The sequence below is a fragment of the Pithys albifrons genome, chromosome 8, assembly GCF_047495875.1.
Source record: "Pithys albifrons albifrons isolate INPA30051 chromosome 8, PitAlb_v1, whole genome shotgun sequence".
Classification (NCBI taxonomy): domain Eukaryota; kingdom Metazoa; phylum Chordata; class Aves; order Passeriformes; family Thamnophilidae; genus Pithys; species Pithys albifrons.
Genome location: NC_092465.1, coordinates 14,556,607 through 14,628,695, shown reverse-complemented (window position 1 = coordinate 14,628,695; position 72,089 = coordinate 14,556,607). Strand labels below are relative to the sequence as shown.

Below are 72,089 nucleotides of genomic sequence, written 5' to 3'. Positions count from 1 at the left end.
AAGTCAGTTTTATATTTATGAAAAAAGAATCCTCTTTTACTTTTGAATGATTTTTGAAATTATTTTCCCTGTATTAGTTATGAATCCTCCCAAATTAAAGAATCAAAATTAATCTCCTGTTTCCTAAGCCCACACTGCCTTAAATTTTAGCAAAACTCTAAGTCTGAAAGCCAGAGAATGATGACCAGCTCAGTGCATGCTCGTTCTGGGCTCACCTAAAAGCAGAGAACACCAAGAGATAGAAAATATCATGGGATAAAGTAGGGTAATATTGGCATAGTGGCATCTCTCTTCTCTGATACAACAGAAGGGCCTCTTCAGTTTTGTGATTTTGGACAGGATGGGGAGACGTCATATGTCTCTGCCAGATTTCACTTTGTTAAAACTTCACCCTCTCCTGACATCTCTGGTTCTACCTGTGTTTTTTTCTGTGAAGGATAATTAGCCTTCAAACGATAACAACCCCATTACAGAAACAGCAAGCCTTCTAAGGAGAGACAAGAACAGCTCAAACCCTGCCAGGCAGGGAAAAGCAAATCTCAAGGTTTCTTTCCAGATTTCCCCTCCCTCCCTGTGGCATCCAGCTGCTATCTCCAGCATTAACCTCTCTGTCTTTCCCTCAAGAGGTTCAATTACTTTCATCTTTCCATTTACAGATCTTACAATGACCTGTCACAACATGAGCTCCCAGCAGCAATAGGAAAGATGCTGATTTAGACTGGGGGTGGCTGGAAACTCACTCCTTTAATTCTTCTTTCCAAATCCCATTCTAGAAAAGGAGCAAGCATCTTCAGAGAGAGGGAGGACCTCCTGGGCCTTCCTAAAATCCATCTGTCTGCAGGTGCCAACTTCAGGTCAGTTCATTTGTATTTTACCTAGCATCTCATGATCATAAATGCTTTTTGCAATAAATCATAGCAATGCTGCTATTCTTGAATAAACCTTATGGTGAGGTATCAGAGAATTGTATTTAATTCCTTTGCAACTAGCATAACTTCAAATGCAGTCATTCCTTAGGTCTGCAGGTCTAAAATCTAATTATGTTGATATACATGACCTGTGTATTCCTATCACCCTTCAGTCATTTGAATCTTAATGGCCACAACAAGATAAATAGAAACTTATTTATGCTGAGTGGGGAGAAATAGCTGCAAAAGTCACCCCAGAGTCTGTGTCCTTCTGTTTCCACTCATGCTGAACAAAAAACCCTGCACAGCTACACAGAGGTAAAGAAATACCTTCTTCTTCACTTACCTCTCCAACAATATTACCTTGCAAGAAAAGTACTGGAGCTTTTGGCATGTACTGCCAATGGGCTGGGTTCATAGCCCAGCAAATGCTAGATTTAGGGTTGCAAAATACTTAGAATGCTTTGCATCCAAGGCATGGTGAAAGTTTAGATGAGACTTCCCAGTGCTGAAGTGAGTACTTCATCCAAGAAGAGGGCATGGATCCATTGTGGTATTCCTCCAAGCAACGAGGAGATATGAGAGCTACTTGGCTAAAGGATTTAAAACTACAGCAGCCTGCATGGACAAAACAATAAAAGTAGGCATTAGTGATGCTAACACTAAGGGTGAAACCCCTGATGTCCTAATTCCAGGAAGCTGGGCAGAAGGTGGAAAGGAAGGATAAGCTTGTCATATTTTCAGTGCACAAATCACATGAGAGGTGCAAAACCTGGAAATGCATTAATAAAAACAATTATGATGCTGAATTTGTGGGACAAAAAAATCACTATGGTAATTTCAAAGCATTATTAATAAGTTCAGTTTTATTTATTTATTTTGCTAAAAGCAATCTGGAAATAGAACTTTGATGAAATGGAAAATACATCTTTATGTCAAACACATCAAAATAAGTAATTTCAACTTTTTTTTTTACTTGTTTTTAATCTGAAAATACTTTTCATATAGGAGTTTTGCTTAGATGGACTAATTTCTCCTCAAAGTGTTGCTTCCAAAGACAGCAATATTTCTTAAGAAAGCTAAAAATATTTGGTAAAAGAATTTCCAGCTGTCTTTAAAACACCAAAAACCTTAAGGAGAAGAGCATCACATCAGTGTTGCTAGAAGTGGAGGTAATGTGCATAAAAGGGTTATTTTATCTGATCTGTCACAACTGCTTAGTCTGAGTCACTTGAGAAGTGCTGTGAGTTAGTCTTTGGAAAAAAAAAGCCACAGAGTATATGCTATGTTCTGAGTTCCTTGGCTTCAGCTCCAGGTCCCTACATTTTTCTGGACACATATTAATTTCCATCAAAACACTTCTGAATTTTTCACAATTGCACCTTGAGTAATTTGGCATGAAGAAAAGCCTCTATAGAACAATGCATGCAATATGCTTATTTATTTCCTGCCTACTCCAAAGCTTTTCTGTTGACTTCAATGGGCTCTGGAGCCAGTCAGTAGAGGGGTGGCATATTTGCAAATGGTAATAGAAAGACTGTCAGAAGGCAAACAAATTTGCTAGAAGTATGCAAGATGAGAGGTAATTTCATTGGGCAACTGAGTTGTGAGGTGACAACAGAGAGGTCCTGCTGATTTATAAGTTGTAGATCTCTGTGTTTTGCTGTGGGGACGCAGTTTTCTGCTGCCTATTAGCTTACCTAGTTCAATTTGCAAATAGGCAGACACACATGTGAGTTATTTTAGGCATGTTGCTATTCAATTTGCATAGCAATTAGAGCCTGAGATGTGCATGAAAAACTCCCTGGACAACTGCATGCAAGTTTTTTAAAACTTCAGTTCTGCCTTGAGACATGCAGGTTGCTGAGTGTCATCTCAGGGAATGGGTGACACTTACAAAATGCTTTTTACGGGTGTTTGCTCAGAAAATAATGTCCTAAGGTTGTTTTGGAGTTTGCAAACCACTTCCTCAGCTTAATGAATTTATGACACAAAATGTATGTAAAGTCAGTGCAAATTTGGGGAAAATCTTCATGTCCAACAGAATAGAATTTTTGTTTCTGTATATAAGTGCTTCTTTCTATGGCAGTGCTGTCCTTTCCACCATTATATTTGAAGACATGTTCATCCCTTAATTCACTTAATTAGTGACTCCCCATCAAGACCCCTTTATTACATTCTGACTAGTTCCTGTGGTTCTCATTGGCAGAATGTCTCAGATTTCCAGAGTGTGGAGGTCACCATGAAGGAGAGGAAGCACCCTTTGGTGCACTCTGGTCTGGACTGTCTTCTCTCCTGTTGTCCATCAACAGCTGTTCCTGTGGCAACCATATGGTTACTCAACTGGAAAAGAAACACTGGGATAATATTTATTCTTTAGATGCTTTAAAGAAAATCTGGCTACCTGAGAACAAGTGGAAGCCAGTCTCAGAAAGAAATATGCTTGCAAGTTCAGATACCTCATTTTAGAACTTGTGCTATCTATGTTGATGGATGACAACCTGCCGCTGGAAGAACTTCCAGCCTTCTGCCATAAGGAAGCCAAATGGTGTTCCTGGAGCCAAGCTGGCTCCCAGTAAATGAATATTGCTCGCATACCAGACAGTCAGCACAAGCAAGAGGTACTGCAGATGAAAGGACTATGATGGCAACAATGATAATAGAACTTGGAAATAGATGAAACAAGTTTCAGACCCCTGTGTCACCACCTTTTCCAAATATCTAACTCGGATTATTCTCTTCATTCTTCAACTGTGAAATGATTCCCACGTTCAGTGGCTCAACTACATGGGAAATATCTCCCTATCAGTGAATTTTCTTTAAGACTAAATTTTCCCTTGCTCAGCTTGGTTTTAATAACCTTCTCTGTCAGTTCCCTCTCCTACAGCTATGTCTGCACTTGCCAGTTTTTCTAATACTTTCTTACAGGTGCTTAGATTAACAATGAGAGTCTTTTGAACATATTTTCCAATTTAGATCTATTTACTGCCTGGAAATCTTATCCAGGCAAAATTTGAGGATGTAGGATTTTTGTTCAGAATTTCTAGCTGTTCCATACATATCTACGTGCACAAATGATCCAGACCATCCTGTGTTTCACAGTTCATTCCTGATTATATCTCAGTTTGAAATCTCAGCTTGAAATTTGGAAGTCCTGTTCATCAGGCATAATCTCCCATGCAGTCTTCCACTGCAATGAACCTCTTACCTGAGTACACAGCCCAGATTAGATACAGCAAAATTGCTGTGGGGTAGACCTCAAGTGTAAGCATAAGAAATCCTCAAGGCAGAGCTCTAGAAGAAGCCATTCTGCTGGCAATAAGCAAACATGACCATTTGCAGGCAGGAAAAAGGGATGTAAATTATGGAGGTAATCTGAAAGAGGAAACTGTGAAGTATAGGAGAATCTGAGAGAAATAACATTTGCATCAGCTTCTACATCTCTGCTTTAGGTAAATTCTCAGCCATGAAACCATTTATTAATTAATCTCTTTCATCATCCTTAATAGTATTTGCATCAGCTTCTATATATCTACTTTAGGTGAATTCTCAGAAATAAAACCAATTATTAATTAATCTCTTTCATCACCCTATTTGTCATTTCCATTTTCCTTCTCTACTGAATTGATTCAAGCAAACTGTAGCATCTGAGGCATGTGGGGAGAAATTACAGCATCTATCTGAAAAGTGACCTGCTTTTCTTTTCAAGCAACTTCTATGTCCTACCCAGGCTTCAGAGGTTCTCTGCTGAATAATGCAAAACAACACTAACTGGGCTATTTATATTGCTGCAAAGTGAATACATGATGGGATAATTAGCAATGCTATATCTGCTGGTGTGAGTGATAACACTGTAACACATTTTTGTGTTAAGGAACACAAACAGCAATACCTGTAGGTTAAACACACCTGAGCAGCTGATAGGCCTCCTGCACTTTTGTTTCCAGGAGGCAATAGCTCTGGTTTCACTCATGCATGAGGTACAGCTGTAATGGTGGTTTTATTACCTCTTGCAGTGCTTGCCCTCTATGAAGGTAAATTACTTTTGCAAACAAGCTTGCATTGGGAAAGTATGGTATTCAAGACATTCTGTGAACAAGTAAGATTGTGTGGATTTGTAGATCTGCTAACCAAAATGTGCCTCTGGGATGAAGAAGTCCAAGTGCTTGGCCAGCTGATCTCACCCTTCTATCCCTGGATGAAGTCCAACAGCTTGTGCTGTGCTTTGGCCTACATATTACTCCAGAAATATGTAAAACAGCCATTCTTGACCTGTATTCATCAAAGTGTGACTGTGATCCATGTAGCCCACATCTAGCCAGAAAGATTATGGCTTTGCTGATGAGAACCTGGGGTTTTTCAAAAGCATTAGCACAGCCACAGCGAACAAAAACCTGTTATGCTCTGATTCAGTGTATTTCAATGGTTAATCACACTCATTAAAATTGTTTATTATGAATCTGCTCAATTTCAGTTTACATAAATTGTCTGTCATGCTTTTCTCTGCAAGATTAAAGAACAGTTTTGTATATGTTATTTTCTCCTAAGGAGGGTTACTAATGCACTAATCATGGTTGTCTCAAGTCTTCTTTGAGATAAGATCAAATTTGCTTTCTAAATATTTTCCTCCATCCCTTGAGTGATGTTTGTGGCTCCTCCCTACACACCCTGTAGTTTTTCAACATCCTCTTTCAAATATCAACACCAGAACTGGACATGCCATTCTAGTATGCAGGAAACATGTCAGCATCAGGTGACCAGTGTCAGAAGGGGGGCAAGGAAAGAATTTGTTCACCCATTATATCACTCTTGCAAAGTATTCTGAGTTGTTTCTTTTTCATGAACTATAAATATGACTCACTGGTTATGAGGATTTGGTTCCTCACTTATCTTTACATTGGTAGTACTGCACTTTACTTAATGAAAGTACACTTTGTTAGATGGACAAAACTTTCAAAGTAAAATGTGTAACTACTTTTATTGACCTTTATTCATCACATCATTGATGAGGACCAATTCCATATTTGCCTCCAGCTTACTCATGTGGTATGCCATAGGAGGGTGGACTTGGATCTCTACAGCTCCAGCTTATAACTCTCTGTTTCTAGTTCAGAGTTGATACATGTTTCATGAAAGAACAAGAGAAGTCCTATTTAACCTTGGTAAAGAATAGCTTTACAACTGGTAAAAAAAACTGGAGAGTGGCATGTGAAACTTTGACAGGTGAAACATTCTGGTAATGTTCCCATGCTGTCAGCTAGTGTGACAAGAATTGTCACCTCCATGACAAGAATTTATCCCATCTGCAGCCCACAGCTGTTTTGTGTTAGCAGAGATTCCTGCTACCAATTTATCTGGATTCCATAACAAAGTCCATCCAATATATGACAAACTTTGGAATCAAGTCTGTTATTTATCCATCAGTATTTTGCCTTACAACAGCTTGTTATTTGGGGAAGAGAACAGCTTTACCACAAAATGAAAGCCAAATATCCATAAAGGTTTTTTTTTAATATCAAGCTACACATGAAGACAGTCCTGAAAGCCCTCTAGTGAACTATAATAATATGAAGATTAAAACGCTATCTGATGCATAGAAGCCATGGATTGCAGAGTGTTATCTTCTTGAATAAAGCTGCTGCCACAAATGTAGCATCTTGCTGACTGCATTATGCAGAGAATAGGTGTCAAGCTTTAAAAGAGTCACTTAATAGAAGTTGAGAACAATATGAAAAAATCTAAAGAATGCATCTTTCTAGCTAATTTACTATAACATTTTTTGAAAGTGGTGAGATAGTTTCCCTCACACAGGACAGGTCATGTTACTGTAGCTGTCTTAAGTAGCCTTGCAGAAACTGGAAAGGGCCTCCAAGTGACAAAAGGACCACCAAGGAAGTTAATGGAAATAACACTTTATATCTATTCTGATGCAAAGACTATCAGGAGTCTGCTGAGAAACTTTCAGGGACTGGTTCACAACAAAGGAAAGAAAGTACTGCTTTATTAAATAAATAAAGCTGTGTGATTTCCTGCTTCAGCATGTCTGAGACACAAAAAAGACTTATGTGAATTTACAATATTATCCTATAAGTTAATTGAGGAAAAATCTTACAATTTGAGAACACAATCTTCCTCTGATATAAGAAATCTCCAAATCATGTATATTGAGGGTATATTTTAGAGAAATTACATTGTAAGCTTTCTCTCTTCTTGTATTCTTCCTTTTTGTATGTGCAATCAGTAAAGATTTGGGGATGAAATACCAGGTTACATGGACCTTTTTCCTGCCCTAATTCCCTACATTACCAGAGTCAGCCTCTAACCACACTTGCAGGGTTATCACAACAAGGAGAGTTAGTGAGATCTGTCGGTCTGATTCAACTAGAGACAAAACAAGCTGAAAGAAAAGCTCACCACACAGGGAATATAGTATTCACTGGTGGGAAGTAGCCACGCCAGTAGGAAAGAGAGAAGGGCTGCACAAAATCAAAGAGGTTCACAGTAGGGTGACAACAGGAGAGGAGGGTAGAGAGGCACTGCCCAACAGACCAGAGCGTATGAGCTGTGCCTCATGTACGTAGAGCTCGTGCCTTGAGGGCAATGGTGCAATGCTGATGTGACTGAGAAGTCTACACTGTCTGAGGTGAGTAGGGGAAGAAAAGGAGAGTGGAAGAAATTGTACTCCCTCTAAGTATCCTGCTTTGCCAGAAAACAAACATTACATAGAAAAGCCATACAGAATTAAACAAAAATGTGGATCTGCTTTTTTAATTCAAAGTATTCTGTTCTCCAAGAAGAGCTATTTTTATGTGTTCTTCACTAAACTTTACTGTATTTTCACACTGGTGTTTTTAACTCCTTCAAACTTTTCTTCATCTTTGGCTACAAATACATTCTGAAACCCAAGGGAAAACTATGATGTTTTGCACCCCTCTGGTCAAATCAGAGGACTGACCAAATCTTTCTTATAAAATCTTTTTCCCAGCTGTGACTATTTACTAAATAAGAGAGGATTTGTTCCCTAGTAGAAGCCAGCACAGAAAGTTAACTACACCTAATTGCTGTGTTAGATTGCAAACCCTGGGTGACTGGTAGGATTCATGAATCTTGGATAATTGCAGTATTTTTGGGCATGAAGTCCAGGTGTGCAGCAATTGAGTCAGTGTCAGGAAGCAAGGTATGCTGGGAGTACTGAGTCATTGATAAAAAGCTTCTGGTCATTGAAGCCTAAAATAGCTTTGGTAGAATATGAGTTTAGGTGAAATGAGTTTCAGGCACTTAATGGCAAAGCACTATTGTCAGTCTTAGCAGCAAGGCATAAATAAAGCCTTTGATATTGACCTTCCTAGGCAGTAAATATAGGCTTTCTGAGATACCTCAAATGCATAGATTTACCTTTTGAATGCACCTCACTTCAATTTTCTGTTAGGTCTCAAGGATCCAGCTGTGTATCTCTATTTCTTACTATGAAACAGTTACTGATAGGCAGCCTGCTTCTGAAAATAGGGTTCAACTCTGACTTAAAAGCTCTAATCAAGTCAAGGGTCTTCAGGCAGATTCTGTTCTCAGTTATCTCTGTGGAAATTGAGTAGCTTTATCAAGCCAACTGATAGTATAAGAGCAGAACGGTGGGCAGCAACTGCTCTATGTAACTTTGTCTTCTAAATAACCTTCTTTGCACTGCTACTAAATCACTATATTCCTGTTCAAAGAGTACCCAAAATCACTTCTCTGCAGAACCACAGGAGCAGCAAAATTTAGAGTATTCTTCTGGTGTCTATTTTACTCAGTCCTGTACTTATTTAAAACCAAACCAAACAAACTTCCCCCCTAAATATTAAAAAATTAACTGAATTATTTTCCTGAACAGTGAAACTTCACTCACAGTTCACAGAAAGAAGGGATAGAAGAAGATTGCTGATTTTCCTCTTATTTTATACTTTAAATTTAAGGATGATATCTTTACTTTGAAAGTGCTTGATTTATGGGTGGTGGGAGAATAAATTCTATTTTCCATTTCTAATCTTCTTGTCTGTGACTAACTCCAAGTTTTACCCCCCTTTCCTCTCTGCAGCAATTCCTGGCTGCCATACGAACAAAATTAGCCATGCCAAGCACAACAGATCCAGCAGTAAGTTCCCAGATGTCTGGGAATACTGAGTCAGTGAACTATATTGTATGTGGCCTTTTAACATTAACAGGCGACTTAAATTTATTTGGTTTTTATAATATTTTTTTTTCTAAATCAATGAATTTCCAGGAATTTTCATCAAAAGTAATTGCACTTATGAAATCCATATGTTTTTCTCCTCTCTTTCAATTTCTTGACATTACTTTAAGCTGTTGCTTTTTCACAGAAAATGTGAACAATTACCTTCTTAAGAGAAATTCTGCAGCCTACATCCAATGCAAGATCTTGTGCAAGCGATGAAAAATCAATTAAAATCTTTTTTCATCCTCTGAAGCATCATACTTTTGTGATGTAAAACTTTCAAAATTTTCCCCTTGATCTGAATATTCCTGTGAGGTAACCAACTGAAGATAGGCCCATAGTAGTAAAACATTATCAGTAAGTCTTCCTTTCCAAATGAGCAGAAAAACTTGTTTAAAGCACCTTCCATCTTTGAAAGCATTTTCCCGTTCATAAACCTTGAAGTGCTACAGCAAAGCTGGAGCTGTCTGCATACAGCAGCCCGCCCGTCACTTATGGAAAACTCAAATTTCATATATCAAGGGTTTGTGTGAAAATTGCTTCGAGTGTTAATTGCCCAAATGATTCAGCTTTATAAGAGCCTCTCTTATGTACTGAAGTATGTCTCATAGCATGCTGAGTGCCAAGCTCCAATAGAGAGCCAGCTGTGCTCTGCTCCCAGATGTTCGAAGAAGATAATTCTTTCCCACCATTTCAGTCTTCCATCACAAAATCCTGAAAAATATGTTTAATGAAGTCATTAATGCACAATAGCATATTTTTCCCCTTTTTTCCTATTAAAAAAAATACTTGCCATAGAATGTATGTGAGTTTGACTTGGCTTATAATTACAGTAGCACATTGTCAGGTTAACTGTGCTGAGGAGATAAAACAAGAGCCATCCATTCTGCAAAATTAAGACTCTGCCAAGATAATTTAGAAAGGATCAGAACCCTCTGCTTTCAAAGATGCTGCTTGTTTGCTGTTTCTAAGGCCATTTTAATTCTCCAGTTTACCTATTGCAACATAAATTGTGATTGGAAACCTAACAAAAAGTACACATAGTTCTAAGTGTTGGATTCAAGCCTTTTCATAACTCTTCTTCATCCAGGTCGCATTTTTCAACATGTTCATTGGTCCTTGACCAATTTGCACTTCTCAGGATTTTGTGTTTTTTTGAGTCAAAGTAGCTACATTGAAGTGAAGGGATATGTGTTAGTTTATACCAACTGCTTGTGAGCTGAGTCAAACCCCTGGATTCAATAACAAGAAACCAGCTTTTTACAGGGAGATCCTGCTTGGACTTTGCCTATTGGTGTGCAGGTGCAGCGAATTTTAAGGAGAGGTTTTCTGTGCTATATGGTGATAAAATATTTGTGAAATCCACAGCTTGATCTTCACAGTGAGTGATTGCCATCAATTCCTGCTGCTTTCTGACTCAGCTGTCAGAAGAGATTTCTCTTAGACTTTGTTGTAGCTGAGTTTGAACAGCCATGGATAGGTGCTGGGTTAATTCAGCCTGTCTTGGTGGCCACGCTGCTCTTGAAAACAAGTATGTAGCTTTACTTATGTAGCACCAGTGCTAGGCAGCATGAGTTCTCTTTTCACGGTCCCCAAGGTACCAGGAGAAAGTTCATTGCCTTCTCAGTCCCCTGTGTTTGTGTGTTCACCCACCAACACAGCATTTCAAGATCCTGTGTTGCTCTGGTTTTACTGCATCTGATCCAATTGCTGCTGCTGCTGGACTCTGCCCAGCATCTGTGGCCTCTTTCAGCTGTTAAAGTTATTGCAGAATCCCTTTTTGCTGTTTCATTCAGAGGTGATAAGACCCTCTGAAAGGCATTTTGTCTGTAGCTGATGGCCCTCACAAGTTGTCAGCAGATGTTGGTGTGGAGCTTATTGAGTTCTGAGGCATATGAGACAGCAGAGCTCCTTGAGAGAGTGGTAGGATAAAGCAACTGCTCTTTTACAGACCTTGTATCTCTATCAAATGATCCATCCAAAATTAGGGCATAGACACCCAGGGATATAAATAATTCCCTGATCTTGTTCAGAATGGTGTTAATGGGTACAATGGAGCAAAGCTTAACTTTCTCTATATGGGCTTAGCATTAGACCTCAAGAAATATGATTTGAATTGCTATCTTGTCCTGTTAGCTGGAATATGAAATCCTGTGGTATGCAAGGTTGCATCAGCAAAGTGCTGTGCAACTAGGGTACGTTGTTCAGAGTAAAGGTGTGAGATATATTGGTGTTACATTCACTGCCAGCAAGAACCTAGAAAACATGGGCAGAAACACATAGTCAGAGACTGGCCATCTCCCAAGATATGGAAATCTTTTCATTTCCATTATTTAACATTCAGGTGTTGCCTATAGGTAGAAATTCTATTTGGATTAGACTGCTTTAGCAGCCACAGCAGCCACTGACATGGAAAAGGAATGGGTATGTGTATGTCCCATCCTGATGTTCTGAATTCAAGGAGCTGGAGCAGAAAGCTATATATCTGTGGAGGGATCATTTTATTTTGCTCATACCAGGAATTTCAGGGGTGGTCCTGTGGTGTAAAGGAGAGCACTCTGGACTCTGAATCCCAAGGACCTGAGTTCAAGTCTCAGTGGGGACCATCCCCTGGCAGTAAATGCCTCCCTGCCATCCGATCCTGTCAGATCTCAGATGCCAAGCAGGGTCAGCCCTGGTTAGTACCGGGTGCTGTAGACAGTCCCAGGGACTTCACTGTCACTGTCCAAGCTCATTTGGCCATGGCAAATGGACCTTTGGACTTAAACAGTGGGGCCAGTTCCATGCACGCTGTGCCTCACCTAAACAATGCACTGTGCAGGCTGGAAGGGCACATCCACATGGGGAGAGCCCTTCCCAAATCTTCGTTCATGAAGTCTGGCCATACACACCAGGAATTTCACCAGCTAAGCTGTTAAAAAATAAAAAACATAAAAACAAACAACCAACAAACAAAGAGCCCCATATCCTCCCTGCTTTTATTAAAGTCCCAGGGCAAATCAAGGCACACTTGGAGGCCTTCCTCTATTAGGGCTAATGGAATCTCTCATTCCCGATTTTCCAGTTTGTTGTAGACCCTCTTGCCTTCTTGTCTGGGAATGCCAACTTGAGAGATACATGTTAAATATACAATTTTCAGAAACTGTATACCATGTTCTCAGGGGTTTAATTTGCCATAATAATACCAATAAGACCATACAGAGCCCTTGGAAGATGGGAATTTCTGCCTGGACTCTGAGACAGACTATGAATGATTATATATATTTTCCCAGCTCCGCCTTAATACAATGCACAGGGAGAGAGAGAGGGCAAGACCTGGGAAGACACTGCACAAGAAAAATGTTTATTAGCTAAAATGACAAAAACACATTCCATGAATGCTCCTGCAGAGGGAAGATGAAACAAAATATCACTTTGTGCAATGTTACAAAATTTTACCATACTACACAAAACAACTGGAAAATTATAATTTTAGTGAATAATAACCTCTTATTCATCTGTTTGATTAAAAATGCTTTTCCTTCAGACTCACTATTTGTTTACTCTTTATTTCAGAGAAGAGACAATTATGAGGCGTTCCGAGATTATTGTTTTTTTTTCCAAAACAATATAACTTTGGCCAAGAAACTGGTTTATAGAAAATTTGTTGTTTGGTTCTTGTCAGAATATTATTCTGGTAATGTTTTCTTTTAAATCTTCATTGTCCCTATGCTTTGGGGAGGGAGGCTGGTCATCTTTAGGAATGTGACCTTCACTCACAGCTATTCCATTACATTCCTTACTAAAATGCCTGAACGACTGGGGTTTGACAAACCTGTTTTGTCAAGTGTTTTTTTGTATTGGAAAAAAACCCACCACAACTAACCAAACAAAAATCCCCTCCCTCCCCTGAAGATTGGAACTATGGAATAGTCAGCCAGAGCCTAATAAGAAACGTCTTGATCCTACAGCAGGAGAGGATGAAAATGACTTGAGAGCTGGAGCAAAAGGAAAAGATGCGGACAGGCTTTCAAGGTCTGTGTAACTTAGACCTCTGAATGGGGCAAGGAGTATGCTGACTTGGTAGGTGAGATAAGGTTTAAAGTAATCTGATTCTGAACTATTTGCTTGTATCCTTGTGCCTGTAATCCATTTTTCATTGCAGTCAGTGAAGCTGCAGAGATGAGAGATCTGGTTAAACTTGAACATAGGTGCCAGATGTTTTTTGCAGTGGAGAAGGTGAGAGATGCTAAGGATGCTAAGACTAAGAAAAATAATTGCTTTTGGCAAGTGTTCAGCATCTTGCTGTTCAGGGGAATGAGCTTGCTCCTGATTCTGTGCTCTGCCTTCCATTTTTCATTTTGCTTTCTTGCGTCTTGGCGTCAGAAGCATCACTCATGTCATGCATGAAGAAAGACTGAAAGAGTCCTGAGCTCCCTTCATGGAACAATGGTCTTTATCACTTAGCCAGACAACTGAGAGATGTAATAATCTCTGATTCTTCAACTTTTGTTCTGGTAGGTAAGTTGGGCTGGCGCTGAGCAGAAGGGAATTGAGATATTTAAGCACTACAGAAGAAATTCTGAACACAAGGCTCTATGCAGAACATTACAGGAATGTAAGAAAACGTATGGAGAGTCTGGAGGGTCACCCATACATTTGTGAAACAAAAACCTAAGAATGGAGAAGGTGGCAAAAATTGACAGTAAAGAATGGCTGAAAGTCTAATTTAATTGAAATACATATAAAAACTTATTTATATTAAATAGGACTTACAGTGGGCTTTATTAAAATGCTATTGATCACTCCATTAGATTGTAGAATGAAGATGATTTTTCCCAGTAACTAAAGAATGTGATGTTGAGTTGCATTTTATTAACATATCCATTGAGAAGTGCTTCCAGGTGAATCTGCTAGCAATCCCTCAGGGAGAAAAAATACTTTCTTTTCAAGATACTGGAAATTGAGTGGCAACTCAGGTCATCCTGGTCATAATTAAGCATCAGAAATTAAGAAATATTTCTATGTAGAGCACTCTCTCTCCCCATATATAAATAAGTATATATATGTATATACACACACACACACACACACACACACACACACACACACACACACACACACACACACACCGAGGTTGCAAATAGTTTATGTATTACACTTTTTTTTGTTTCAGTTGAAATAGAAATGCTAATCAAAAACTTTGTTGAGAAGCAGGTTTATTACTGCAAGATCTGGACCTTTCTCATTCTCAATGTAGTTAAAATACGGTGTGCCAAAACTTAGGTTCAGCACCAATCAGGTATGAAATTAATCATATATATGTGTAAGATCATGCTATGTGATGGCACTTAATGCTGAAAGCTCTTATTTTCATGTACTTCGTTTTATAAGGTTTTTTTTTCCTTACTTAGCCCTTTGTTTTTGCTGTAAGCTGCTCAACTACTGGCCATCCATAAGAGATGAATTTGGTCAGAACATACTTTAATTATTTCTTGGCAAATAGCCTATGGCCAATCTCCATGGAGTTGCTTGCCATGCAGTGCCACTGGTAGCAGTAAAAGGCATCACAGATTTGGGCTGCTGAGGCTCCAATAACACTGAATCCTGTTGCCTGATGTGGTATGAAGTCAAGGCCAAATTTCCATGATGTGCTGGAGGAGGAGCAGTCTATAACCTTCAGTAGTCTTACCTCTTGGCTTGCCCACCTTGCAAAAACATTGCTGGTGAACTCTTTGGCTGGTGCTGGTCTCCAAATAGTCCTACGCATCAAAGTCCTATGCACGTGAAAGGTCCACTGGAATAGCAGTTCTTACCACAGGTTCTCTACGGATATTAAAACTTAGATGATTTATTCACCTTCCAGTACCCTCCAGGTCTTCACCAGTTTGAGGCATCATTTTGACCCCAATAACATATCATTTGGAGACCTTTTCCCTCTGACAGAAGTGATCTTTGAAGAAAGAGGTGGCAGTGACAAGATCTTTAATAGCTGGATTTGAGGACTCAAAGTTTTTTCAACCTTAATGATCCTATGATGCTACTACCGTACTTATACTAGGCATACCCTCTGAATACCTTGAACTAGGGATATATTAAGATAAAAGAGAAATTGTATTGAAAGCATGAAGAGCAAAGCAGAAGCATTCCTATTTGGTATACCAGTGTAGGGCAAGGCAGGTCATTCAACAGTAAATACCTATTATGTATTTTTAATCTGCCCAGAATTTTTAAGAGTAGATAATAAACAAGTGCACAGGTCCACATTGGCATTCGTAGGTTTATGTTCTTTCAGAGAGGATTATTGTTTGATTCCTCATTTGAACATTTACTCCTTCTTAGATGCATCATAAGCTTCTCTTGCTTTTTAATGCAAACACCAGCAGTACATCTTTTAGGGTTTGTATGCTCTATTAAGAAAAATTCTAGCTTATGTTTCCTTTTTGATCTACATTCTTATGAAAAAACATAATTGGCAATTCTAAAAGTTCATGGTATTTTGAAAGAGAAGAAAATATGAGAAGAGTCTTTTAAGTGCTGAAAATTACAACTTAAAAGTTTATTACTTTCTTTGTATTTTACCTTTTTATTTGTTTTGTTTGTTTTTGATTTTGTTTTTTCCAATTCAAAATATAGTGGATTTACACCATCAGCTTTGGTAAATACAAACATTATAATAAGTTTTAACATAAAATCAGTAGTAAGCTTTGAAAACTCTTTTTCTCTATTCTTGTCATAGCAACACTTAAATTCAAACAGACTTTAATACAACATATCAGACACTTCCCATCATACATATAGTTTGAAACAACAGAAAAATATGTGAAGGTAAGAAGTTATGCTGAAAGATCAGCACTTATAAGGATTGTACTTTATTTTAATGTGTTTCTTTATGACATGGATGGGAATACAACTTTTTTGCAGGAAGAATAAACATAGTTGGTGAAATTCTTGTCCCTCTGAGTTCAGTAGGACTTTGTCCCAACCACACAAGGAACAGTCCTATAGAATAAGAATTCCTTATTTCCAATCACTGACAATACTACAGTCTTGAACTAGAGAAGGTTCTCTACTACTACAAATATTTAATTTATCTGTAATATGGTTGGAACTTTTGCTCCCCATCTATGGCTTTTCTTTGATACTGTTTGCTTCCTTTATTAACTGCCTGAGTTTCCAGACATTAGATGTGTATTCACGGCTTGTTCAGGGATTCTTTAGTTTTCGGTCCTGAATGAACTGCTGCTGTGAAGCTTCTGTATTTTCTAAATATACAAAATGTTTTTATGCAAAGAACTGAGAGATTCTAGAAAATGCAATAACAGCTCAATACATTTAATATAAGTATTCTTTTGCTGTATATTCACCAGCATTTTTTGCTTGGACTTGCACATGCAAGGCATCCAAACATCTCATATAATTTAAAGAAATTTGTTGTCAGCAGTAACCTTAAGCAAATACACTTTGATTTCTCTAAACAAGAATATCTATTTTGCTTGATGAAAAACTGCTCTTCATCTATATTGGCATCTGATTACCTTCTCCTACTCTGTATCTTTTGACTGATTTACATCTTGTTTCAGTGTTTATTCTGTGAGGGATTCTTGCAGGCTTTATCTGGTAGTGCTGTCCTGTTTATCCTGAGGCTATAAATGTTTCAGCACCTTGTCTGCATTCCTTGCTGAAAGAAAACAATCCTTTTTATTTCCCTGTCCTGATGTTCCTCCAATGATCCCTAGATTTGATTTAAGAGAAAAATTGATGTCAATGTTATGTGAAAACCTATGGTCCTATTTTTAATAGTATCCCAAAGTGATTTGGTCCTGTTGTTCTAAAAAGAAAAACAAAACAAAACAAAATATAAAATTTGCTTTGACTAGTGGATGATTAAATTCTCCTTAGGACTGTATTTATGTGCCATGGCACACTGGGCCTCAGGAAAACCTGGAATGATAGAGGTCAAGCCCCAGAAAAAATTCATGGTAGGTCCATTAATGTGTGGTCAGATATACATTTGGGACCAACTTCTTTTGGACAGAATTACTCTGCTAAGCTGTAATGCTGCTCAGGAGCTGAGATGGGCAAGCAGTCATTTTTGTGCAGGGGAAGACTGTCAGTTATGCTCAAAAAATTAGAAGAAATTGAGTTCCAGATGTTAAGGCAGAATGTCAGAATATTGAATCTGTGAAAATCAGTTTCATAGTTTGACAAGAAGAAATGGTTTAAAAGGAGATTAATTTCCCTTTGCAAGCAATTATTTTTTTCAGAGAGAGCATTTGAATACTCCATGGACCCACTCTTAAAGCTCACCAAAGTAATCAGAAATATTGTGTTTAACTCTTGTAATTTCCATATATCTTAAAAAAAGTCCTATGTTCCTACAGGAGCATATTTATTTTCTCTCTTTAAGCTTCACCAAGTGTTGGCCATTTTGTTGCACTGCTTTCCTGTACATCATTGAAAAATTACTTATACTTCTAAATTAGAACCTATCACTTCCTATGCAAAGTGGGATTCAACAAGCTTTCACAAGGCATTAAGCCATCAGGACAAATTCAAGTGGTTTGGTCATCATACTTCTCCCTTGTTTAATGAACACTGGAGATTTTTAGTAATAAATTTAACAACTACAGTGCTGTTTTTTAGACCTGTTTTCTGTAAAATGTGGCATATTTGATCATGCTGTAAATCAGACTCAGGTCAGGCTGGTCAGGTTTGCTCAAATCTGATACAGTATTGGCAATCCCAAGATAAAACCTTTTTGAAAGTTGGTTCTTGGCTAGCAGAGAGGGACAGAGCAACATCATTGATAAAAATAGACTAATAAATACAGAAGTAAATGTCTAATCCTTTGTCATAGGGAAGGCAATAGGGACCCAGATGGGAGCCCAGTGGACTGTAAGCAAGAATGGCAGTCACATCTGAGGAGATGGAGCACCAGAGAGCTGTAGGACAACAGGCCACAGCAGTGGAAGGACCTGGGATAAAAATATGTGGGGGAAGAAGAATCTGTTTCATTAATTATTCTATTCAGGAGGCAAATTGTAAAAGTCATTTAGTCATCAGTGATGAAAAGCTATGGCTGCCAACTGAGATGCCTCAGCATTGTACACAATGTTTTAGCACAGCATGCTGCTTGCAGAAGGATGTTTTGCTAATTAGTCTCAAAAGTTATAGGAAGTTTGTAATGCACTCTTTTTACAACTAAACTGAATGACTCAAGACAGTAGAGTAATTGTATGAGTAAAAAGCAGCAGGATGAGGCTGAGTCTGCCAGTCATCAGGTATCATGAGTTTTCTTCATTACAAAGCAAAATTTTCCTGAAGTAAACAAATAAACAGAAAATCTCCACAAATCATCTCTTCTCTCTATTGAGTGTGCTTGAGTAATTTCTAAATACACAAAGCCCTGGAGCCGAGAAAGACGTTGTAAAAAAATAAACACTAGAACCAGAGCTGTTGCCAGAGTTACTGCTGCAGAACTATTCAAAGTGGCTCATTACTGATAGGGAATCTGTTCCTGTATGCTTGGACTGTTTGCCATCTCCAGATAAATGGGGAAATGGGATAAAGAGTATTAATTAAGCTACTCAGAAGAGAGATAGTCAAAGATCAGAATTTGCATTCAGTCCAAATTTAGGGAAACCAGTGACACAAACTCTGGTGTTGACTGAATTGGTAAGATTTGGCTGAGCTGCCCTGAACTCATGTTGTACTATTAGAAAATCTGGACTCTATAATTCCAATATGGCACTTTGTCTAAGTCTACCTCACAATTAAGAAACCCACACCAAAAGAGGCAGTAAGTCAGGTTCTCCTGTGCATCAGGTATGACACACTTGTCTAATTAAAATCAGCAGGCTAAAGTTGCAACAGCCAGAATTTCTTGACTGGAGAGAGAGGCAGGAATTTTTTCCCTCTCTCTCTCACACCTTTCTCTAAAGTCAATTTTCTTTAATAGTTTTACTAACATTACATGGCTCTGAGTATATGAAAGGGGACAAAAGGATGGTAGTCCTCTATAGGTTCTGCTAGTGCTGGAAGACAGTCCTTTTGTGTTCCCATATCTTGTGTGGGAGATGCATCAGAGCTCGTCACCCCACTTATCTTCTTCTCAGAGGAAATACTTACATTTTTATTGAACTGGAGGGTCAGGGACCTTAAGCTTTACAAACTCAGTCTTACAGCTAAGTTTAATTATTACTTCCTAACACTTGTCCTGGAAAAATAAAATCAAATTCCTTTTCTAAAAGTAGCAAAAAGAACAAAGTATTAATGTTTCTTAGAACGAGACAGTCAGGTGCATAGTATCAAAATATTTAAGCTCTGCTAGTACTGCGTTTTGTGCATTTTATACTGCACTAGCCACAGGAAACAATGTGGTTATGTTATGGTATGTTACAAAAAGTATCTTAAGCATTTAATAAATCCAGCATGAATTAGATATTCTTTGGTTAAAATGCTAACACATGGGGATTTAAGATTCAAAAATAAAGGTATCAGGATTCTAAGAATAATTCAGAGTCCATTCTCTCCAGAGACTGAGAAAATATTGAGATTGTGATTGAAAGACAATAAACATGTCATTTCTTCATTTGGGTCCTCAGAGTCTTTTCTTGTTCAGTACTGTCTTACAGGATTTTTGTGACCAATGTCAATAATGAACACTGGAGTTCAGGATATTTCCAGGCTTTGGTGCCAAGAAGTGAGCACAAGTGATCTGCAATAATGTCTTGAAAGCACAGATGTAGATAACTTTAAATATATGTACACACATATATAGATCAAAATACAGGAAAAAAATATATCAAGTTGAGCAAAGCTCATCAGTATCTTCCTTGTTATCTTGAATTTCTCCGCCTCTATTTTCAGTAGTCCAGGGCACCATCACAGCTGTGGATGAGCAGGTGCAGAGAACAATTATCCTTTTTCCAGAGCTAATTGTGGCCTTCAATAAAGAAGCCAACTTACTGGGGTAAAGAAACTCATCACCATCGATTCTTAGGTGAGGAACAAGATCTTTTCATGTGACCACCATGACTGCTTTATTTATTTATTTATTTATAATAACGCATCAATGGTCAGTGTATTTCTCTTGTCTAGCACAATGCTAGGGATATACGGAAGCCATACAGAGGGAGAAATCAGTGGCATGCAGCTGAACAAGCTTCCATATAATGACAGTGTTATGGTTGTATTTGTAAAATATTTAATTGGTATCTGCACTAGAACTGAATGCCTCTCCTTGCAAAACCCCAAAATTCTGCTAGCAGGCATTCAAAAAAATTTTTGAATGCTAAATAAATAAATAAATATTCAGGCAAAAATATCTTACACGAAAAAATGTAGCCAAGCTCTATGGTTTCAAAAGGGCTGCTCAAAACAGGATGCTTTACCTTTTGATATGTATCTATTTATGCATGTTTGCAGAGAACATACCAACTAATTGGTATCATATTTGGAAGCCTACTGACTATTATATACTACATTGTGAATTCCAGCATTTTGCAGTTCTCAAGCTGCCATGCAGAGAAAGTCAGAAATAAATCCTTCATTCTTACCTTTTCCATGTTTTCCAACAGTTTTATTTCTTTGAAATGTCTTTGATTTTTATATATATAAAATGCAAAAAATGAAAAAAATCCCAGTGTAAATCCCCAAACAAACAAACCAAACTCCCCTGTGCAAATAACATTGCACATTTAAGGAAGTAGGGGAGATATCTGGGCTACAGATTTATTTTTGTTCCAGCTACGTCAGCTTTATCTAGTTTAATGTTTGTTCTGTTACCATTTGAAATTCAATGTCAGGTAGTTCTGTATCATATCAGCATATGATGCATCATTAACTCTAAGAGGATGTTTTCCTTTGGCATCTGCTATTTTCACCAAATGTCAAGGTTTGACATTTGCTATCTTTATCTGGTTTTGGTGTATCAGTCATACTGAGATTTTGTTTCTTCTTATCTGATATTGATTTCAACTGTGACCAGCTGTGTTGCTAATAAAATCAACAGGCAAGTATCTGGCATATAGTTTTCACTGGTATAGGAAAAGAAACAACCCAGTGACAAAAAAAGCAAAGAGATATTTTTTCAATTACGATGCTTGCCTGTATCCTCATATTATCCATCTCTTAGCACTTATGTTGATGTAACATTTCCAAATGATTCCCTTGGGGAAGCCTCCATGGAAATCCTTGCCTCTCAGATGAAATATTCCTTTTTGCTCTCATCCACTGCCTCCTGGAGAGCGGGGTCATTTTTCAAAGCGGCGTCTGCGCTTTCGGCAAACTCAGTTCCTTTTGCCTCATTCGTGTGGTAGGTACCCTTATGCCTGTACATGTACCGAACCATCACCACCAGCAGGCAAATGAGGACAAATACTACTGCAGCAATCACACCTGGAGGGAAGAGATCAGTTAAATGTATCACTAGTAATAAAATAAGAGAAGTATCTTACAGCCAGACATCACAGCTTGGATTACTTCACAGGGTAAAGCTCATGTATCCTAAGATGTTTGTGTGTTGCAGTGACCAGAGTCAGAACTGACACTGCAAAACAAACAAACAAAAAACTAAAAAACCCAACCCAACCCTAAAACATTCATGGCCAGGCTTCACAAAGGAAGATTTGGGAAGGGCTCTACCCACGTGGGTGTGCCCTTCGAGCATGTGCAGTGGGTTTTTAAGTGAGGCACAGTGTGCACTGAACTGGCCCCACCCTTTAACTTCTCAGGTTCATCTGCCATGGCTGAGCAAGCTTGAACTGTGACAGTGAAGTACTCAGGACTAGAACCTACAGCACCCAGTATTCCCAAGAGGTCTCCCATCCAAGTACTAACCGGGGCTGACCCTGCTTAGCTTCTGAGATCTGATGCAATTGGGTATCAGGGTGGCATGGTCATAGCTGAACCAAAAAAAATCCCATAAAACAAAACAAAAAGATGGGATATAGATACTGCAGGAATATGGTACAAATTCTCTCTAACTTTCTTTCATATCAATGGTTTGATCTGGGTTGAACACATGGAAGATGAAAGTTCATTACAAAATGAGAAGAGATAAGAGAACATAAGGGAAAACAAATTGGTTTCTTTCATTCATCTGGTAACATATATCCAGGGGGGGTTGTCAGGCAACCCAACCCTGCCTTTGCAAGTGTCCTCAATTTCAAGAGATTTTCATGGCACTGAGCTTTTATTAGGAGACATTCAGCAAATAGTAGGAGCTGTGAGACTCTAGTACTGCTCTGGATTTGCAAGCTGCCATTTCATGCTGCACTCTAATTAAGAAAGTCTGATTGTAATGTGCAAGTGACACCTAAGGGAAGGCAGGGATTCTGGGTAGCCCTTTCCTGTCTCCTGGACTAAGGCTAATTACAGCAATGTGTTGATTATAGGAAACCCAAATGTGTGTAGGACTAAATGGTGAATGGAAGCACTCCTAGTGAAAAAAAGTAAATTCAAGCTCCTTCTCTACTCTGAAAGTTAGAAGTCCATAAAAGAGAGGCATCCCTGACAAGTCCATTGTTAAAAACCAACAAACACTATTCCCTTTCTCCCAAATCAAACTCTTAAAAATCCTGAAAATAAACAAATAATTTTGAAGTTTATTCAACTTGTATGACTGTTGGAGATTTTTTAGGTACTTTTTACATGCATCTAGGATATGCTTATAAACACTTCAGCTGTGATTCTGTACATGATACTGAGCTGACTCTATATTCATGACTCCAGGAGTAAGGCAAACATTAAAGAAATACACAATAAAAAGAACCAGAACAGGACGTTCCTAATGCTTCCTCTGCTGTCACTGAGTGCATGTGTGTGTGTGTGTGTGTGTGTGTGTGTGTGTGTGTGTGGTCACTCTTCTAGGATGGAATAGCTTCATTTTGTGAGATGAATTGCTCCCTGGAATTGTCTACTACTCTGCAGAGACAATCAGAGGTAGGTGGACAGTATTTCTTCTTTGTATCCCATATTCAAGATATGTGGCAGGAGCTTTATATGTATCAGCATCAGTAAACTGAGTGGGGATACCCTACTGGCATAAAAACATGCAAATAGACTGAATGTTAGCAGGGTAAACAAAGATTATAACTGTGCCTTAAAAGATATGCCTTAATGTTATCCCTCAGATTTCATAGTGCCTGGTTCTGGAAAGTGAAGTTACTGCTAGCAGAAATGAAACTGTTTATGTAAAGAACTTCAGGTTTACAATAATATCATGGTTGCAGTGTGGGCTTCATCATTTTTTAGGACCTCACTGGTATCCCTTGACACCAGACTCTCTAATAGGCTTTAGGTGTAGCTCAATATTAATAAGCCTAAGGGACTAAGTACAAATCAATTTACCTGCTACTTGTTCATAGAAAGCTGAAATTAAAGTTACCGGAGATGGGACCTGAGGGAAATATAGCAGAACCTCACCAATTTGCACTAATGATTGGTATAGCCCCTTGTGCATGACTGAAATTAGTGTGTTAGCATGGAAATGAACAAACACAATAAAAATAAAAAGACAGGTTCTCTCCATGAACATAGCTTTGCTCATTTATTCTGACAACTGTATTTAGTTTAAATGCATGAGAGAGCTTTAATGGAACACCAGGAAATAAACTGTGGTGAATGCTATAACAATAAAGGGTCAGCTGGTATGAGCTAACATTGCTCACATCAAAGGTGCTACGCCAGTTCTGTATTAAAGGACAAACTTGGCCCAGTGAATAATGAAGGATATCAGAGACTGACTTTGCTGCTGGCCTGTTAGGTATTTTGTCCTAAAATGGAGAATGAATGGGTGTGGTACTGCTCTGTATATGGTTTATGCTCATTATCTCATATTGTTATCTTGCCAATAGCCCCTCTGGGAGCAGATTTCCCACTGGCCTAATTAACTCTAATTGGGCTACTCCTGTTGTCTTGTCAGCAGAGTAGGGGTTTTGCAAAATGCAAGAAATCAACCAACCTGCTGTTTTTCTTATGGTGCTGCTTAGTATGGTCTACTACTTACCTCCAATAACAGCCACATCTGCTCCAGCTGTGGGGCTCTCGACATCTCCATCTATAAATAGAATAGAACATACAGAAGTTAATTAAAAAAAGGGAAATTGGATCATATGTAGCAGCATGGACTGTAGCAGTGATGCTGTATTATTTTAACCTGTGAAACTCAGAACTTAAACAAGATCTCTCATTAGCAAAAGACATTTATAAAATTTCACATCAGTTAGCCATACTGTAAGAGGTTTCTGTCACCATAGCACTGGAAAATAAATAGCTAGCACATTATGCAAACTATCACAGCCCTCAGGGAAACACCTACTGTTTATTATAAGCACTTACCTGTAACATCCTCCAGTGAATGATTAAATTAAGAGCATTTAGGTGCTCTGATTACTCTCAGAAAGGTAGTTTTTGGGGAAAAAATGTTGATGTCTATTTATCTTTCCATTTATGGCCCTTCATAGTATGGTCTGGGTCTTGATTTGATTCAAATTAATCTGGCAGTATGGATTTCAATTTATATTTATTTATGTGCAATATCGTGTTTTTAATCTTACCATTTGTTTTCTTTTAAGCTTACATTTGGAATCAAGGCAAGCCTGTTATGTGTGTGGTATAAAATAGTCCCCACTTAGAGTAAGTCTGAATTCAGTGCTGGTAAATCAAATTATGAACTTTGTTGGATTACAATTTATTAAAAAAAATCAATAATTTACAATTTAAATGCAAAAGAGAAGTACCTGACCATGTATTTTTGAGTAGTAAGAAACTGGTTTGAAAGTAAGCTTTTGAAAGAGCAGTTAGTATTTTACTTACGTTTTGATCTTAATTATAGCGCTTACTAAGAATATACAAAACATCTAATGAATAGCCAAAGCTTTTTAAAGAGGAGATGAAAAGAATGTTCCAAAAACCAGTGAGGATATTTCTCTCCTTATTGTTTGATATAGACCTTAAGTAAAAGTAAAAACATGCAGACAAGCATTTCTTCACCAACTTAATTGATCAATTCTGGATTGTTTTCTGCTTCTTATTTCACACTAGCCCACCTAGTCCTCAATTATGTAGATGTCTGAGAGCATGATGAACTCCCAGTTTTTCCACTCAAGGTTTATGACAGGACACTCATTTCTTTGTTTAGTTTTTTACCATTTTATTATTCTAAAGTATACTGGGTTTAGAACAAGAATTTTTTTTTTTTGTGAGGACTCTTTTTTTTATTTCCCTTTAGTAAACCCAGGGGATAGAAGAGTTCTCTGGAAAAGGTAAAAATCTAATTCCAAATCCTTCTATCAACTCATCAGTGCCCCCTTGGCTGATATCTTGCTCTCTCTTTGCTAAATCTGTACATATGATTCAAGGATAAGACCCTATCAGCAGTTTTCTCCTTGCTCATGTTCAGTCTCTAATATCGGTTTGCAACAAACTGAGGAGAGCTGAGTTACAAAGGGTCTACGTCTTCCTAAACATGGGATTTGCTTTTTCTAGAAAGTAGGAGTGCTTTTCTCTCCTCCAGAGATCCTTTTCTCGTTTTCTTCCATCTATATATTGACAGAAAGATTGAGCACGCCTTGTGTAATTTAAAAGCTCTAATTATGTTTATATTCATTCAAAACCCATGTGCCTCAGAAGAGATTAATTGCTCCAAGGTCATACTGCTCTGTATTTCTTTACACACCAAATATAAGCTGCATACCAGAAAAGCAGACTCCTCTACAGCCATCAAATACTTGAAGGTGTGAATTCTAAGGCACTTCCCTAGCCCCACAGCTTGCTTCCAAATATTAATTCCAGATAAAATTAGTATCCCTTTAATTATAAAAAGGTTTATAAGTAACTCTTTACTATTACCTGGCATTCCCAGTTGCCTCTCATATTCAGATAACAAGCAGGTGCCTTATCTCTAGTACTTGCCACCACAGGGCTTTTTGATAATGGATTAAAGTATCATCACTTTACAGAGAAGTTTTTATTTCCATACTGTACTTTCTAAGTACAAAAGAATTCTGGACTCATTTTGAGCTATCCTGTAGCTGACACTGATCTGTTAAGCTGACAATGCCGTGCCATTCAGCAAACAGCTAACACTGTGATGTGGCTTCACTCAATACAGTTCCCATTTTATTGCAAACATGAGGGTCTTACTACTCCTTTGTGTGTCCACTTTTGAACACAGAACAGGCTTTCTGTCCTTCCAGACAGCCTTTTTCTGTATCATCCAGAGTGCTAGAACATTGCAGCTACCAATAGCCAGATGGTCCCCAGATCATTTCTGGAGCAATGATGATGAAGCGGACAGAGACACTCTTAATCCCTTCTCACAGTCTCTAAAATTTCACTTTGTCCAAAAATAGCTATGTGATTCATGGCAATATCAAAATATTGATAGGCAAGGGTAAAAAGTATCAGTGTTGTTCAAGATTCAAGCAGTATCACTCTTTATGAAATATGACAGCAGAACATGCAAGGCATGTGTGACAAAATGAGACCACCTTTCCCAAGCAGCAGTGAGACAGCAGTTGCTGTTCAGAGGGAATCCATGGCTGGCCAGGAACCTCAGCATGGTCTCTTTAAACTCAGTCTATGTGAGAAATACACTGCATTCTTATAAGACTCAATCTTCATTTTCTGAGATAGAAAAGATATCCAACATAGTGAAGGAATTTTTAGTTCAGCAATGGTTTTGGCTTTCTTGTACCTTTATTCTGCTCCTCTTCCCACACAGAGTGCTCAGAGGCCTGTGTTTCTATTACTGCTGTTGCACCTGTTCTGACTATTTTTCTTTGTTTCAAGGACATCTTTTGTGTTATCTGCTACTAAATTGTCCTTGTAAAGCTTCCTTTCATTGTTATACTGACCTTTGTCTAGCTACAATCTGGTCCTGAAAGTGTTTAGAAGGTGTTGTTATTTACTGCTGTTGGTTATCATGGCACACAGAAATCAAAAAATTGTGGGAAAACTTGTTTTTCATAAAATCTCTGACCATCAGAATGAGTTGACTAAATCAAGAATAGAATACACAGATCAAGTTGTCTGTTGTTAGTACGTTTCTAAAAGTCAGAATGAAGGAAAGAAATGCTTTGTGTCATGACCTGAAACTTATCAAATTCCAGTTCTGCCCATAAACTTACAGATAAGGAATTTTACAATAGAACAACAATTCCTACCTGTCTCATTCTGATCAATCACATCGTGCTGAGAAGGCAGCAGTCCCTGAAAAGTCCCAGGAATAATCCTGATTTAAATACTGAAGATCTCTGGATTTTTACTTCAAAGGTGAAAAACCAGTACAACTAGTTTGTATGTTAACATAGCCAGTGGTGAGTTTTTCCTGCTAAATTTGTTGGTAAATTTGTTAAACCACCTCCTGATTCAATTTTCAAATAAAACTTGATTTTTGTGAATTTTGATAGCTTTCCCCCTCCCTAGTTTAAACCCATCCTGTTCCTTTTTGTCTGTGGAACAGTTGTTTGAAGGAGGCAGGTGCAACAGTGAAAATATTTTTTTGAGGTTCAGCACTCTCCTAGTTTTACTGTGCACTTCTCTGGCAGTTGTAACTGTTTTGTTCTATAAACTACAAAGTTGAATCACTAAAGGCTGTAAATCACTTCCTGCTCAAAATTCTGACACTGGCTTTAAAATAATTTAAAACATTTTTCTCATTTACCCTTACTTTTATATATGAACTTCATTCAAGGAGTACTTTCTAGCCCTTCTTTGCAATACCAAAGATGACATCTGCTTTGTAGATGAAAACTGAGGTTTTGGAATGATTTTGTGACACTAGGAAACAGGTCTTTCAGGAAAACAGAAAGTATTATGAGAATCCTGATAAAGATTCAAGACTTATCAATGAGATTCTTCAGAAGCCTAACCATGCTAAGACATTCAAACTGACAAACCATTCAGCTTGCATGGTGATGGGCACACATGGGAAGAGACATATTCAGTCCCCATATACATTCTCCCATTCAGCATAGAAAGATCAGAGTTTAGATCCTGCTACTTGCAGAAAACTTTTAAGTGCTTCTGTGGCTGCTGTCAGTGAAACATAGGATAAACTTGTAGAGAGATTTAAGCTTTCTAATTTTCAGGCATCATTTTTGCCTGCTAAGGGAGTTCCCAGAAAAAAATCCAGTATTTGCACCCCTATCAGTTTTGCAGTTAGCACTTCATTTAGCAACTTAAGTACTTTCATGTTTGCTTGTTACAGATTTAAACATGGAAAATGCATGAAACAAAAACTGTAACTGGAAAAGAATCCCCATTTGGCACATTTTACTGGAATGCGTGGAAATCATCCTACAGAATGTTACTAAATCTCTGCTGTTCAATCCACAAGAGCAATTTGATGGGATATCATAGACTCCAAACCTCTCCTTTCTCCAAACTTCTCAAGGCCTCTCTAATTTCCTAAGATAAAGTTCCAAACTGTATCATAGACTCCAAACTTCTCCTTTCTCCAATCTTCTCAAGGCCTCTCTAATTTCCAAACTGAAGCTGGTAGTGTTGAGTAGAGAAAGAAAAGCCCGAGAGTACAGCTCATGTCACAATTCCCATGGAGCAGTGGGTGATACTGTGTTTTGGAGTGGGTTTCTCAAGCTGAGTATACAGATATCTGTGTGTGATATACAGCTTTTACAACACAATTTTCAAAGCCATTCAGTAGCAGTCAGGCAGCACAGCTCCTGCTCCCTCCTTTCAGGAATCTCCTACCCACAGGCTTTTGATTCTTAACAACTTCAGACATCTCTTATCGTGATGCTCAATTGTTGGCTGCTTGGTTACAAACTTAGACAAAGCCTTGGCTGCTAAGTGACTCTCAAATAAGTGTTTAAGTGCTTGCTTGGGCAATCCATTTTCTCTTGTGATGTGCCTATACATTGCATAAGAAGTGTTTGAAATTCATTGGATCCATGTGAATGATGGGCTGAGCTCCTTAAGGCAGACATTTCCTTCCTAGGGCTTTCCTAGTCATGCACTGGCTTCAGTAAAATATTATAAACTTCTGGAAGCATTGAGGAGTATAGAGAGTCTACTAGTAAGCTTTTGAACTTGTTAAAAACCTTTACTATAATTATTGTAATTATTATTTTAATATTCTGTATACAAAAAGGCATTTATTGTAACTGCTCCTTTTCCAGGGGCTGTTTTTGTTCTTTTTATGCTCTTCTGCAGCCATCGCTCCTCTTGACTGTAAAAGCAGGTCTTAATGTGTCCCTGTTGTCTTCATTGATACAAGACTTTTCTACCACATATCTAATATGGAGGAACTAATGAAATCTTAACACTTCCATTGTTTATGCAGCTTTGGTATGTCCTCCTTACCCTTTGGTTTATGTTTGTGCCTTGCCAACACACTGCATTCATGAGAAAATCATTAATCTATTAACCTTAGCACACTGATTTAATTTACAAGCTACAGTTAGAATTGGTTCACTGCAGCTGCATGTGTAAAAATCAGTTGAACCAACTTCTGAAAACTTCATGTTAGAAATATGTTAATTGCTCAAGCTGCTCTCTTGTCTGTGTTACAATATCAGATGCATCTCACTGAGGCTTTTCTGAATTAAAAAAAAAAAAAGTCATTAACTATTTTAATATTTGCCAGTAAGTCTGCAGTGCCCTGCCAGAGCTGGCATCTCTTATCCCAAAGGTTCATCAGCCTGAACCCATCACTTTGACATATTCTGCTGAAAAAGCCATCACCATCTCCCATTAGACAATGAAACACATCAAGGCTGTTCTTTCAAAATTAAGGAACATTTTCTCATCTGTCAATCTGGAAAAGAGACAGAATAATTTGGCTTCCATTTGTATACTAAATTATTATAAGGACAATAATGGTGACATATAACAACACCAAACACAAGGAAATGGACTGTGCTGCAAATGTAAGGTAAATCATGCAGATTAAAAAATCTACGAAATTAAAATGCACTGGGTTCAATTCTCTTGCTATCCTATCTAGCAAGTACTTTGTCATTAATTCTGAATAGACAAAGTACAGTTTGATTCAAATAAAACAATGGTCTGTTCAAGACTTTTGATGCTTTTTAATACAGCGAGGATAAAAATTATTATCAAATTATTTTAATTAGATTAGGATTGCCACATAATTTTAGCAGTTCTTATTTGATTCTGGATACAGTGTCTACAGAATATTTTTCGCTATTGTAGAATGTAAATAAGAGAAAATATGTTTTACAATGTTTGAGGAAGTAATGGATTTGCTCACAGTTTCTCCTTTTATGAAGCTGAATTGCCCTTGAGTCTTAGGGAAAGCTAGAGATGGAGAGATACACTAAAAGTCATCTTGTCAAAAAGTAATCATATGATACCCCTTAATGATAAGAGGGACAAGGAGAAAATGTCAATGAAACTTGGGAAATTATTTTAGCCTAAAAATAATAAGTATCTTTTAAAAGTAAAGAGTTATTCTATATTTTGAAATTAAAAAACCCTATCAAATTTAAAAGGGAAGAAAATGATATTCTAAAGGGTCATATAATCTAAAAAACTCAGGGTTTTTTTTAACTAAATTTTCTGTTTATCCCCCAAAAGAGCCTACAGCCCCCAATTCCCCTTTCAGCTTGAACAGTTTGAACTACATAATCTTTTTTTTTTTAGGTTTGCAGTTACTAGAGATTTTAGCTCCTTTGCTCAGGGTAGCTGAATATCTACCACCACTTCTTATGACAATTAAGCAAAATGCATCTGATAAATGGCAATTCCCCCTCATCCTCAGAAGTGCTATAAATGTTACAGCTTTAAACCTCCTATACAGCACAGTACTTGAGAGAGATTATAGTAGGCCCATGTTCCCTCTGGTAACAGATACTTACTGTGTCCTGTGTACTCACACTAATGTAAATATACAGTGAAAAATTGGCAAAGAAATTTAGATGGTTCTGTCTCTGCTTGTAGAATCAGGAAGAGTGAGAAGGTTTCACTGTTGGCAGAAGAAGCTCAGAGTAGAGAGCGGAAGCTGCCTCCCTGGCACTGGAGACCCTTTGGAAGCAGGCAATGAAGTTCACAAGAGGATGCCTTTGAAATATTGTCTTTAGAGATGGGATGTGGGAAGCCATCAAAGTGCACTTGCTGCTCATTTATGGTGGCCAGTTTTTGCTGTGCTCCTATGGGAAAAGCTGCTCAAGGCATGAATAACAAATGTCGCCTTCTTATCAGACAAAAGTCCACGAAGTATGAAGAGCTGGCAAAATGTCTCATGTATTTTAAAAAGTGCTGCATGTGGAAATTCAGAAGTTGTGTCCCATTTTGTCTGCCCTGTGTATAGTTATATCACTGAAAAAAGTTCTTTACTCTTCCATGAAAATATTTTAAAGCAATCAGGCCATCATTTACATCTTTCCGCTACAGCCATCAAAGGCAGCTCATGTACAACATCTTGCTGGGGAAGATAAAGTGACCTGGAATTGCTTCATTGAAGGACTGACAAACGGAGTATGAATCAATCTGTGAGGTACAGGCCATGGTCAGGACATTTTCCTGCATGTGTCTCTCCTCCTCCCACCTCTTTTCTCTTCCTCAGAACATAATACTGTTTTTGAGGGCTTTATAATTGGGAACTTTTTGAAAGAAGCATAAATATCCAGTGAATCTGCCAAAAAATTTCTGCCTGACTTTTCTCCAAAGTCAACAATTTCAAAGTCTAGTCATTTTTGTTGAATCAAAAGGGGAGCAAACCAGCCGTTTGCTCATTCACTGAGATCAAAGCTGAACAGAAAGATGTTGCTGGTTTAATTGATTAACTATTACAAATGTTGCAGGTGGTCATAAGCAGTCAAAGCAGCTGAGTATGGACATAGTGAAAGCCCATCTGTCAACCTACAACTGATACTTATCTTGTAATTCTTGAGAAACTGCATGAAAGCAGCACACCCTGCTGACCTAAACTTTGTGTGTTAGAAAAATAAGCATAAAAATTTGAGCCAGAACCTTTCAGTGAAAAGTTAGAGGCTAAGAGATTCTTGGAGGACATGATAATCTTTCCCAACCTCATGGTTATATGATGCAGTGAGATGATTTCATTGCTAAACTGCTTGTAATTATTTACCAAGTCAAGCTTTTAATTTATACCTAACAGGTCTACCAGCCTCAGACGTGACTCAGGCCTTTTGACCGTGTCATAAGAGGATAAGGTGATATCTGTGTTTCTTAATGTTGTTGTGCTTGATTTTATGACCTTATTAACTTCTTTAGATTAGGTTTTAGTTTACAATAGAAACATACCCTTTTTATGGTCATGGCACTAAGCAATTATGGATTTGGCACTAACACAAACATTAGTTAAAATTAGTCCCACTTAGTCTAAACCATTTGTTAGTATTTGAAATATTTCCATCAAATACGTTCAGCATTTTTGCATTCTTCTTTTCTGTTCCTGCTATCTGCCTCGCTGTCATAACCTTCACAGGTTTTGACTCCATTATTCAACTCCAATTGTTTTTAGAGGAAAAGCAGGCAAAGATAAGGACTTTGCTCCAATTTTCATGAAAACTGTACACTGGAAAGAAAAGGTAGACTAGAGCAGTCCAGCAGTGAAGGAAAGGAAGCAAGGACTCAGTATTTTTACACTCTGTTTAGTAGCAGTCAGTTTTCCAGTAACAATGTGTTTTCCAGCCGTCATGTATGTAGATCCAGAGGAGCTGCAGGAAGATGGTTCTGCTTCCCATGAGGAGCTGCTGAGGGAGGGAGCCAGTGTATGCTGGAGATGGGATTTAGGGGGCAGAGTGTTTCACTGGTTCTGCTGCTGGCAGAAAGTTTGTTCTTTGCCTTCTGTACTGTCTCTCACAGGATCCTTCTGGACAAAATGTCCAGCACACAGATGGATAAACACATCATGTGGTGAGCAATCGGCTCACAGGTCGACCACAGAGGGAAACAGTGAATGGAGTAACATCAGGCAGCTGACCTGTCACTGGTGGGGTTCTGCAGGGCTCTGTCTTGGACTCTGTGCTCTTCAACATCTTCATAAAAGACATGGACACAGGACTGGAAAGGATACTGAGTAAGTTTGCAAAAGACACAAAACTGGGAGGAGTTGTTGACTGCCTTGAAGGCAGGGAGGCCCTGCAGAGGGATGCTGACAAGTTAGATGGCTGAGCAATCACCAACCACATAAAGGTTCAACAAGGGGAAGGGCTGGATTCTGCACCTGAGATGGGGCAACCCTAGATATATGTACAGACTGGGGAATGAGATGCTGCAGAGCAGTGCTGTGGGAAGGGACCTGGTCAGTGTCAAGCTGAACATAAGTCAGCAGTGCCCTGGCAGCTAGGAGGGCCAACCATGTCCTGGGGGGCATCAGCTGGTCAAGGGAGGGGATTGTCCCGCTCTGCTCTGCACTGGGGTGGCCTCACCTTGAATACTGTGTACAGTTTTGGGCACCACAATATAGGAAAGATTAGCTCTTAGAGAGTGTCCAAAGAAGGGCAATGAAGATGGTGAAGAGCCTTGAGGGAAAGCTGTATGAGGTGCTGCTGAGGTTATTTGGTCAGCCTGAAGAAGAGGAGACTGAGAGGAGACTTCATTTCACTCTATAACTTCCTCATAAGGGAAAGAGGAGGGGCAAGCACTGATCACTTCTCTGTGGTGACCAGTGGCAGGACCTGAGGGAATGGCCTGAGTTCAAGAAACACTTGGACAATAATATTAGGCATATTGTGTAACTGTTGGGGATGGTCCTGTGCAGGGCTGAGGGTTGGACTCAATGACCCTTGTGGGGTCCTTCCAACTCAACATATTCTGTGAGTCTGTAACGAACACTGCCATGCTTGGCGAGAAGCATGGCCATTACTCTGTTGAGGCTGATAAATGTCTATTTCTCATTTTGAGATGGAAAACCCTGACCTTATGCTTAATTTAGAGGTGACATAATCAAGCTAAAGGTGATGGCATGTAGAAATCACCTGAAAGCTGATGAAAGCCTGCAGTCATGCACCAAGATATTATTGTTAACAGTTCAAAGAATGTAGCACCACGTTACTATCCTTAGAAAAGTATAATCACCTTCCCAACATGGACAGGTTTCTTCTTTTATGTCTCATTCTCACCACCAATATTTTATAGAAAGCAGTCCAACAGGTAATAATTCTTGGAAACGAGAATTCTCTCTGCTCTGTCCCCTGGCTTATTTGATATGGATTGCATTCAGGTACATCCAGCTCATACACCATTGCTTGCCTGAGGCACTGTCTACTATGCGTTGCAAGTGGAAATGTCAAGATGTTTAGCATATGCTCTTCAGGGACACAGAGATCCTTCCTGGAGCACTGAAGGGTTAATATTATTAATGGAGATATCTGTAGTGGAAACAATCTTACAAATGCTTTGAATATTGTGTGTATTACCCAAAGAAAATAGAACATATTGAAACACCTTAGAAACTTGCAAGGCAAATAGTAGCTCAGGGCAAGAACATTTCTTATTTTCCAAGGATTCTTCAATGAATATGCAGATTTCTTTTCAATATCTTTTCTAAAGACAAAGCCCATTTTATTATCTGAAAAGCATTTAAGTATCAGTCCAAGCTGTCTGAATTGAGTTGAGCAATTTTAGAAAAACTTCTTAACCATCTATCATTCATCTGAGCAATTCTAGACAGATTGTGCAATAATTGCTAAAAAGAGTGGAGAAAAAAAACATAAAACGGCTCTTTGTGTATTATTTTTGGACAGTTGTGTGGCATTATTTGACAAACAGCATATTGAACACATTAACCGATCTAAGCAGAAAAGTACCTTCATTGAAACCATATACTGAATATTTTTCACGACTTATGTTGTGAAATTTATTAACAGTTTTTTACTAATGCTCCTCTCTCCTAATGCAACCTGAATGGTAAGTACCATGTAGGTGGAAAGCTAATAACCAGCCTGATGAGATGTTTGAGTGCTGGAAAGGAGTTTATATGATCTCAACTGTCTCCACAGGTACTACAGAGAAGATATTAGTAAGCAGTTGGCCTAGATGATTGTTGTGGGTCTCTCCCAACTGGAATATTGTACTCTGTTCTGTTCTGACATGTCTTCTTGCAAGAAGATCTACTCAGTCTCAACAGAAGTGTGGTGAACCCTGGATTATGGCATGGGAATTTCCTTCCCATCAACCAATAAGAAACTTAGAATGGTTCAAATTAGAAGCCCAGCTTTCTAGAGTCTATAATTATGGAAAATAAATCCCAACCATTTCTTTAACCATCACTTTTCAATGCTTGTCCTGAGGGATTAGCCTTGATAAAAGGTAGTGAGAACCCTTTTTGCAGATCTTTCAGCATGCCTGGGTCTGAAGGCCTTGATGTCTCCTATAGGTGCTTAAATGGTTTCTTACTCTCTGTGTTTTGCCTGTTAAGTTGCAGTCGTGTTTATGAAAGCAAACTTACCATGCCAAAACTTGATGCTACTACATTCCTAACTAGAAAAGAACCTAATTTCATTTTATCTCCTAATAAGGAGTTATTTTTGTGTTACTGTTCACTTGATTGGCTCTCTGTAGACAGCATTGACTTTCATACAACCTGGAGAATGATTATAATTTCTGATGCTTCTGCTTCTCTTTCAAATTTGGTTGAAACTGGTTAATGGATCCAGAAGTTCTTGATGAGAAGAGACAGATGGATGAACAGCTGATTAAGCAGACAGATAGACAGCAGGAACACATAAGATTCATTTCATTAGGAAACTGGACTGAAAACAGAAGTAGCAGTGGGCACTTGGATAGCATTTATATTTTGGCTGCCAATTAAAAAAATGCCATGTTTTTGAAAGCATTTCAAAGCTTGTAGATGACATCCTTGTGGTTTAAAAAACAAAGAAAAAAAACAAAGGAACATTGCTGAGACTTTTTTCAGCTCCTTTATTTGGCCAGAATGCTGCATTTTTATATTTTGGGCTGTATTTTAAACCTTTTAAACCAGCTTCAGTTTGCACAGTCCTGGAAATTTCAATGGAGGATTAATGTGTGTCATTAGAGCAAAGAACTATGGTCTAGTAGTTTTCAATAGCAACAAATGCTTGCTATGGTACTTCTCTGACCAACATATTTTTCACTGACTATAAAGCCTTTGGGCTTCTTCTTTCCTAAATGTATGAAATATCATGCAGGAAAGCTGTGAGTGAATTATTGTGATTTGAGCTGGTTTCTACATTTCTGCGGCAAAGGGCAGTCTTGTTCTTACACATTTTCCTTTCAAGCTGATCCAGCAGAAATCCAAAAGGAAAGTCCTTTCCTCCATTTAGTATTTACTATAGGGGGCTATTTACTGGAAAATTGATTCAAATCACCATGTAGTCTGACTGTCAGTTTGTTTGTTAACAGGGAGGAGTTTGCTAGGTGCAGACAGGCAGAGCAAAAGGCAGGAATGCACTTTTGAGTGGGTGAAATAGGTCATAAATCTACACTCAGAAAAAGCAAGTGCCCCAGAAGAAAAGCATAAGAAAAACATCTGGTTAAAGCCGAAGATTTCTTTTCTAGAATGCTCTGAGCAGAACAGAAAACTCCAGATATTCACAGTCCAGTGATTCCTTTGAACTGCAGTAGCTGTAGGTGTCTATGGAAAAAGTTGGGTTATGTATCCCCTATGTAAGAATATATTGGAAGGCACTAAGAACTAGGGCCCTTCTCTCAGCTGTCCAAACAGGGACCTTGGGGCAGAGCTGTTACCCTGTTGTGTTGGGCTGAGCTGGCAAAGTGCCAACTACCCAAACACAGAGTAAGAATCCCCCTCACCCCTCCAAGAACAGGGAAAAAAACCCTAGAAAACTTAAAACAGGTTTACATATTTATACAGGAAAGAGAAAATTAAAAGTAAACTACACACACCTACACAAGTTTGATATAATGACAATCCTCTACCTCCCACTGAAAACAGATCCCATCACTTTGAAACCACAAATCACCCCAAAAGACACTTATCAAGGAAAAGAAAGAGAATAACAATAAAATGTTTACTTCCCTCAACTAAAACAAAATGCAAAGCAGCGGCAGGGCAGCAGCAACGCCCAGCACAGCAGGACAATGGCAGTGTGTCCTGTCTCTACCTTGGCCATGATGGGAACTGAGAGAACTCCTCCTACTCTACTGTATTTATACTTGAGGTGACATCGGAATATGTTATGGAATACCATTGGCCTGTAGAAATCAGCTGTCAGCTGCCTGGCCCAGCTCGAGTCAGCTGATAATCTGACTGCTCTGAAAACTAAAGCCTAAATTTAGGCCTAGCTAAACCCGTAACACCTGAACCTCCCTTCCTTCAGGGATGCTGCTCTTCCACAGCTGAATCAGCAGTGATCAGGCTCTGTGGCCAAGCAGCAGCAGTCACTGCTGGTCCTACTGTCTCAAAGCAGGGCATTGTCACAATACACAAAGTGAAATACCAAGTGGCACATACACAAGGTGGGATTTGCAAAAGCTCTCACTACTAAATTTCTTCTGCTCCCTTTGAAACGGGTTCTCTCACACATTCAGACTGCTCAGTTGGGCCAATGGAGAAAGCTTTAAAAATTCCATTTTATGAATATGAGAAACATGATAGAACCAAGGATCAGGAACAACATACAGAGCCTCTGTCCACATTCTCTGCTTTCTAACTTTCCAGTTTAATTTCCCAGCTGATGCTGCCTAATAGCTTGCAAAATCTGCCTTCTGAAGTAGTCATAAAAGGGCCTGCAAATTTCTCAAACACTTTCATAACATATCCAGACTATTTACCATTGCTTCCAGAGAAGTCTGCTTTGGAACAGTGTCACAAGGTCAAGTTATCCCACTGAAACACCTATTAGTATAAAAAGAATGAAAAAAAAAATAACAAGCCAACAGCACTAGCACAGCCCTGGAAAATATGAAGTCATAAGTAGAGTTCAGCCAGAGCAGACTCCCATTAAATTTTGTTTAAGAGCCAAGTTCCACCCTGAGATATGTGTGAGCTGCATTTTATTTCAGGGAGAGTTATGCTGTACTTCATGCCACAGCAAGGCTTGGATGCGAGTATGCATCTGTTACAAGACAGAAGAGTAAAGCTGACTTCCCCTTTGCATTTTTTGGTGCCATCTGCATAGATGGGATAGAAAACTTAAAGCAGTGAATAAAACAGCCCACAGTTTTACAAGATTTCTCTTTCAAATTTAATCCCTTCTTCCAGAAGACCTTAAAGTCTGTGTTTTAAATCCACTAGGCTATTTTTATGAGACATGGTAGTCTTTCCCTGTGCCCCTGCCACCCCTACGAGTGTTAAACACACACGCAGAAGCTCTAAGGCTTGTCTTTCTAACTTCCGTGCTTTTGAGAGTCCCTTTAGGAGACAGTCAACAAGAAGTGCTCCCTTGGAGATGCATATGCTTTATAAAGAAGGTACATACCAGCAGTCTGGCTTTATCATACTTAAATCCTTCCACTGGGCATTTTTGCCTGACAAGTAGGAGCTTCACTTAGTGAGGAGGGAAGGAGTGACAGAGACTGCATTCCAGGCAGGGTTAGGCTTGCTGGCACCCTTGTGCTGTGCTGAATTGCATGGCTGGCTTCTGCAAACAGCCTTTATCTTTGCTGGGGTGGGCAGCTGCTGCACAGCTGGATGTTGGAGGGGATAAAATGATAAGGATATGGTCACATGCCCTTGGAGGCACCAGGATTACCTGGGGGAACTGGGCAGAAGAGTGCCCTACTTCCCACCACCAACTCTGTGTTCAGTAATGCTGAGCTCCAAAGGTTGAATTCCTTCAACTACAAGTTTAAAGATCTCATTCAAGAAGAGGAGGAGGCAAGGCTCAGTCCTGCCAAGTGCTGAGTTTGGATGTGAGCAGGAGGTTAAAATATTTCACATGAGAAACTCTGGTAAATGCAAAAGCTTTTATACCCCAAGGCAACCCTTTAAACATTGAGTTACTAATTCTGGCTCAAGAATTTTCCATTCCTCAGATCCCTTGATGGTTGCCCTGTGCTTTAACTGTCCATTAAGCATCTGCTGTGGGCTCTAAAGGGTAAGATGGACCAGCAGTTCCATGCTCAGTATAGCACTTTCATGGACAGAGCTGAAAAAGATTTTAAGTCCTGTTTAGCCAAGAAAATCCAGTACCATAAGGATCAAACCCAGGTTGGTGATCACTTGTCATGGATTCTGCAGAGGATGGGAAGAGGTGGCAGTGTCCCTGGGAAAGTCTCTTCTCCTTAATATTGGTATAACCTAACAGACAGCTGGTGAGGACCAAGGGAGACATGCAGCCAGCTCTGGTTATGTCACAACATCCCTTCATTGTGCACTGGCAGTGAAAAAAAGGATGGGAAAACTCAGGATCAAATCCTGTTAGCTAGAAGATGGATTGGAAATATTGCATCAAGGATGGGGAATAGAAAAGACAGATATGTGTGGCCGTGGAAGTCTGGAGAGACATACGGCCCTTGGCCACAGCTGGCATGCCATGGCTTTGCTCCTGTCAAGGGACTGAGTTTGCATTTCTTGCTACATCTCCACTTATCCAGGATATGTTTAGTGGAGGGGCAGGGGGAGGGCCAGGGGAGCTGGAGGGAATTATCCTCTTAGGGATATGGATGCACATGTCCACAGACAGCAAGCTGTTACCTTGAAGTGCCAAATGGTGGAAAACAAAATCAATTGCAAAGCTGAACACCCACGTTTATCGGTATTTCTCCACTAGATTTCCCTTGCCACCAGCAACTCCCAGACCTTGCTCTTTGTGCAGGCATCAGGGCTTGACTTGGGGTGGACTGTTGATTCCCTAGGGCTTAAGGGTGTCTTCTCAGGTGTGAGCTGTGAAGAAAATCATTCAGGTGGAAAATGGTATGTGCTACATGTTCCAGTTTTCAATCCTCTTTTTCTCATTCAATGAGGAAATACACCCTCTCCTCTGGAATAAGTCACAGACACAGTCTTTAATTACAAAACTGTGCTTCCCACTCCCCGCCAATGACTGCTGCCATTTCACCTCTGACAAAAATAGGCATCCAGACCTCCAGAGTAGCTTGTATTTTCCTTTCTGGCCATCTCCAGCAGCTACCAGGTTTTGCAAGGCCCTGGGGCTGTGCCATGTTTGAGGGAGGGAGATTTTCTCAGTGATTCAGTACTCAGGTTGCTTAAAAACAGCACAGTGGAAGCAGCAATGTGGAATTTATGCTCCCATCTGCTCTGCTACTGGCCTCTAGAGAAAACAGGACATAGGATATGCTTCCTGTCTGTGGAAGGCTTGTAGCAGCCCCAGAAAGAAGGCATGACCTTTAACTTAAAGGGAATGCAAGACATGGAGAGGAGTAGTGGAGAAAAGTCCAGGCAGCATTTTTTTATTCTTAAAACCAGTATCATGCAGTGGTACCTTCTCTTGGTTTCTCCCCTGTGTTCAAAGCTGATCTTAACTTATTTAGCAATGACACATTTTAAACAGCTTCATCCCTCTCTGCTACCCCATTGTTACTGCAGTCATGAACCTTCTGATACAAGTCAGATGCCATTGAAATGAAAGGTTTCATTCTTTGCAAGGGAAGGAAATCAGAGAAGGCACTGCAAGAACAGAAGGGCTCAGCTCATGCTCTGTTTCCAGCTCACAAGTGGTTATGTCCCCAGATGCAGAGATTAGGCATCTCACACAGAATGTGGGAGGAGGAAGAGTCTTTGTCTGAGATTCACAGATTTTAATGGATTCCAGAATGGGAAATCTTTTACTAAGCAGCAACAGCAAAGTTCAGAGAAATGTAAAAGCATTTATCTCCCTAGTTATGTTCCTGCTTGCCAAAAGCAGAAGAGATGATTTACTCCTCCTTGGTACAAGGAGTCCCTTATGGATCATTAATCCATGAGAAGAAGAATGAGCTCAGGAGCCACAGACATCTTTTCTCAATGTGCATGAACCTTGAATCAGCTGGAAATATTCTTCTTGGGGATCATATAGGACCAGCTTATTTCTATTTGCTTCCCACTACCCTGTCTTCAATAGTGTTTTCTACTAGATCTCTAATTATCACTGATAAACTACTTTGCTTTCATTAAAGTATGTGGTGATAGTAGATGAAGCTGCTGTAAGCTAAATCAAGGCATTTGAAGCAGAGTAATATTAAAAATTTAGGATCTGAAATCAGCAAATTCTGACACAAAGTCCAATAAAATCAATATGAACAATCTCAAATTCCATGATACAAGTATCTCAACAGCACTGCTTTTGGTAATGCAAGGATAACTTGCAGTAAGTAAGGCATTTCTTGAGAAGCTCTGCAGGAACAGGAAGGAAACAGAAATGGTCAAGTCTTTTTTTTACATGCGAGGACCTCAGGTGGTCTCAGATGATGAAACTTTCTGTTTACAGCTAGAGCTGCTCAGAAAACATGCACCAAAACTTATGGTAGGAATTGGGTTAGATCTGGTGGATACTTCTTCTCAGTATGTTCCCATTTCCTTAGGAGTAATAAAAAGAAAAATAGTCTCATTTTGTCTCACTTTGACTCTCTGAAACTACCTGAAAATATTTCCATAATGTCTCAGTTGCTAAGTGAGGAGCATTAAAGTCTGGCTATACATATATATATTCACAATATGCAGTCATTTACAAAATGCCACTACTTTGTAGTGGATGGCATTTTATACTCTTTACCTCGGCAAAAAAAAAAGTGCAGCAGAGAATTGCATTTCTGTATTCCAGTCTCCCAAGAAGCACTTACTCCCTGCTTAGATTTGCAAGGTTCCACATAATTCTGGTAAATCCACGTCCCTATTGCTGTAAATTACTTACAAGATCAGAAAAGTGTCTGAAACGTAGAACTCAAAGCTGGCTGGTGCCCTTGGGTTTTAAGCTCTCCTATGTATCTGCATGTGCACACAGCATCCCTTATTTTGACTTTTTGCAGCACAGTTAGGCTTTGAAAAATTGAGAAGTACAAAGATTAGAACAATCAGGTTTACATGTATTACCACCTACTACTTAATTTCTTCAGTGATGCTTAAATGTTCAGGCATGTGGCTTTAAAACACGCTACCTTTAATACACTTAAAAAACTCAGCTGGATTTCCAGATTGCTTTGATCTCCACAGTCTAGAGAATGTCAGAGAGAATACAAATAAATATATTTAGGGGAAAAATATTTTCAAGGAGAAAACCTGAAAGTCCTTCTACCTTGATATGCTTTTCCAATTGATGTCATGCCTAAGGTTGTTATCTTTATGCATTAGGAGGCCTAAATCTCCGTCCAGAGTCAGCAACTTGATAAGGTAACATGGGAAGACAGATGTGGTCAGTGCCCCTTATCATGAGCAACAAAGTGTCAAGTAATTGTTTGGTGATCTTTGTTTACAAAAGAGATGGAAGGAGAGAAGGTTTGTGTCCAAAGAAATTTAAAGACTAATCAAAGCAAAAGGATACAATTTGCAATGAGGGAGACTGTATTTTATGAAGAGGGAATGGGAAGGATGTTAGAGGAAAGCTGGTAAGAGCTTGCTATTAATCATGAGTAGCAAGGAGACATTAATTGGAGAGCTGGAAACAGGACAGACTCAGCTAAGGCTCAAGGCTATGAGAAAAACATCTTCTTTCTGGGACTATGCAACCCCATCTTTTCCATCTCTTGCCATGCCAAATCATCACACACCATTGCCTTTGTGGTAATGGCTTGGACCTGAAGTAATTTCAGTTGTTGCCTTCACAGTGAGTAGATATCAGATCTGGGTTCTTGGGTCAGGGTGCAGGATGATTAATTTGAGAAAGAGGGAGCATTTACTGGGAAGATATGGTGAGGTGCGTGGGCAAGTAAGCAGCACAGCAGAGAAGCCACATCCATACAGCTCTACAAAAAGTGAGATATAAGGTGATTTTGCTTTTTTAAAACAATGATAAATCACTAGCCAATTCTTGACGTCTAGGTAGGAAAGAGAAGACAACTTTCAATGGGAGATGGTAAAGTGCCAAAGGCAATCAGCAAAGTTTCAGAAAAAATGGTTTTTCCTGGTAGGGAGGCAACCTTCATGAGAAGGACCTACAAAGCACCCTTTGAATCATATAATCATAGAATGGGTTGGCTTGGAACATCATCTGTTTCCAACCACATCCCCACAGTCAGTGACATTTTCTACTAGGCCATGTTGCTCAAAGCCCCATCCAACCTGCCCTTCTCCTTCCTGACCTGGTGGTGTTCTTGACTGGGTTGATGTTAGCAGAGGCTATTCCCTACACTCTTCTTAATAATTGGAGCAGGAATAGGATGAGTAATAAGAAAAGCAACGGCATGGAGAGTACTGAGTTTTGAAATAGAATGTAAAAAACATGACTTCCCCCTTTCATAAAGGAAAAGGGAAGCTGGAACTTGATTCTCAGTTGCAGGTTTTTTTACCCTGGTGTGCTCAGCACCTTAGGCAGGGTTTTCTGTAGAAACGCAACCTAATCCTGTCTATATGCCCCTCTTTCCACCAAAGGCTTAATTGCCATTAGTAACTGGCAGTATAGGCTTCTGTAAACTAAAAATAGCCCCTACTAATTCAGTGAGGGGAAAACTAGATTTCTGTGCAATAGAGTCCAAAAATCAAAGTCCACTGACATAATTATGGAGATTCAGACAGACAGACAATAATCAACTGTCCCAATTGTGTGATCCAGAATGTAAATAGCAGGTCCCAGGTTGTAAATAAGAATACTTATGTCATGACAGGAAAGATCTGGAGAGGGGAGGTTGTGTTTCTTTGCAAGCTGTGAAGATGAGAGAGAAAACATTAATTAATAGAGAAGAGAAGATGGAGAGGAAGTGAAAGAGGGAGGCAACTCCCAAAGGAAACAAAGCCTCAGCCCAGAGGGCAACAGGAAAAGATTTATGTCTTCCTTGCCTGTTCTTTTCTTTCTTCCCACTGGCAGGACTATGGAAGGTCCTTGAAATGAGAGAGGAAATGACATTTAACAACTGGGATCTGTGTGTCTCCTGTGTTCAGATATGAGCATTTACCTGTGGGCTAAGAAAGGGACAGACAGGAAGGATGAGGAGGTGCAGAGGATATCTGAACTAGACAACATGAGAGAAAAGGTGTGAGAAAAATCACAGATACATCAAGGATTTAATTTTCTACTTTCATTATTGGATAGGGAGGGGACTGTGCTCATGACACTTGAATGAACCACTGATATTTAGAAGAACAACCTCTGCCAGCTCAAGAGTGCTGGTTATAAATGCTTCAGGAAATAACAGATTCAACTGAAAAAGTAATTTCATAAAAAATTGGCAAATTTCTAGCCCTAATACATGTTAAGAAAATCTTGAAAGCAGAATTCAACAATATATTCCATGAGACAGAAATAAAATATAAAAATCCAGTGTGACATTTTAAACACTAGAATTTTTGAAAATGTACATTTCCTGCATTCTTGGATGACTACATTTTTATGGTAACTCTTCACAATCCACTAGATATATTTTTTCCTTCTGCTCATTCATACATTTTTTAATCACCCGTGGTTAAGTGATTTGCAGGCTGTTTGTTTTACCTAAGGATTATTTGGTTTAGCTAAAGCAGCCATTAAGAGCTGATTTTTCATCCCTTTTTAAGTGACTGAAATTTTTGAAACATCCAATGAGCAGACTAGATGAATCTTGCTTTTTTCATATTAAATATATTTTTCAAAGAAAATAAGCTTATCGTGTAGAAAGAAATTTGCCTACAAAAGAAAAAAAATTAAAGCTGTAGTAAAAATTTTGTGAAAGCTATTCTAGTATAAGTTAATTTTCTCATAACTATTTGAAGTGAACACAGAATTATGTAATATGCTTGAATTGATTTTTGAATAAGTATTCTCTTTCCAAAGAAGGGTAGCTATTCTTTAAGGAATAACTTTTATTTCAGTATGAATATACTAATATGATCAGAGTTTCTAGAACACTGCCCTAAAGATTCAATTACGAAATTCTCCCTGCACAGGTGAGCTACAAGAGAAACAGAAACCTGACCAAATCTCTTGTGTGCTTAAACTTTCACGATTCACTGCCTGAAGAAGAGTGCAGACTTGGCCTTTACTAATCTGTAAAAGGGGTTCTTCCCTTTTAAATACTTTGATTCATATGGAACATCTACTTCTTACTTGTTTCTTAAGTCATTATCATTGCATTTCTCTGGATCTTTGTTAATATGTAGACATGGGTCCTGTAATAGTCTCCTCAATGGATTCAGGCAAATACTGTAGATTCTTAAATTCAACCCACAGAGTGATTCACTGTCTATATCACTGCGAGCTGCTAGGCTCTGGCTGTATATTCAAATGGTCAGTAAAGACACCTGACTCTGAGACCTGCAAGGGACAGTCTGTATATGGCTAATGTCTATATGACTAGATCATTTAAAAAAGGATATTTTGTTATGTTTTCCAACTTTTTCCATATAGCCCAAATCATCCTCATTTGTTCTTTCTTGTTAATGAGTTTATGCCTCTGTTAAGCCTTCAAAATTCCAGTCATTTTTTCTGCTACTTTGAAGGTATCTATCATCTGAAAAGGGAAACATGAACTTGTGGGTGTTGGTCTATGAATAGAGATGTGGTCAGGGAAATAAAGTGCTCCATTCCCAGAAGAGTGACTAGTTAAAAGCCATATAAGTAGTGGAAAGGGTAGTGTGTATACATCTGTATGTCTTTGTATATGTATGCATACAAATGTACAGTGCAGCATATATACACTCTGTGTGTGTATATATGTGGATATATACAGAAGTCAAATTGTTTTTCTAGATTTGGTGTTAGGAAATAGCCTTTGCAACTCTAAATACCTACAAATATATAAGGACTTGATGTCTGATTCTGGATTGTTGTGACCTTGCCACACATGCTCTTTATTGTGTGGACTGCCTCATAAAACTAGATATTTTAAACATGCAGTCCCCAGTTAAACAGGCATTTATCACTCACAATAACATGGAACTGTCTCAGGGTGTGTTCAAAAGCCCCCCTGCAACTTACTGATAAAAAGCTTAACTCCATTTCAGGGCTTATCTCAAGAAGAAAGAGGTAGACCCTCATGAAATAACTGAATTTGGTTTTTTTCTCTTAAGATGAAAAAGGGAAGCAGAGGAAAGGAAAAAAAATCACTTTAAAACCCCAATGCAGCAGAACAAGTTTAACCCATTGAGATTTTATTGAAGTTTTCTGCTTCATCAGGAAGAACCCTGTGGTGCAACATATGTCAGAAGAGACAAGATATGAGAAACTGGCCTCCTTTGCACATGAGATGATTAATTAAGAGGAAAATCACTTAGCCAGATGTCTCATTTCTGCAATAAGGGAGCAGCACAGCCTAGCCAGTACATTTGATTTCTGAGCTAACATAGCAGAGATAGGAATCTGGTGTGAATTAGATCATGCTGACTCTTGGAGAAACAGAGGAGTACAGACCTTATTTCAGCTACAAATTATGAGCTGCATGTCTGTTGTTACAACACTACCCTATCGTTACTTGATGCTGTTGAGTTACCAGTTACAAATAAATTATCCAGAGAAGACAGTCCTTTTCTCCATTCATGTTCATAAATTGTTGGCAAACCAAACCTGATTTCTCCAAGTGCCATTTTTGTTCATTCAAGTAACTTTTTAGAATGCTTAGAAGCTGGTGAATTTTTCATCAACTCCTTACTGGGGTATCACTTTCAAATTAGTTCGATTTAGGAATGTAAGTCTTTCAGAAGTAAACAAAACATTGTCAGCAGTCCAAATACTTGCCCACCTAAGGTGTTCATATATTCTTGTCACTGTGGCATCTGGGTGTCCCCAGTTTTTCATGAATTTTCTACAACTTGTCTGTGAAGTAAAAAATTGTGAACAAAGATCCTACTTATGCCAAATGCTGTTTTTAAAAGGTTTCTGACCTTTCTGTGGGAAACTAATAGGCCAGTTTCTGAATGACTTCTGAGCATTCATTTTTTTCCTAAGCATGCATTACGAAACTGGGGAGTAGGAAGCAAAAAGTTGTTGCTCCAGTGGTTTCACTGGAATCTACTTCTACCTCCTGGCTGCCATAAATTCCTTCCCAAAGCCAAAAGCTGTCTCACTTGCAGTGTCCATGGAAAGCAGTCATTTCTCTGCTACCTGTAATCTCTCCTTTTTCTGTAGCCTACCAGCCTTTTGAAGAAGAGGTGCCCGTATAGCACCTAGCACAATCAGATCCCTCTGTTGGCTTGAATTTCTCTATGTTATAGGAATACTAATCCCTCCCCAACAATAGAGACAGGCACTCCATAGAGCAGACACACAAACAGACTTTCATTAGAGAATGCAGTCCTGAAAGCCTGTTTTACAAAGGACTTTGCTGATTGGACTCAGTCATTTGAACAGTGGTGAATACGTGGTATGTTCCACAAGAGCCTAGAAAGAAAGGTACAGCAGTATCAGCAATGAGATGCAGACACTGCATAATTCTGTAATATTAATAGGTTTAAGCACATAACATGCCATAACTTGAGTCTTTGACATCTACTGTGTATTTTTTTTTTAAATTTTAGTTTTTAATGTTGTGAAAAGCCCAGAAATGATGACAATTGTGTATTCTGAAACAGCAGACTCCTATTTGGGTCGACATTTGCTTTATTCTCTCCAGCTCAGCAGTTTGCCAACATTTCTGCTGTTAATTACTGAAATTTCAGGTACATTCTGAGCTTTTCAATTCCCAGGCTTTCACATCAACAAGTCAGGCAATGAGGGTGTCAGGAGAGCCCTGGGGTATAAAGCCAAATTTTCCAATTCATATGCACAATGGTGGGAAACATACAAGCAGAGACATTCAATTTACATAAATGCTTGTGGGACATGTTTTCAGACTTCTGTGCTAAAACTGAGAGGCTATTATATGCTGTAGGTTTCCTTGCTTATAAATGCTCACAGATTTAACAGTGATGATCAAATTTCATAATCAATAGCCTCCATTTTTGTTTATTAGTTACTGTCACAGGCAAGTGCTTCTGTTGATTAAGGGCAATGAAATCACATCTATTGCCAAGGCGTGAATAATATGATTAAAAGCCTACAGGGTTCATTCAAGGTATTTCAGAGGCCTTGTGGGAAAGGTAAGTGGTATTGCTGCAAGAACATCTAACCAGTTTGCAGCTCCAAAATATATCTCATTATGAGTCAAAGATAAGGCAAGGCTGTTCTCAGAACCAGACTCCCTATTCACAGCTCTAAGTCACTCTGCCATTATCAGGGGGCTACCTTTGCCAAGCTCTCAGCCTCTCTGGAGGGGACAAACCCCATGTGCTTGACTTATTTTCCCAGAAACCCTACTGTTATTGTGGCAGGTGGAGAAGCTTGACATGATGGAGCTGAGACCTCCTGCTTGTAGTACAGAGGCAGCACCAGGGTCTGCTCCCGTAACCAGGCTAGGGCTTGTACCTGTGCTACAGCTGGGTGACAGCTGCCAGGGCGGGTACGGTGCATGCAGCTCAAAAGGCTGCCTTTGCTTCACCCAATTCCTCAACCTCTTCCTCCATCTGCAGCTGGGGCATGGGCTGAGGACCAGCCTTGCTCCCTGTTTTCCTTTCAGGCCAATTCTGCCGCATAGCAGAGATCACACGGCTTTCTCTCCACCAAGAAGGAAGACCTTGTCTGCTGATAGATGATGAGGAGAAACTTCCACAAACTGCTCTCCTTAATTCCTTTGACAGCTGGCATTTGAAGTATGAGGTCTCAGATAAAACGTTCCCAGCATGCCAAGTACCGATTAGATCCCGTAAGTTACAAAGCATCTTCTCCAAGGGGATGAACACCTTTCACCTGTAAAGACAGCTTTGCAGAGATCACTGACTCCCCAGACTGAACCTTTGACCCGGTGATGTTTATTGTGTGAGTCCTTCATCCCATTTGGGCTGTCCCATTGCCTCAAAGTAAGATCACTGCAGTCTAAAAGGAAGAGGGAAAAGCCTGTCTTCTGAACAGATTGCCAAACCTGTGGAATTCCTAAGGTTTCACAGTATGTAAGGCAGCTACTGCTTGTACATCTGAGCAGAGGCGGGAGGAAGCAAATGCATCACCATAAAGCAATGCATTTAAAAGTGATGCATTTAAAACTCAAGAAATCACATTCCTGCAGTAAGGCTAGGTCCCTTTTAAATCAGAAGAAGAAAGGAGAAGATCAAAGAAGAAGAAGAAGAAGAAGATATCAAAGAACAAAAAAAAAAAAGAAATTGAAGATATATTTACAGCACAGTATTATATTGAATCTGAGCCAATGAAATTCAAGCCAAACTCCATTTTTGGCTTTAACTTTTTTTTCTTAGGTATTCTATTTTATTCCAGCCACACACAAATGTCCAGTAACAATGAACATTAGAGTAAATGTATACCTACTGTCTAACATCAGCAGGCTGAACTACTGTCTCTCCTGCCTCTGTTATGTGTACAGAGAGCATACTCAGACTGGTGGGATATCTAAGCAGGGCATGGGAAATGCCCAAGGTGTGGCATCCCCATATAAAACCAGAATACATTTACAAAGTTGAATATTTTGAATCTGAATATTTTATTCTGCTCCCACCTGGATTGCCAGGCTTATATTGTATTTGTAGAATGAATAAAAATTCTTATCAGCCAGGAGTGAATACAAGAAGATAAACAAAGAACATGAGCTATTAGGTAACTTAACACTGTTCAATTTACATCAGTAGGCAGCTGTTCTGTGGTCTCAACTGCAGGTACTCAGCAAGGAATTAATATGTTCAGTATACTCAAAGACTTTTGCTGGTTTTTTACTGCATTTTCATACCCATCTCAAAGATTTTCACTGTGGCTATGAAACAAATTTTGTTTTCCCAGTTGCTCTGTCTTTCTGGCAAACATCTGCTGTCCATGCTGTGCAGTGCCTGTCAATATACAGTATTTTTAATGTCTTGTTTGCTGAAAAAAATTGAGGAATTTTACTGGGAAATAAGACCCTTTTCCTAAAGATCTTCCCTCAAAACCTCAACCATTAAAAAAACAGTGCACCAAGCTTGCATTATAAAGGAATATGGTACTATCAGACTTCCCTCTAATTTAACTTTGTTCTTAAACTGTAAATTTGATATATATAACATATATATAAAAAAAAGCAACCAAAGATACACTAAGAAAAAATACAGGCGCACTCTGCTGAATCAGCAGGGGAAATCAGGAGTGCAAATAAAGAATACATTGTCACTATATTTCAGACAGAATAATTGTTCATGGGCAATCATATGATCTTAAAAAAGTTCAAGTTGAGAATTCCTGTCCTAATTCTGGAAAAAAGAGAATCTGATACATCAGCCTTTTATCATTATGAATAGACAAAAGGCCCCACAGGGCATTAACGCCTCATCCAGATCCCCTCTAGGACCTTCTGTGGGGTCCTCTGACAACCTGGGGCTGTTAGAGAAGTGATGTGTATTGTATTCAGGACTATACAGCTGGCCCTGGATGTGCCACTTGGCCAAGCCTGCCACTAAAGATACAGAGATTGCACCTCTGTGAGTCATGACCACCATCCTGGACGTTTGGAGAGCAGCAAAGGCCATAATTTACTAAAGTTTTTCCAAACCCAAAGTCTCAGAATCCTGAATTAGCCTGCATGTTTCTTTCCTATCAATAACAGGAAACAAACTATAATATTCTAAACTGTGGAGTGAAATGGAATAAAATATAAAGGTAGCATCTAATCTTTTTGTTATTTAGAACTTGCAAAAAGAGCTAAAGTCTAAATAGAAATTTCTGGTTGGGATTCCAGAGATACCATTTACTGTGTCTATTGTGCTGGATCAGCCCGCCTCATTCAGAGTTTGGGAAATAATTGCAGTGTCTACAGCCATACAGAACAAATATCCTTACAGCAGTATCTGGATCAAACCTTGAATCACAGGCTGCTCCTGTCAGTGCTGTCTGTACATTCTGCCTTCATTACTGATGTAATGATATGATAAACAATTCTGCTACTGGCAGTTTATTTATTAAAAATAAAGCAAAAGTAGTGTCTTGAATGTAAATGGGAAAGATCACACTAAAGCCATGGAAAAAAATATGTATATATTGCAGCACCAAACATGCAAGAGGTTTCTCAGTTTATCAAATCATAATCCATCCCCTTTCCTTCCACTTTTTTTTAATACTGTACCAAAATGAACATTGCCATTCAGCAGCTGAGCCTCTGTGTTCACTTGACTGTTCAGTCCAAATTCTCTCTTTTAAAATTAACTGAAATATGTTGAGTTACGCAAACAGAGGACTCGCCCTCCTGTACTCTCTCTTGCTGAGAAACCAATATGCTTGTCCTTAAGCCCGTGTTTCTAAATTTCCGGGAGCAGAAACACATTGTGGCTTTAAATATAGGCTGTCAGTTTGTGGCTTGCATCTCATGTTACACACAGACAGCTTGAGACTAAATGCAAGTTGGGCAGCACCATTAATATCTTACAAAAGTGTCAGCACACTTTCAAAATGCTCTGCATTTTCATGCCTGAAAGTGTGGGGAGAGAAAAACATTCAAATGAAAGTTTTCTAAGCCAGGGTTTAGCTGGAAATGTTACTAACTTTGCTCAGTCCTATTCAAGAGCCAGAGTTTGCAGAGCCTGTTTCAGTCCTTCGCTCACATACACGCACACACAAACAGAAAGAGTAAAAAAAGAAAACAGCTTCTTCACAACTTTTTTTCTTCAGGATTAGTCTCAAGAGTACTTTTTCCCCCCCGCCATATGAAACGTGTTAGACAATCTTTTCCTAGAGCGACAGACTGATAAATCCACTCTTATTGTAAGGAGGGGGAGTAAGGGTACTCACGTGGTTGAGATGTCGCATTGTTTTGGGAACTCATAATTTATGCCTTTGAAAAATGCCTTATTTGTATTGACAGTCTCTCTTCCTTGCTCAGAACTGACGACAGGATTGAACAGAACAGCTGGAAGAACCCAGGAAAATGCTCCTCTTGTTCAGGCTCTCCTTGCCTGGCTCCTGACCCCTTTTCAACTGGAAAAGGAAACAGCACATGTGTCATTCTCTTTTGCCTGTGTAGCTCACATGAGCGGGGAGGGGCACCCATTTGCAGATAGCAGTAACTGTATTCAAGTTTTGCAAGTTGGATATATTCCACCCCTTTGCTTTTATTAGCCAGAAACCAGCGGAAAGAAAATAATCTTTTCATTCTTAGCCAAATCTAGACACACCTATTAAATTCGCTTCCCAAACTCCTAACCACTGATGTTGATATTATTTCTTTAAGTGCAAAACTTGCTGCTGACTCCCTAAAATGCCTGCCATCAGTGGGTGAGGTTGAAAATAGGAGTTTCAGTTTTCATTGCCCAACATAAACCTTAACACTCACAGTCTATCTGATTCTGTCCTTTTAACAGGTGAAAATTGAGAATGGCATTTATTGGGTCACAATAGTTACATCAGCATATAGCATAAATCTACACTGTTCTCAAAACATGGAGGAACCTGTGGCTGCAGCACAGTCTGAGGCACGGCTGACTGGCTACTCCAGTCCTGGCTCTGACACTGGCTTCTTGTGTGGCAAAGCATTTAATCTCTGCCAATTTTGCCATCAGTAGAATAAAAATGAGAAAACTCGTTTCATCCCAGTCCTGGTATTTTTATTTTAATCTATTAGCCAGCATTATTTATAAATAAGATGAATTTATTTGTCTGCAGAGGTTAATATACTCCACAGCAGGTTTTTCAGCCTGGGCTAGGTAGGCTACCAGCTCCTGTGTTTATATTGCTTCCATTTAAAGCTATCTGTTTGGCTGTCTGCATGCTGTACTGCAGTCAGTGGCATGTAGTTATAGTAAGGGAGCATACTCAGTCAGTCTGCAGTCAACATGGACTAGAACTTCTAGGTATTACCAAATTACAAGTAATTTTAATGCACATGCCTTAGACATTAAGGTGAGTGGACAAAGTTTCCATTTTCCTCGTGTCTGTGAGTCACGATGTATTAGACTGCGTGCCTGTGACAGCAAAAACACGTTAACCATCAGAATAGAAGTGGAAAAAACAAGAGTCATGAAATTCAGGCTGAGACCATCCTGTTTTGCAAAACTGTCACAGGATATTTCTGTGAAATCATCTCAGTGACCTCCTACAAGAAATCAATGCTGCGAACTTGGTCCACAGTATTTATCTAACAGCTATAGCAGGGAAAGAACAGTGACTTATTTACATGCCAACAGCAAATAACAGTTTGTTTGTGAGCACGGATGCAGTAAATTACTTTGGTCAGCATTTCCACACACTGGGCTTGGGATAGAGAGCCCTGGAACATTTAGATAGAGCAAACCAAGGCACAAAACAAAGAGAGGGAAATAATAGGAAAAGCTCCTGACATTGCTCCTTTTGCTTCAAATCTACAGCATGACATTCATTTACACTAGATAGCTTCTCTATGAAAGTACTGATGTGGATGTTATTGATTACTGCTTGTTCTGTATTTGAAACACAATGCACACAGGTAAAATTGGTTCTTTCTGTTTTATGGCATGAGAATTGCTGTCATGCAAAGTTTTTACTTGTAAACCTTTCATCATCCTGGTCAAGGACAAGTTGGGTGGGCTTTGAGCAACCTGGTCTAGTAGAAGGTGTCCCTGCCCATGGCAGAGGGGTTGTAATTAGATGATCTTTAAGGTCAACCAGTGCAAACCCCTATATGGTTCTATAATGCCTGAGAAATTTCAGAACTGCTGTTGAGAACAGACTCCTTTAGCTGCTTCAGAAACACTGAATGATGGTGGTATTGGTGGCATTATTATGTTAAAGCCAGAAGTCTAGACCCTTCCCAGGAGCTTTGTGGCAAACTACTCAAAATGGCTTGCATGTATCCAAGCGATTTGCCCTAAACTGAGTCTGGCTAGCTCCTACTGCTTAACCCTTTTGCATCTGTGGAACACTTCCTGTGTTCTTAATAAAGCTACGCTCCTGCCACCAAAATCACTGGAAGAGTTATACCCAAGTTTATATAGGAGGATTCTGGCAGAACCACACCTGTGTGGAAAAGTCCCCCTTAACACCTTGATATCTTCACTTTTATTATGACTTCTTTCTTTGCTTATTGCATAGGCTGGGATTCCCAGAAGTCAGAGATCCATTTCCCAAGGCTGTTGTTTGCCCTCAGAGCCATTAAAGAGACTTTCATGACCTTTTCCACTCTTCAATAATGGGAAATATGTGATGTTGAAAAGGGAAGCACCATGCAGTCCAGCATGCTTCCAGAGTAGCCTGGGACTGGGTACTAAACAAAGAGCATCCCAACGCACTCAACCAACTGGTCCTGGGGGACTGAAGGCATCAAAGGAACCTATAGCAAAAGATGGGAATGGAATGTTGGCGGGCAATATACATGATTAATCATTAATTTCGAGTTTGAACACTTGCCTAACCTTTAAATAGCAGTTGCTTCTGGTAAAGGGAGAAGATAACAGAAGGGTAGCTGAAAGCAATTTTTAATCTAAGGACTGTGACATTCATACAGAATTCACCAGATCTGTGGGATAACATAGGTATGCTAGGAAGTGTGTGTTTCAGATCTGTGGTTTTCATCAGCCAATTACTTGACCTTCTTGGGGCCATGATGTTCCCATTAACTTACGGAAGTATTGGTCTCCTGCCCTGGTGAATACTTTTGCATCTTCAGCCTTTGAAAGCTCAGAGTGCTTTTCTGAATAAGGAAACCAAAATTCTCTTTCTGTCTCAGTAGTGCTTTCTGATGTGGCTGTCCTTTCAGTTCCCAGAGTGTCAGCTCAGAAATGGGACCTCTTTTGCCTCTGATACTGCAATTTATCCTACTCCTCCTAAGCACAGCTATGTAATGAATGCATAGTCAGGCCCACATGGTTTTCTCTTTGATACTATCTTGCTCCAAGATAAATGATATTTCACAGTCATTCAGGCTTGGCAAGCTGATGTCGTGTGCTGCAGCTGTTGTTCCCAACAGGAAGGAAGGGTTTAGGCTGCACTCGAAGGAAAATAAATAAATAAACCAAAGGAAAGAGTCTCTCTTCAGGAAGTTGTGCCTTACAACAACAGGACATCAGGCTATAAATCCCTGTCTTTGATGGATTTTCATGACAAAACTTAATGCAAATTCTGTGACCTCTGCCTGTAAAAACAGAGGCAAAATTGAAAGAGGCTGAGTGGAAAACTCTTGGTAATATCCTTTGTTGCCCACCCTGCACACCCTACAAGCCTCAGAGAAGGTGTTTGGATACATCAACTGACATCTAAGGAGAGGATGAAGCAGCAGTTGAAGTGGCTCTTCCCTGGTTGTGAGTTTAAGATGGGCCTCATGACCATAATGATGGCCACATATGGATGAGACATAGGTGTCCCACTAGGCCGTGTGTCATGGTCACCTGGCCAGCTGGCATGGGAAGTGGTGTTGGCTTTCTCACCTCATTTTCTAACTACACAATTCAAGCTGTCTTAAACATGCCAGGCTGCTGAGCTATATGTAGTTGGGTAGGATGCAAACTTTGAAACCTTCATGCAGGTCAAACAGAGATATAACTATGGTGCAGCAGAAGCTAGACCGAATCCTGAAGGAGGGATTATTTATAGGAAAGCCTTTGGCTCTGGGCATCCCATGAAATACTATTTTCTACTGATTTTCTTCCTCTCATCTGGAAGGAATAATAGTCTATTTATTTTTTACCTTGTCTCCCCCCAGCCTTCAGTCCTCTTGTTTCCTTTCTATTTCTTATTTATTTTTGTGCTGAGGGGGTGAGGAATACTGGCCATGGAATACACATCCCCTGGGTGGACCATCTCAGGTCTGTTGTAGTGTCATGGAGAATAAACCCTTTGTGACCGTGCAAAAGGGATCAATGTAAATTTATTACCCAGGATGGACTATGATGCTAGTATAACTCATGTTTTACGTGGTGCCTATGTGGCCAGCAACTTAAGTGCAACTAGATTGGGAAATACTTGGAACACAGAGAAGGAATTTTCTGTCTGCAGTCATAACAACAATTGTTATTGAACAAGTTCTTGACCCTCACATAAGGCCAAAAGAGAAGGACTTACCCTGGAGATAAGAACTCTACTCTCCTTCCTACTTTATATCTCAGGCATATGTCTTTATTTTTACCATCCCTCTGACTTCCACTTGAATCTTTGGAACATATGCCTGTCCCTGGAACACAGCATGCCTCCTGCTTTGCCTTATCACACAACTATTTGCAGTTAAATATGTGCCTGTTTGTACTTAAGGCCCCCACTTATTCTGTCAGTTTATGTGGGCCAAATTATCTTCCATTTGTGTTTATAAAGTACTCGGGGGAAACTCCAGTGTCACTACAATGCAAATCCTTCTCAAAACATGCCATCTCTCTATGAAAAGGAAAGATAGGGAGAATGTGCATCTTCCCTATAGCCTGGTGCTTGGCTTTCCAGGAACTGTGGTTCATTTAATGACACCATGGAGGGAAGAAGTGTAAGGTCAAGAACTCAGTGGGCAGTGTATTGCAGAGCCTCTGTGACTATCTATAATGCTGTGATGACCGAAGATCAGACAGAATGCCTTAGAGCCACTGACTCCCACCTCCCCTCCAGTCTAATGTCTGACACCACTGAAAAGCACGTCTGCTCATATTCCAGAGCAGTCAAGAGGATGTTGACATGCTGTTTGATAGTGCATGTTTGGAACACTAGTAACATAGTCTGGGTAGACAATGGAGGGGGTGAATCAGTATCAGCTCTTGCTGACTTCAAGAAATCTGAGACCAGGCTTTGGTACATAACATAACGAAAGAACTGAATGATAAATAAAATTAAGTGAATCATGCTGAAATTTAAAACAAACTTGCTCACACAAAGCAGGACTAAACACTGGAAGTCATAGTTCCTGGAGGATGTGGTGTAGTTAGACCTTCCATGGGACTGAAAGACATCATTCTTGTTTACATAGATGAGACTGTATTACTGTAGCGTAATTTCAGTAAGTTGTCTTTTTCTAGATTGCTACATAACTCCAAAATGGCCAGAAAATTAAAAGTCAAGAGTCTTGATCACTGTTTAGCCTGCTGTGTTTTGTTACCCAAGGGTTAAATTATGCTTTCATGGCTAGTTAATGCAGGTAAAAATCCTCTCAAAGGTGGGTTGCCCATTGCCTGTACTGTCCTTGTATGACATGAAAAATGGGGTTGTCTCAGCCTGAGCATTCTGCAGTGTTGGATCCTAAGTTCTCCTGTACTGTACCAAGGGCTTCAGCCTCTTTGCTACCCTTTTCTAGACTGGATGCATCAGGCACAGATGGGACATATCCAAAGCTGAGATCTTTCCAATCATAGTGTGAATGCTTCAACAAAAGCAGCAACTGGGTTCCATCCAACAAAGGTGTTGGATAAGTATGTGTGCTTTAAGTCCATTCCTGAGTCTGCTTCCCATCTTGCAGCAATACTTAGCCAACCAGATCCAGCCAGATTGGCAGATGATATTTCCTGAAATATAATAACACTGAGGTATTTGCTCTTATTTTTAGCTTGCATGTACTTCTCTCCAAAGAAAAAGGCATCAACTTAAGATTACTTTCTTCTGTAAGTGCAAAAAGCTCAGGCTTCTCTTCTGTAGCTCTGGTCAATCACAACTGACAAGATTTCAGAATAAATTTATTTATTTACAAAGGTACTTAACCTACTGAATTAATGCTGTTCTGGTAATTTTTATAAACCACTTTGTAATAATTGTGTTAAATATCTTCCTCATCACATTGATGTGGTAAGTGTTCACTTTTGCTTAGTCTTGGAACAATTACCAAATCACAGACCCTTTAGTACAGAGTTTAGTGTTTCAACTCACTACCTGAGCACAAAGATGGCATGTGGTAAAGTCACAGTTATATTCAGTGAAGCTTGGGCACCATGGGGATGTGTGTGATGACCCTAAGACCTTGTTGCTTAGCACTGCTCCTATCACTGCTTTCAAAATAACTCCTCAAAATTATTAGCCCAAAGGAAGTTTGAACTTCATTTTTCTTATGAGCCATGTGATCAGAATTGGTTTTATTTTAAAGCTACCTTAAACTGGCATAGTTTTTTCTTTTATTCTGCAACTTGTCTAAAGATGTTTGTGTTTGTTTTGCTAGTTTTGTACAGGATGTGGGAGAGAAAGAGTTCCTGAATTGTAACTAAACACACTGGACACAGGTATTTCTGAAGTCCACTCCCCCATGATTCCAGCTGAAAATAGGATATGGTCTTAAAACCAGCTAATCGGCTGTTCCTTTTATTTGTTCTAAGTAAGTTTTTATATAAAAATGGATCTAACTATCTGCTGTGATGGGAGTAAAAATTTAGAATGGCCTATTCTAATACTAAATTGCATGCTGATCATTTTATTCTTACTGCAGTAAAGTCAATTCAGCTGTATCTGATTGGCACTACTTCAAGATTTTTGATGTTCAGCAGGAGAAGAATATACAGCTGCTAAAACATAACAAAGCAAAAAAATCTTGAACTGCATCTGCTGGAATGGCAAAAAGCCCAACCACAACAGCTTATGAAACACATTCACAGTGAATTGGTCACTGGGACACACAATGAATGATTTTGCTGACTGAATTCAACACTGAGTTTTATTTTGGTTTAATGCAGTGTCCAAGTGTTTCCCTCTGGATGCAATGTCACAGACTTCCTTGAACCTCATTTAAATGACATGTATGAAGGTGGTTGAAGATTTCAACCGTCAATTCTGCAACACTCTTGCAGATCTACTTTTTATTATCTCAGTGTTCCTATTAGACATAGTAGGCACTAAACTGCAAGGAAAAATGAGATGCTGAGAGAGAGTGTATAGAGATTATTCCTTTCTTGAAATGAGCTACAAGCAAGCTCTACTGATATATATATATATACACACACCTCACTGTGAAATACACAATGCTGTATTTGGAAATAGTTTTCTTGCTTATTAAATCAAAGAGCTGCCCAGGAAGTTATAATTCAGGACAGTAAACATAACTACAGGGAAAATATCTGAATAACCTAAACACATCTTTTCTGTGTGAGTTAGATAAATGTGAATTTTGGCCTGTGAAGTCAGGCTGAAAGAATGTTACAGGGAGATTTCAGGAACGGACTTGGTTTATACCCAGAAGTTTTGGGAAAGAACTAGGTTCAGAAATCTCTAAGATCACTGGATCTTGTAATTTTTTTCAAACACTGAAATAAGAACTGGAGCAATTCTGTGTAGCACAGTGCTACATGCTGATTTGTTTCGAGGAGCTCAAATTCATATAAGGGATGCACTGAAGAATGCCCTTATGGCTACCTATATTTAAGAAAACACAAAATATCTTAATTTTAGACACATGAATAAGTCTTTTTACAAGTTGAAATCATGCTTAAAAATTCTTCTGATTACTGAAGGCTTTCTATAAATATTCATCTATAGACTCTTCCTCTATATCACCCAAATTAAATTTCCGAATTAGATGCTACAATGAGTCAGTTTATTGAAGAAACTTTCTGAAGATAAGATATTAGTGTCATTTTATGTAACTTCAGTATTTGAGATATTAGTCACATAATCTCTCCTAGTCTACTGCATACCCTCTGGAGTCAGAGGAGGAGATAAAGGTTTCCAGAAGGTGATTCATTCTGTGGCTAAAATTAATTCCGATGAACTACATCACATTCAATAATCTCTCCCCCCTAAGAAAAAAAACAATGCTCTTCTTTGTTGAGATCCAGACATAAAACAAATTGCAGCTTTTCTATGAATATTTAAATTTGTTATTTCTATTCTGGTACTGCTTCATGTTCCTCACAAGCCATCCTGCTTGTACTTAGCAATTACAAACAGACAGACCCTGTCTTTACCATGTAAAAGTGCTGGTATGCCTTGGAATAGTGGGCAATCAAATCCTCATTTAAGTAAGTGTAGCTGATTACATGCACTATGTAGCATGAATAAACACTCTGTGTTAATTAACACTCTGTAATTTCATAATTTGAATTTTCACCTGCCATAATCTTCTCCTGTTTAATTTTTTTAACTTCAAAAAAGAATTCTCACATGTCCTCTGAAATGTCCTGCTGTGATGGGGTGACCCTGGCTGGGTGCCAGCTGCCCACCCAAGCTGCTCTATTATTGCCCTCCTCAGCTGGATGGGGGAGAGAAAATATAATGAAAGGTTCATGTGTTGAGGGCAGGGAGGGGTCACTCATCAGTTATCATCATGGGCAAAACAGCAAAAAATGGTTGTTCTCAGCCTTAATGCAGTCACAAATTTACTCAGTGCTACTGTATTAGAACTGTGTTAGTAGATATTTAGAATACAATTTTAGATATGGTTTTTGACAGTGAGATGGAGATATACAAGCTTTAATAAAATGATTTTTTTCTCAAATGAAACTGTTAACTTCTACTAAAGGAGTGTAATTGCAAATGCTTAATAATTTATCCCCCTATTTATCATACATTTGTTTTAAGAACATGCTCTTTCAAGTTTAGAACTGGGAATAGATATCTGTATTTCACTAGCTACCATTAAATAATACTTTTTTCTTTAGTATTTGCAAAGTTCTAGAATTAATCTTTGGGTTGAAGCATCACACATTTGATATCTGTACAAGTACTACAGTGGGAAAAAGGACAGTAAAAAAAAGTGTAAATATATCTAGAGGATTTGGCCCAAATTTTCATAGAAATGATTGATTTTAGAGTATCTCAACTGAAATGTAAAATGAAACACGATGTTAACATCTTGTTGGTATCTGATCTCACTGGAGAAAGTACCAGGATTTTGACTATGTATGAAAGCCACTGTGATACACAGTTGTTATGGTGATGTTTTGTCCTTCTAAGGTATTCAAAATGTTCAATTCACCTGAAAAATCAGAAACACATCCACCAAAAAATGTTATTTTTCTCTTATATTGCCATACACTTCTGCTGCTGTTAGCATGTAACTTCTCCTAAATCACTGGTGATCCAGCACAACTGCCCTGCTGCTAGTCCAGCCCAGACACTGAGTGTGTTACAGCTGCATCCAGCCACCTGTACCTCCCAGCAAAGTAGCTGTGCGTGTATATACGGGCAATGTGACTCAGTTATCATATCAGTTAGTATTTCTGTGATGTCCACTAAAGTTACATTGACTTAGGAGTCAATGCAGTAACAAATTGAATAGCCATGGGCAATACCTGGACATTAATTGCAAACACACACACGGATTATTTATGCTTATATTCAGCTTTTCAATGCCTTTCAAATTTTGGAAGGCATGTGGGGAGTTCCATTAATTCTATTAATATGTTAATCTTACTAGCTGATGGAAGAGTAATGAGGTTCAACACGGGTAAGCATAGGGTACTGCACCTGGGGAGGACCAACCCCAAGTACCAATACAGGGGACCAACCTACTAGAGAGCAACTCGCAGAGAAGGATTTAGGAGTTTTGGTGGATGACAAGCTGACCATGAGCCAGCAGTATGCCCTTGCATCCAGGAGGGCCAATGGTATCCTGGGGTGTGTTGGGAAGAGTGTGGCCAGCAGGACGAGGGATGTGATCCTCCCCCTTGGCTGTAGTGAGGTCCCATCTGGAGTGCTGTGTCCAGTTCTGGGCTCCCCAGTACAAGAAAAGGAGCTACTGGAGAGGGTCCAGCAGAGGGCAGCAATAGATGATAAGGGATCTGGAGCACCTCTCTTATGAGGACAAGCTGAGGGAGCTGTGCTTGTTTAGTCTAAAGAGAAGACTCAGAGGGGATCTCGTTAACACATATAAGTATCTCAAAGGTGGGTGCCAAGAGGATGGCACCAGACTTTCTTCAGTGGTGTCCAGTGACAGACCAAGGAGCAATGACCATAAACTAAAACATGAGAAGTTCCACCTCAGCATGAGGAAGAACTTTACACTGAAGGAGGCAGAGCACTGGAACAGCTGTCCAGGGAGGTCTTGTAGCCTTCCTATTTGGAGACATTCAAAACCCACCTGGACAAGTTCCTGTGTAACCTGCTCTAGGTTACCCTGCCCTGGAAGGGTGTATGTGACTTGAAGATCTCCAGAGGTCCCTTGCAACCCTAATGATTCTGAGATTCTGTATTTCTAGCAGTTGTCTGTACTCTGCTAGTGAACTGATATAGCAAAATTGCTCTTTTCTGGCAAAGAGCTATTATTTAGATTCCTTAGAGGAACAGAACATAAACTACAATGTACTGACAGAAAAGGTTGGAAATGTTGAGTTTTCTGAACACTGGGGAAAAAGATTTAGAAACATCTTGCACTGCAAATATTATATATAAAGAGAAAAACACCTACTATGTTGAGATAAAAAGAGTTTTTCTCCATTTAGAAGTCATACAGGTTTGACATAAATCACGTAAAATCTTATATCAGACTGAAAATTTTATCAGCATAGTCTCTCCTTGTAAAATATGCAGAAGCACAATGAGAATTCACTTCATGTCCCCTTTACTCTTAACTGATGTCTTTGTCACCGTTTCCCAGTTGTGAGGTCAATGTGAGAACCAACTGAGTGTGAGAGGGTCTGATCACGCCATGGAGAAGCAGAGATTACATGTTGAAGGAGGGAAGTGGAGTACATCTTTTAGGCATGCTAACTTGCCTTTTGATGTCCTTTAATTTTCCGCTATTGACTGTACAGGGACTTTGGCTCCCTTACATATACTGGCTGAAATCCCTCAGAAGGCTGTTTTACTCCTTGAAACTAAATGTGTATTTTCACTTCTACAAAACACCTCATCAGCTGTAGTTCTTTGTAAGTCTGTGACAAACAACCCACGACTGACAGCCTCTTCTGGAAACTGGTGGCTTGAGGTAACTTCTGTGGTCTTGTCAACATTTGGAGAACAAGAAGAAGCAATATGGAAGAGCTGTTTCTTTTCCATCTTGAAAGCATAGTTGATAGATATCTTTAAGTATATTTGGTTTATGATTCATACAAAGCCCTTGCTGCAGAAATACATCTGATTAGCTTATCAGAAAGAAGATCCAGAGGTAATATGATTATTGCTTGCAAGTATCTCAATGGGAAGCAAAAATCAGGTACTAGAGGTTTTGAATCCAGTGGAGTAAATTTGAATGAGGGTTAACAATTGTGCAATTACCCTGTAACAATGCAAGTGATAAAAAAGACACATTTTTTTAGCAATCAGGATTTGGAACAAAGTACTGAGAAAAAGGATGAATTTTTCTAGTTCTTGAAATCTTTCAGACAACTTGTGAAAGATTGATGAGTCAAACAGAAGTTATTAGTTCAATATCTTTCTGTGGCCTAAGTGGCCTTGAAGATATTAGTCTGTGAATCAACCAGTGAAAATGTATGGCCTGTAAAGGGCAGAGTATCCAACAACATGATCGTGATGTTTCTGCTGTCCCTACAGGCCACAGGCTGATGGAACCATCTGTATTAGCTTGCTGCAGCTCAAAGTTGTAGTGCTGCTCAAGAATTTCAATGTAAACCACCTTCTTGGTTCTGCCTTTATGTGTATATAAGTAGATTTGAGACCTACACATTCAGTCATGAGCACAGAGGGTGGAGGGTGTCACCAAGCAAGCTATCAGTGTGACATTTTCAAGTGGCTGGCTGACTGCAAAGTGACATGCAACCATATACTTGAAGCATATTGGGAAGAAGGAGACTTATATCAGACCGTAGCTGACATATCAGGTCCAGGAAAGCTTCTACCAGAAAAAGAAAATAGATTGCCGTTCCAGGTAGAGTGTCTTAACTCTTCTCTCCTTGGCTATGGAGATTTTAGCCTCTTATATTTGTACATTCCAAATAATTTATGTCCAGCATTAGTCCTTTTGCTCTATGGTACTTCTGCTCTTAATGCACCAAGGCATGGCTTATTTTCTGTTATTTCACTGTAAAAATGGAATAACCCTGTTGGATGTGTGCTCGGTACTTTGAGCTCAAAAGAGTGGAGAAACTTCAGATTTATCACTATGTAACTGAGAGTGATATCAGGTGTTAGATTTATTGTCAGCCATCCTTGCATGAAGGAGAGGGCCAAAATCTCTGCGGCTGTAAAATGATAGAGTTCAGTTGCAAGTAAAAGATTTTGACCCAGTGTTCAGAATACTTAAAAAACTACCCCATGAGAACAGTTGAGTAGGAGGATGTATTGTTTTCTACTTTATTCCATGATTTCAGTACAACTGCTTTTCTCAGTGTGAGCCCAAGTCAGAAAAGTTTCTCGCTGCAGAGTCATTAACTACCAGCTTTCTCGGCTATCCTGCTGTGGGTGTTGGTGTGATGCCATGAGTTTTCTTGTGCCTGCGGCTGCAACTTCCAAACAGTTTGGTGTCCCCTGGAAGTCATGAAATATTTGTTCTTGTGGTATAACCTCTTCTTTCCGTGTGTGACAAAATGTTTTTTACCAAAAATAACCTGTTTGTTGTTACTTTCCCAAAATGCTCTCAAAAGGATGTGGTGTTACTAGCAAATGTTATGATGGCAAAACATATGGCAATCAAAGGGATCAGGGATAGTTTGGTGCATTAATATGAGGAGACAATCATATGGTATTGTAGAAAGTAACAAGATAAAAAATGATAGCAGTTTATGTATTTTAGTATGTGGTATTTTAGTAAACAATAGGAAATTGTGTAATATTGAAGAAGAAGATGAAAAGGGTAAAAAAAAGGAGCAAGAAAGAAATTCTCCTTTTAGGAACAGACAAAAGAGGACTAGAGAGAGAAGACGACTATTCTGTTCCATATAAGAGTGTAATAAAGGAAACCAAGCTACCTCTGAATGAGACAATCTGTCTGTCTCTGTCCTTCAGGGTGTCAGGAGGTAGTGTAGGTGTGCCAATACTGTGTAGAGTTCTGGAAAGGAAAGCAGCTCTGGCAAAGCCCTGTACTTCTACAGTTGTATTGTTACTGGACATAGCACTGTTAAATAAACTAGCTTTTCATGACACACCCTTCCCACACAAAGCAGGCCTTTTCTATGTCCCCTGCAAAAGGTCACCCAGGAGGTTCAAACTGGTCATCCTCCTGAGCACAGTTCAAATATGTGAACCACAAAGGCACCCATCATCTTATTTAACACAATCAGAAAGCCAGTTTTATCTTGGAGCCAAACTTTATGGATAGCCATGCATTGAGCCAACTCCCCACTATCTCAAATACTTGTCAGCAGTGAGAACTGTGCTCCTTCTTCTCTGGTCTGACTCCAAGGACTGCAAAATGTGCTTCTTTTTTCTCCTCCTCCTTTTTCTTTATAACTTGTGCAGTTCATACTCTGTGTCTGGTCTGTCTTGAAAATTGTTGTCCCTTCAACATTCAACACTGTCAGAAATGTTTATCTCATTAGAAGAGCTGAAAAACGTGTGTAATAATGTAAAATTAAACCACTACAGTAGCTTGGATATTAGTGACAACGTAGGAAAATGATAGCAACAAGAATGGCTGAAGAGGTTTTACAGCACCCCAACGCCTAACACTGTAGAAACTCTTCAAAACAATTGTTAATTTTTTTTCGTGTTTTCTTTTAATATCAACTATTTCTTTTGCACCAGATTCCTCTAAGCAGTGTATTAATGTTTCTCTCTCTTATGCTTTATGAAGTCCTCTGGGGTCCTCAGGTTTACTAATAATATCTGAATACTGTTTGTGAGGCATCTGTTTCCAAAACTGAAGGCACCTGTTACTAAATTCACTCAGTTCAAATAATTTGATGTGCAATTCTACCGAAGTTTCTGGAATGAGCTTGTATCAAAGTGGTTCCATATGCCTCAGGATGGAACTGCAGACTCCAGAACAAAATGCTACCCTCTTGGAAAACTTCTTGTATCATAATAGAGTTGATGACTTGTCAGTAGGTTTCAAAGGTCTGTGTTATATGTATGCAGTTCATCAGAAGGAGAATATATCCTTGGGAGACAATGAAGGAAAAGGAGGACACCAATGCTGATGAACTGTCACTGAAAGCCTTTTGATAGAAAGGAGGCTTTGAAAACAGCAATATCAGTGATGGTATTCGTTCTCTAGACTAGTGCTGGTCGATGCTTTTACTAGAAAAAGGCTGCTTTGTTGAGGTCCAGGCAGGTATTTTATTATTCCTTCATGCAGAGAAACCTGCTATAGTTTTTCATATATAGATATGCCATTGCTTATCTAAGTGTACCAGCAAAAACTGTCTTGGCAAAAAGCTGGAATCATAATTTCCTTTTGAGATGTCTTTCATTACTCCTTTTCCTATGATGAATATACTTCATGTTTTTAAAACTCTTGTGCATAGATAATTCTGTACCAAACAGATGGAAATTCCTTTAATTCCTGTCTGCTTAGAAATATCTGAAGGCAAAAGAAATACATAACAACACCTGAAATCCATGAAAACTTTCAGGTGAGGATTATGGTAAAAATTCACCAATCTATCTGTGAGGTTTGCTCATACAATAGTCAATTGGAACATAATGTGCAAATAACATGAGTGTAATTGCCCACTTCATGCATACAAAAGAATATCTGCATATGGACATCAGCCACCAAACGATTTCTCTCACTTTTCTGCATATGTAGGTCCAATACATCAAGTTCACAGTGGGACCAAGTTCTAGTTCCAGAACACTTGTTCTCTCTTGCAGTGTCATAACCTAGAGACTAGAAGAGAAACCATCCTCTCTTAGAATGTTTCACACAGCTGAACGCTCTAAGTGCTGACATGTAATCTGCCCACTTGTACCTCACATGACTGGCTGCAAAGCAGTCATGTCTGTAGCTGTGCATTTGCACCATGGCAGCTTTGAACCATTCTAATAGCCATTAAAGTTTACATAAGCTGAAGATTCTGCTTAGTGCCTTTTACACTGTAAAATATGCAGTCATCTGATATGGAACAATGTTAAATGTCTGCTCAGAAATATACACAAGGGAAATGTTCTGAAACAAATATCCCAAAACAAAAGGAGTGCTGAAGCTTTTTTTTATTGGTCCTCTGTACTGTCTAATGTGTTGTGCACTTGGTGAAGAGAGCTGAGTGCTTGCTGCCTGCTTTCAGATTGTCCTTGGAAATGAGAGACCATCTGCCTGTTTTTTCCTGTTGAAGCAGACAAATTTTAAAAACAGCAGATCTTTGTTTCGCGTTCTTTTTTTGGAGAGGATCCATGAAAGGCAGGACCAATATTTAAGTGGATTCCCAGATCAAAAACATCTGGGTCACTTAAAAAAGCTGTACTTTCCCTTAGGGTATCTGAAATGGGAGAGAAATCACCTAGCTGTTTTCTTCCTAAATTCAACATGTGTATTTCCTGAGCTTTTTGTGGCCTCTCCCCATTTCAGATGATAAGGCAGTTCATCCTCTATAATTCATCTGTAACGATCTGTTAGTTATTGAGGCCTGACTCTGTGTTGGACAATGTTAATGATTCTGTATATATGTAACACAAAAATATTGAGTAGCATGTATTGATGTAGTTACTGTGTTGTTTGTTCAGAGCTCCACCAGTTCCTTTAAAAGAAACGGAGGGGCTTTTTTTAATGAGGGCTTGTTTTTGTTTTTTTTTTTTTTACTTTCCTCTGATGCATTACCCTATGCTTTCTGGAAATCTTGGAAATCTGTCTTTTTACCTATTTGATATTCCCTACCTAGCAAGTACTGTTTCCAATTATCTGACACTTTAATTATTTCAACTAGTACACTAACGGTTTGGCTGCTACAAACTGAGGATCTGACCCTGCATATTGTGACCAAATCTCTTTTACAAAGAGCTGCCATTAGCAGTACCAATCCAGAATCAAGCCCAAGAAAAGCATGAATAAATGACAGTCCCTTTGTTTTTTTCCTAGATCCTCTTGCTGTGTTTACCACCAATAATATCTGTGTACTTGCAATACTTAAATGTTACATCTTTGTACTTCTACGTACTAAACCCCTGGTCCTTTCCCCCTTTGCTGAACTCATTAACTACCCTCCTATGCACAGTGATGTATTGAATCCTACTGAAATCCATGTTTCGCATTTACTCTCCTGAGTTTCCAAGGATGCTGTATTGTGTCTTCAAAGACTTTCCTAGTAAAACATTGTTCCAGCTTAAGTTAGCAACTCAGATAGCTGCTTCTTACACAAAAGGTAGTCATAGGAACTTGTAATTAATGTTTTGTCCTCTGTGACCCAGTTTTTAAAGTCAGAGTTACCTGATATTATCCAGTTGAGTCTCACCCCTCTGCTGACATTTAGCACAAATGGAAGGGGATTGAGCACTCAATACAGACTCCAGGGAACGATGACACTTCCAGGTGTTGTGTTTATTCCCATCAGGTGAGCAAAAAAAAGTAGGACAAGATGTGACTCTGACACTGTGTTCAGCTTTAGACTCTGCACTACAAGAGGGACACTGAGGTGCTGGAACTTGTCCAGAGAAGAGCAATGAAGCTGAAGAAGGGTCTGGAGCACAAATCTTAAGGAGTGGCTGACGGAGCAGGGGATGTTCAGCCTGGAGAAAATAAGGCTCAGAGAAGACCATCTCTTTCTACAATTATCTGAAAGGAGGACGTAGCCAGAGGGATTCAGTCTCTTCTCCCAAGTAATAAGCCATAGAAAAAGGGGAAATTGCCCTAAGTTGTACCAGGGGAGATTTAAATTGGATATTAGGAAAAATTTCTTTTAAAAAAAGGAGTTATCAAACATTGGAACAGGCTGCCCAGGGAAATGGTGGAGACCCAGTACCTGGAGGTGTTAAAAAAAAGTGTAGATGAGGCATTTAGAAACATGATTTAGTGGTGGGCTTGGCAGTGGTAGGTTATTGGTTGGACTTGGTGATCATAAAAGTCTTTTCCAACCTAAAAGATTCTATGGTTTTATGGTAATAACCTGTACACAATTTTTGTTTATGTTTGTGGATTTTCTTAGATATGTCAGCTCTAAGCTTTCTGCTGAGATTCCTTTTTTTTTCCCACAGGTTGGAATATGTGCAATATTGATGGTTATACAGATCATGCTGGTTCATTTTATGCCTAAGGGAAAATGTTAGTTGTTTCCAAGCCATGGTTCATTCAGTTCTTTTTGAACATGTAATTTAGGCTGTGACAAATAGCAACTGATAAATTCCTATTTCTGTCCTCTCTCTAAAAAGGGAGTCCAGACTGCCTACTTTAGATATGGATGCTAACCCTGAAGACTTTACAAGTTAGATGACGTGCATGTCATCTATGTTGTGACTCTTACCATCTGTCTTTATATTGTTTGTTGCTTTTTGGCAATAGATATAATAATGTAGACTAAATCTACATTAGCTGCTGTAGTATGTGGTCTGAAAATGTTAGCTAGTATTTGCAAGTATATATATATATATATATATATATATATATATATATATATATATATATATAAATATATTAGGCACAATAAAACCACAGTGAAAGGTACATAACAATAAAAAGAGGATTTTGCTCTGTTAGGTGCTTTTGAATAGGCCAGACATCAGTTCTTTATTCTGCTCGGTTTTACTAATATAGTAGTTTTAGATTTTTGGTTCAAGTAGCCTGTCCCCAAAATCTGTGAATAACAACAGAGAGAGACAAGGAGGACCTGGCATGGCTGGACAAATATTTTCGTACCTCCAGGAAGAAGGATGTGACTGGACTCATCATTGCTGGGACAATACTAGGAAACTACTTATGTTTTTTAATAGGAAGATGTATTTTCCCAGGCCCCAGGAAAAATGAAGTGATGCATTGTGCATTTTGCATAAGCCTAGCAACAAAGTGAAGAAGCAGAAGAAACTGGGTCTAGCAGATTTGCATGCAAGTAATGAGAAACATTGACCAGTCAAACCTCACAGAACATTTTCCTGTTCCTGTCTTCTGTCTTATGTTAGGAAAAAAACATGAGAGTGAGAAAAAGATACACAAGGGACTTTGTGAGACAGGAAAAGAAAGTGAAGGAAGGGAGGGTGGCTGATATAATGAAATTGTTATCCAGTGGATATCAACTGAGAAAAAAAGTAGTGATTAAGTGATTCCATCTTCAAACAGAATATTATTTTGCATGTAATTTTGCAGGCCTATGGACAAAATATTTTCATTTTTTCATTAATAAGCTTCCTGATGCAATAGAATTTATGTTTATTAAAACTGTAGAGGCATTTGCAGAGATACTGGAGAAGAATATAAGAATTCAAACTAATTCTGACATGTTGACAACATGGGAAAAACCTGGAATGACATAACATAAAATTAGGAAGCATGAGAAGCCAGAGAGAGAAAAGAAAAATCAAGACATCATGGGAAAAGCCAGTATATAAGGAGAAGTATCACCTGTAAAACACAGAAAGTTATCTGAGCACTGACAAGGCTTTGGATGAACTGCAATATGTAGCTTTCTACACCACATTGTAGAAAAGATGTGAAGCAATTGAAAAGAGTTTTGGAGAAATTGAGAAAATGATCATCACTCTAGTAAACAGGACCTGCAATAAAAAGCTGAAAGAAAAAGAATGGTGGCTTAGGTCGTTGGCCTAAAGAAAATATGCCTGAGTGCAGAAATGATCACAAATACATATAAAGCTCCTATGTTTTCTAATTGCAGAGCCTAGACAAGAAGTAACGGGACCCAAATGCACTTCCAGTCTAAAGAGCTAAGTAGTCACATGATGATGGCCCATATTATACTAATCAGTGTTAATGGAGAAGAAAAGACCTCCTTAGTTCACTATTTCCATGCTTAATTACATACTGTCCTAGTTCAGCAAGCTGGGACCAGTTTATCACTGTGTAGGTGTGACCAAAGTTGTGTATTCTAAACCCTCTATAATTTTTCATGAACTGTTAACAATGGACCATCTGCAGCAGCTGCCCAGGGCACACCCGACCCCTCAGGGTGTAAGCTGAGTATTAAAGAAACCTGTGAGAAAGGAGCTGTGATAACTTCCCTACCAGGAGGTCGCTAGCACCTTCACACCCAACCTGAGGGGTCACATCTGCTAATGAGCTATCAACGATTCCAAAAATACCCCATAAGTCACAGAGTCAGATCACCCAATGTGGAACTCTCTGCCCTGGGGGAAGTACTGGGCTTTCCCACCTGTACCTGAGGGTATATAATCTGGGGTTTGGGGACTTCTGGGACCACTCAGTATATCCAGAGGTGGACCAGAACCCTGACAGGACTGCGACCACCACTCTCGACCAAACTGTGACCGTCATCCTCACAACAGGTTTTTTCCCTTCTTTTTACTTTGTACTCAGAGCAACCACGTCAGTCTCGGCACAGAGGCTAACGAACACCATTCTGTTTGTCCCCCAGAGTGCTGGGTTATAATTCTGGGATTTGTGGGTTACAACTAATTTCTCTTTTTATCATTGCATTTATTGTAATCTTTTTATTAAATTGTAACTCTGACTTATAATCTCATTTGTGTTGGGTTCGTTTCTCCTGCCAGTTTATCTTTATACTGGCACACATACATAAACATTTTGTTGTCTTGCCTTTATTTGGGACAGAAATAATATTTACATTCTATCCCAACATCTAGAATGGTAGAGAGAGAAAAAGATCATAATAGGAAAAAATACAGCATGAGGAGGAAACTAAGTAGTCTTAGATCAAGACAGAAAAAAAACTCTTTCAGCATGTACATTTTTTAATTTGCTTTAAAAAAAAAAGAAATAATTTGTCTCATCTGCCTGTTTGCAGGTTTAAAAACAACTCCAAATGCTTATTCTCAAACTGGGTAGTGTCAAAAGGAATTAATTAATTCCACTTGGTTAATTAATTTGGTTTGATGGACTTCAACATTGCAAGGCAGGGTAGCATATTAGATTAGATTCTTCAGCTATGTTTCAAGTCATAATAATGAGAATAACACAAATCCTGTGTTTCTTTTTAAGTATTCTTCAAGTATATTTTAAAGCCTTGGTTTAGGAGTGGGTGTTTCTCATTCTGGGCTGTATCTTGCACTAGTTTCTTTTGGGGTTTTGGCGTTGAAACTGTGAACACTAACAAACTATGTTCAAAACTAAGCCTGTCTCTGGGAGGTGAAAAAGATCATATTAGCATTTATTTTGAAGAACCTCTCAATGTCAGCAGGAGCTCTGGG

The 72,089-nt window shown here is 39.0% G+C and overlaps 1 protein-coding gene across 1 annotated transcript; it reads right to left on the bottom strand.

Annotated features, from left to right (window-relative positions):
- Positions 1-15,637: 15,637 nt before the first annotated feature.
- On the bottom strand, positions 15,638-52,121 carry GYPC (glycophorin C (Gerbich blood group)). Its single transcript, XM_071562508.1, has 3 exons — positions 51,861-52,121; positions 24,113-24,163; positions 15,638-21,501 (listed from the first exon to the last, which is right to left on the bottom strand). The coding sequence occupies exons 1-3, from the start codon at positions 51,892-51,894 to the stop codon at positions 21,305-21,307; spliced, it is 282 nt and encodes a 93-aa protein (XP_071418609.1). The 5' UTR covers positions 51,895-52,121; the 3' UTR covers positions 15,638-21,304.
- Positions 52,122-72,089: the final 19,968 nt, after the last annotated feature.

Excerpts from the sequence above, each read along its gene's own strand:
- GYPC (XM_071562508.1), bottom strand. The coding sequence starts at position 51,894 with ATGAGTTCCCAAAACAATGCGACATCTCAACCAC. Across the intron at positions 24,164-51,860 it reads CAATGCGACATCTCAACCAC|ATGGAGATGTCGAGAGCCCC; the intron begins GTGAGTACCCTT and ends TTCTATTTATAG. Across the intron at positions 21,502-24,112 it reads AGATGTGGCTGTTATTGGAG|GTGTGATTGCTGCAGTAGTA; the intron begins GTAAGTAGTAGA and ends TCTTCCCTCCAG.